Source organism: Psammomys obesus, unplaced genomic scaffold, assembly GCF_907164565.1.
Source record: "Psammomys obesus unplaced genomic scaffold, mPsaObe1.curated_primary_1811, whole genome shotgun sequence".
In the NCBI taxonomy this organism is placed as follows: Eukaryota; Metazoa; Chordata; class Mammalia; order Rodentia; family Muridae; genus Psammomys; species Psammomys obesus.
The window spans coordinates 1,248,065-1,320,153 of NW_026594418.1; the positions used below are offsets into that span (position 1 = coordinate 1,248,065).

A 72,089-nucleotide genomic window follows, 5' to 3' on the forward strand; every position below is an offset into this window, starting at 1 on the left:
AATTAATTTTCCTTAATAATCCCAAAGTGCAAATGTAGCAATCAAGCAGTTCAGATATGTCAAACAAAAGCCATAAAGAAAAGTTTGCTTGGAAGGAAAGAGGAAACTTTATTTTATATGCACACACATACATATATAATACTCCATGGTTTTAGATATCTACTTGGGGACTTGGAACATGCCCACCCCTACAAAAGGAACACTATTATGATTCCCAACCCATCCTAACACTAAATTCAAAGCCAGAATTCCAGAAACTCACTTCCACTCGTCCACCATTCACTCTTCACTCTAGCAAACACCACTTTTCCCATACCGAGAATCTAAGCTCTGAGGTTTGAACAAGTCAGGAACTGAAAAATCAAGATAAAGTGAATCTGGGCTAGTGAAGTGCTTTATAATCCCAGCTGGCAGGAAACTGAGACAGAGGATTGAGAGTTCAAAGTCTACTCTAGCTACAAAGAGGGACCACTCTCCCTCCCAGGGGGGGAAATCCCTGCTGAGAAGTAAGGGTGGGAGTTGTCTACTTCATCCCCTGGGAGGCGTCTTAGAAGGCTCTGTCCCACCTTCCCAGGATCCTGGCAGTCGTGGCCCCAGGCCTAGATGGGAAGATGAAGAGGCCAAAGGGAGGAGGGGGCCTGGAGGATTGCCCTGGACTAATAAGGTATAAATGCTGCACCACAGGCATCAGAGCCTTCCAAGTCTCTGGTGTCTTTTATGCTGGGTCCAGACTAAGGCTGAAAATTGTAGTGGCCGTGCTATATTTTCAGGAGCTTAGTGGGATCAGTAGGAAGAATGCCGTGGAATCTTCCTAATGCAGCTTTTGAGCCATGGAGCTTAGGAGCCAAAAGTCTTATCAAATGTCATCTGGTCTACTTAACAAAGGAAAATCACAAGTTCAAGGTGTCAGTAACTGAGATGGAAACAAGCTTCAGTGAGCATGAAATTAAATCAAACAAAGGCATGGAAAACTTTGAAAAATGCTTTCCCATACTAAATGGAAACCACGGAGATATATGTGGACAATTCCTTGATGTCTAACTTTTTCCCTCTTTTAAATTCCTTCAAAGAGCAGGAAAAGTTAGAGACAGCTATCTTTTTAAACACAGCTTCACAAACAATTAACACAAAATCTGTGCTTTTAAAATTATTTTTACAATTACATTTATACCTAAATAGTGACTTACAAAGAGATCTCCCGTAGTTTTTTAATAAATATGATAGAAACTAAACCATGACATGGAGACAAACACATATGAATATATTGGAGAAAACTCTCTGCACTCTAGAATCTCAAGCTCGTGATGATGTGAGGTTTTTATTGATGCCAAATATTATTGGTACATTTCACTACTCTGAGGGATTCTGAGCTAGATGATGAAATTTTTCATCCTGTAAAGCGTCTTGTATCTGAGGTAGGTTAAAAAGCTGCGTCAAAATTTATCAGATAAATGGAGACATGTTCAATTTAATTCAACAAATATTGTAATATTTCTCTCTCAGGTACTGTCCTATTGTTGCAAAGAGACACCATGACCAAGGCAGCTAATAAAAGGAAGGCATTTAGTTATGGGCTGGTTTACAGTTTCAGAGGGCTAGTCTGTTATCATCAGGGCAGGGAGCATGGTGGCACACTGGCAGGCATGGTGCTGGGGAAGTAGCTGAGTGCTTTACATCCTGACCCCCAGGCAGCAGACAGAAAAGAGACACTGGCCCTTGCACAGGCTTTTGAAACCTCACAGCCCACCCCCAAGTGGCACACTTTCTCAACAAGGCCACACCTCCTAATCCTTCTCAGATAGTTCATCAACTGAAGCCTAAGCATGCAAATATATGAGCATATGGGGGCCAGTCTCATTCAAACCACTGTATCACATGACCTGTTGCGTATTAAAAAATTGTACAAAGTATTAGAAAGAGTCACAGTTGTAGAAAGTAGATTCCTGCCCTCAATAGACTAAGCAGGTGAAAGAATGAAATTAAAGGCATCAATGCAAGCTACTTTGTTTCTCAGATCTCTGAAATTCTGCCCATCTTACAATTGACACTGTGCCAAAATGTGGTGGCAGAGCTTATTCTGTTCCATTTTAGCGGCATGCAAAGTGAGAGTGACTTACTGTTACAATAAAGTGTATATCTGATGGAATACAGTAGCTGTTAATGAAATGTAATTGTGCTAACATAAGCAGGCTTGAAACAGCCTTTTAAAACCAAAAGTAAGGGGCATAGGAGGAGATAAGAGGGAGGGTGGAATTGGAAGGGGAGGAAGGAGGGCACTACAGTTGAGATACAAAGTGAATAAACTGTAATATAAAAAATAAAAATTTAATAAAAACAAAACAAAACAACAACAACAAAAAAAAAACCCAAGAGTACTGCCCAACCTTCCCTGAAGAACACTTCTGAATTTAAGTCTTAATTGGTAAATAAGACAGTAAAGAATGGTTACATAAGGAACTTACACACTTTTTGTTCATGATAATAAAAAGGTACTGCTAGTTTATGTTTATCGCAAATAATAGATGCCATTTGACTCATTTTCTTTACCTAAAAAATTCAGGCAAAATGATAGATGCAAGTTCATTTCACTCACATGAAGATAACATGCACATTGTGAGTGATTTCATTTTCTAAAATTTGATTTTTTTGGTTTAATTATTCAATTTTGACCTGGCTACACAACTCAAATTTCTTGTACTATTCTTGAACCATTAGTTCCCAAAGATGAAGAATAAATGCACAACAAACAAAACTTTGGATAATTATTTTCCAATATCCTCAATCCAGTTTCCCTGCTAGGTAGCTCTCAGTCGAGAAACCCTCTGACAAATTTCTCATGAGCCCTCTCTATCCTGCAAGTTCCCGCTGATTACTGCCAGCCCCTAAACACATCTTATACTCCTCATACCTCCTTCTTGCTCATTTTTTTGCTCTTTGCCTAGAATGCCCTGCCACTATCTCCTTGGAAATTCCATGTGCACCCCAAAACCCAGGTCTAACCATAGTGTTAGCTTGGGCTTCTGCAGGAAAATAGAGCCAAAGCAGAACTTAAAGACAGCCACATATTTAAAAAGTGATGTCAAACATTAGGACAGCAGGCTGAAAAGAATGAAATAATGGGAAAAGTGAGTAGTAGAGCAAGGTATCACATCATTTCCTACTGTGGGCACCTGGGGCTCTATCCTCCAGACACCATTTGGGCTTCAGAATGTTATCTGTTGGGTGACAATTCATCCTTCTTCTGTCTCCTCATTGGTCCCTGGTTGCTTCTTGGGATATTAATGTCCTTTCTTTCTGACTGCACATACATTAGAGAAAATCTGATGAAGAAAGTGAAAGATGCTCAGAGCTGCCAGGTTATGCTGGTATAAACTGGTTGCAATGGCAATCGAGTTAAAGGTTGATACATAGGCGAAAGGGAACAGAGACAAAAAGAGATTTCCTAGCATGCCCAGAGTTAACTTGCCTCATCAACCCTCCATTGGACCATGCACAGGTTTTTGCTCCAGAGCACCTGTCCTGTTACCTTGAATTCAGTTGTTTATTGTTATAATTGAGTATGGCCTTAGCAGTACCAACAATTTTTTGTTCACTTTAGTAGGTACTGTACCCAGGACACTCACCATCACCAGAATGTTGTCTTATGACCTCTCAATGGAGTAAAAATGTACATTTTTAAATTACTGGGTCACATCATGGAAGGCACTCTGTCATTAGCAGTTGACTGTTGAAAGAAGCTTTTTCAATGAAAAGAAAAGCAGGGCAAAGGGGGTGGGGACCGAAAACAAAGTTGACGTAGATAAAAATCCACAGGAAAAGGAATTATTTTAACTTTAATTAATTTTAAAAGGAATTATTTTAATATGGCTACATGTGGTAGAATTGTTTCTTCCAACTGACAAAGAAGAAATATTATAGCAGGCACTCTTAAGAAGCTGATTGTTCGAGGAAGCTTTCTGATAAAATGAAAAACAGGCAAAAAGTGGGAACTGCAAAGAAAGTTGATGTAGACAAAAATCCACACTTATAAGGAAAAGGAATAATTTTGACAATACTATTAGATACATATGATTTTTTTTTTCAAAGAAACTTGAAAAAGAAGACAAATACTAGTAATATTACGGGCTACTCAGTATGAAATCAGCAGTAACATGTAGCTATAGTCTCTCCTTCATCTCATTAGATCGCTAGCATAAATTGATTTACCCAGAATAAAAGTTAGTGTCTACACACTGGCTTCAAGCTCTATGAGCCATGGCCTCAGTACCTCCTCAGCTCCCCCTCCTGCTGCCACCCCCTTGCTCATGTCCATACATCTTGCTGGCTTTCCCCAGGCATGTGGCAGCCTGAAGCTTTTGCAGTAACTAGTCCTTCCACCTGGAATTCACTTTTTGGCCAGTTAGGACTATCTAGAACTCTTATTTAGATCCTATAGTTTCTAGTTCCTCTAAACTCCTGGTCTCCTTCTCCTACACAATATTCTCCCTATAAATACATAATTAACTTAGTATGTTTATTCTTTATTTCTCATCCACTTCTAGGAAGTGAGTTTTACCCGTATAGTAGATGTTGTCTTTCTTAATGACATATCCCAAACATTCTGAATGGTTTTGCTACATACTGGCTAATCAATAAAATGGAATTGATTACCTGAAGGCCTGACATTAACAATGCATTTCATAATATAGAGACAGTATGCATTGGTTTCTCACATACTGATGACCACTTACAGAGGACCAGGGATAGAGAATCCAGATAACACATTCGTCCTGAAACAGCTCCCAGGCTCATGGGCACAGGTGATCACAAGTGTATAGGGCTATAATAGAGCGGGGAAAGGAGGGAACCAAAGAGACATTAGCTGTTTTTTCATCAAGCACCAAAAAAGGGAAGGACTTAAACTAGGATTTGTGCTGTAGTCTATCAGTACAGAAACAGGAGCCAGCACAAGCTTACATTGATACTAAAAGAATCCTTTAACATAATACAGAATGAGTTCTTTAACTAAACATAGTTGCTTTGCTTTTTGACTCCCTTTATTTTTTCTCTTTTATTGAAAATAAATTTCTTTCCTCATGTGATATATCCTGATTATGGTTTTCCCTCTCTCTAATCCTACAAGCTTCTCTCTGCCTCCCCTCATATCCAGATCCACCTCCTTTCTGTCTCTCATTAGAAAATAAACAGGCTTCTAAGGGAAAATAATAAACAACATAAGATATAATAAAACAAAAACTAACACATTGGAATTGGACAAAACAGAAGAAAAAAGAGTTCATGCAAAAGGACAAGAAACTTAGGCTGACTAGTTCACTCAGGAATTCCATAAAAGCATTAAACTGGAAGCCATAATATATAGGCAAAGGACCTGTAAAATGAGAGAAAAAAAAAAGATAGCTAGATAGAAAGAACGATAGATAGATATAAAAAATAACATAACATGTTTTGTTTTTGTGTTTGTATGTTTAAAAAGGAAGAGCCCCGATAGGACATTATGAGAGACAAGGACCCTCCAAGGATGCTGTTGAGCTTGTATTCTGTTGGCCATCTACTACAGCAGCCTACCCTTAAGAGTGGTTTGTTTCCCTGCGAGACTCTCTTGGAGGAAACTGAATTTTCACTTGCAAATGGTTACCAATCAGAAATAGCTTCTGGGGTTGGAGGAGCGTGTCCACTTCTCTTTTTGGCTCTGGAATGCCATTTTTATTTTCATTGTTTAAACTTCTGTCAAAATATATATAACAAAGTTTATTGTCTAAACCTGTTATAAGCACATGCTGAGTGCATTCAGTACATTCCTGACACGAAGCCATTACAGTCATCCATCTAAAAATTATTTTCATCTTATAAAATTGAAGGTTTGTATCCACAAAACACCAGCTCCACATTCCCCACAACACCCAAAATCACTATGCTACTTTCTTTCTCTAGGATTCTGAGAGTACTAGAAACTCACACAGGTATCACAGTAACTGGCTTATCTCGCTTTGGATAATGAGCTTATCCCGCTTAACATAATGAGATAAGCCAGTTATAGAGTGAGGATATTATGAGATTCTTTCCCTTTAACACTGAGTAATATCCTATTGTATCTGTACCTTACAGTTTTCTTTTCTAGTTACTCATTAATAGACATTTGGATTGGTTTTACCTCTTGAATTTTATGAATAATACTGCTTTGAAAATTGGTATAAAATATCTGAAATTTTTGCTTTCAAGTTCTTGAATGTATACACTCAGAAATGAAATTGCTGAATCATATAGACATTTTGCTGCTAATTTTCTCGAAGGTTAGCCATACTATTTTCCATAAGGGTGCTACCATTTCACAGTCCCAGCAGCAATCCACAAGTGTTCCAATGTCTCCACGTCATGTCTAACATGTGTGACTGTCTGTTTTTTCTAGTAATCATACTAATTGACATCCTAAGGAGTCAATTCCCTATTTTTTGCTGTTTATAAATACATTTTTTAGGGGGCCGGAGAGATGGCTTAGTGGGTGAAGGCGATTGCGTCCCATGCTGGTGGGCATAATTCAATCCATAGGACCCACATGGTGTCCTCTGACCACCACACACAAGCATATGCATGTCACACACGCACACATGCACAAATAACTTAATAAAAACTAAGAAATTTTTAGTTTTAATGTTTAAAAATCCTGGCCTTATTATTCCCTGTTTGATTAATCCAACAAAACCTACGAAGGGCCCACTAAATACCAGACAATGGGCTAGGTGTACAGATTCAAATGAGGGAGGTTGACCCCCAGCTTACAATAATGAGACAGACAGGTATGTCAACCAGTCAAACAGTGACACCTTACACACAGTGTGAGAAGAGACAGACCAACACTGTACATGAGTGTTTATTTGATTCAGTCATTTATAAAATTTTGAATTGGTTTTCACAAATTAATTTTGATTTCTGATTTCATTTTAAAGAAAAAAAAATGAAAACATAATAGCAACTCTGAGCCAGAAATTTTAGAATGGCTGCAGTAGTTCAGAGCTGAATCGTAGCTGCCCTTTTAAAGGTAGGAAGGAAACCTAAACCCCCAGAGACTATTCAGAAACTGAGAATGTGAGTCTGGGTAGAGAATCCAGGCAGAAGCACAGTCTGATTGTGGTCCCTTCATAACTAACAAGCAGATACACACAAACCTACACAAACCCCAACAGTCCTTGCTAGTTCACTGATAACGTTGTTCATTAAGTATCTTGGACATGACACTTTTTTATGTTATCAAATAATGTTACCTCTTGGAGACACTATCTTTTTTTAACCATTTAATCATTTTCATTTTAGAAATGAAGAAACAGAAACATACAGAGGTTGAGCAGCTTTCCTGATGTGATCCAAACATGGGCCTCTCGTTTTGGCAGAGGAACAGAGAATTACAGTTCACAACAGTACAGCAGGTGTTTGTTGTTTCACTTTTCCAGCATCCTTTCCCGTCTTCTCTAAAAAATATAGCTTCATTTTGCCTTGAGAGTCACCATTTCTCCTGATTGCTTGTGATCCTAATGGAACTGAATCCTCTTGGTTTCAAGACTGGCATGTGGCCCAAGCCTGGCTATGCCTATTCACCAGACCTATTCCTGCCACTGGAGGCTGCTGGGAAGGAAAAATTTAAGTCAGAATGATGTTTTTGATACTCAAAACTCCATGATGTAATGAAAACTAGCTACCTTTCTTTGGATAAATTGCTCAACTGTTCTGAGCCTCAGTTAACAAATCTACAAAAAGAAACAACTCCTACCTCAGAGAACTGTTGTCTGGCTATAAAGAAATAATGTGTGTAAAATGCCTGGCACACAGTAGGTGTTGGAGCCCAAGAAGTGGCACACAAACCACTTAGACACTGGTCTCTGCTAGATATTGATGGTTTATTTGAATGCCCTTTCCAAGGACTTGGATGCCTAACTGTGACATCTACCTGCTCTTAGGGCAGTCTTTTATTGACCAAACTAAATAAAAGGCATGGGAAGGGCAGTAACTAACACCTTTTGGCTAGCTATACAAAGCAATACCATGTTTTTGACTAGCCACATCAACTTTAAGCTGATTGGTTTTAGGTGAGGTAAGTGAGGCTCTTCCAAAGTGAAACCAAGTGCAACCTGGTGTACAGAAAACAAGAGTGAGTGCAACTAGACTGTAGCCAAGTGTGTAGATAACAAAGTGTGAGTTATGACACTAGTGAATCATAGTCAAATATAAGGTCAGCTTGACCCTCTGGCAGGGTCTATTGGTATAGGTTAACTTGGCTCTTTGGCAGGGTTTGCTGTTGTCAGCTATGAATAACTGCTTCTAGGAAGCAAGGTTAGAAGTTTAAAATTTTTGAACTTAATTTCACCTTATAAACAAAATGGAAGCTGAATCTGCTGAATACAAAAACGGCTGCAGCTATGTCTCAAAGTAGGCTTCAACAGTAGGAGCTCATTAATGCTGGCTCCTTTTATTCTCTTCCAACTAATGTCAGTGGGTGCATCACTGCTATAACTAAAATGTAAAAAGGACATTGGCAAACATTCCTCACAACATATTGAAAACAGCATTTTTAGTGGCTACCTTATGTAAATTCAGGGAATTGGAAGGGGAAAAAAATAAAATGCAGTTTCATTTCCTGGAAAAACTCATCCCATATCTAATGCTTGCCAAGGGTAGTCCGTAAGTCTATATCTGCATTCATCCATCTTGTCATATCTGTATAGATAAAGTGAGCTTCCTCTCTGCTCATGAGCTATTGTGTTTTTAAGATGGAAATTCTCTTAAATCCCTGGCAATCATTTAGCTGACAGTTCCACTCATAAGGAAATAATAATATTAGAGCAGTTGTATGGCACTTTCTGCTTTTTAAGCACTTTAGAATCCTAAGTAATTAGCATAAACACTAACATGCCAGAATTTATGGGTTAAAATTGCAATTATACTTTGTTTTTCAACACAAACACAGTGATCTTTTTTCATTCACTGGGAGTAGAGAGAAACAATACATGAATAAGCCGTCTGCCTAGTGGTATCCAAAGTACTGTAGATGAAAAAATGAGATGGGGACTTTATTAGCTAGACACTCCTCTAGCAACATCCACGAAGGCTGGCGCCTCTGATAACGTTATTTTGAATCAACAAAGGATTCAGGGCATCAGTGCTTACACAGAAAGGTGTGCAAACTCATGCCAAGATCCCATCCTTCGAAATATACTTTATTCATTTTTAGATTTAAATGTCTGAAATTGGAAAATCATTCATTCGTTATTTAATTTTAAACCGAATGACAAAACATCAATTTACCTAGTGCTGCAAAATTCTCCTCTTTCCACTGTAATATGAACATATAACACAGCAAGCAGATTTGGGAAGGCTTTGGCTGGAACTTGTTAGCCTTAGAACAGTATTTTCAGAATATTTCTTTCCCCATCCCCAAATGGAGGCAGAGTGTTAGTCAGGTTTCTCTAAATGAATAAAACTGATAGAATGCCTTTGTGTGTGTGTGTGTGTGTGTGTGTGTGTGTGTGTGTGTGTGTGTGTTAGAGAACCTTCAGGCTGTGGTCTGGGTAGTCCAACCATGGCTGTCTCCTGATGGAAAGCCCCCAAATCTGGTAATTTCTCATCCCATAAGACTGGATGTCTCAGCAGTCCCAACCTGGTGCTGGAGTCACCGAGGATTCCTAGGGAGCTGTTGGTTTTCAGTCTATGCTAGAATCCTGAAGAACTAGGTGTTAGTACTAGTGAAAGAATGCCTTGGCGTTAGCATAGATGAACTTGCCAGTGAGAGTGAGGCCGACAAGTGAAAGCTTTCTTCCTCCATGTCCTTTTACCTGGGCTGCCACCAGCAGATGTGGCCAGATTTACGGAAGGTCTTCCTACTTCAGGTGTTCTAGTCAAGAAAATCCCTCACAGGCATGGCCAACTACTGAGGTTTTAGTTGACCCCAGATGTGGTCAAGTTGATAACTTTCTTCTTAGACTTTATACATTGTTGTACTTTATGAATCTTATGCTTCATTAGTTGTCATAATCATCACCATTATACCACAACCACCAAAATACTACTACCACCATCACCATCATCATCATTACCATCACTATCTCTTCTATTATTAGCTCAGGCTGGCCTTGATACTCCTGCCTCCACATCTAAAACATGGATTTGACAGGCACATACCACCACCCTGGCCTAGTTTTTTTAATAGTCAATACCCTTAGGTTTAAATATTAAGGAAAAGTTTTGCATATGGGAATAGAAAGATGACTCAGGCAGCAAAGTGCCTGCTGCTCAATATGAGGACCTGAGTTCAGATCCCCAGCGCTAGATAAAAAGCAGAGTCTGTTGGAATGTGCCTAGCTTTGGGGAGGCAGAGACAGAATGCTGGCCAGCTAGTCTTGCTGAATTGGTAAGCTCCAGGTTCAGAGGGAGACTCTACAGGCAGAGAATGATAGAGGAAGACATTCAACATTCACCTCTGGCCACTGAAAAGCACATACACTTGTACTGACCCATGTACACACAAAGATATAACGTGCACACACACACAAGGTCTTACATATGTATCTTGTGTTTCATGCTCTTTGATAGAGTCACAGCTTCATCCCCTATAATTTCCTTCTTGAAGAGTGTTGTTTAATGTTTTAAAATATTTTATATTTATATCGTGTATCTTTCAAAACTTTTTGTTGGGAACAGCGGTGCATGCCTGTAATCCCGGGATTCTTCTGGTGATTGAGGCAAGAGAATCTTGAGTCCATGGAAAGTCTGAACTATATAGCCAGCCCTCCCTGTCTCAAAACAAAACAAAGTGTTTGGGTTCTTCTTATTTTGGGAAGTTTTGTTTACCAGAAATCCTAAAATTGACTAGTTGTTTTCTTCCTTTAAACATATGGCTTTACAATCTTCTTGATTCCATTTTTCTCAACAAGAATTTTACTGTTAAAGGAAAGCCTTTGTCTACTGGTTTTGAGCAATTCTATTATAATTGACCTTCATAGAGTATCATCTGTTTGTCTGTGGAGTTCCTTAAATCTATTAATAATTTTTCTCAAAATAGGAAATGTCTTCAGTCATTATTTTCTTAAATGTTTTCCAGAGATTCTAATTACTTTCCATTTCCAAAGGTTCAGTGGCATCCTTTTCATATTTTCCATGTCTCTGCCTAACTTTGTAAACACACAGAGTACAATTAGAATTACTGTTTTAATGTTCTAGCATGGGGACCCTCATACGTCAGTACTGAGTGGATAATGTCCTAAACCGTAGCAACTCTAACATCTGTGCCAGAACCAAGTGGATTTCAGTGTATCATCATTTCCTTTCTATGGCTCATATTATTCTTCTCTGAATGTCTAACTATTGGATGCCAGACATTGTAACTTTTCCTTGCTGTAGGCCGAATACTTTTTACTCCTTTATTTCTGCATAGCACTTGAAGGTTATACGCAGTTAAGCTACCTGAAAACCATTGAGGCCTTTCCGGTTTTGTGTTTAAGTTTCGCTAGGCAGTGCTAATGCAATGGCCCACAGCTATTTTACTCTGCTACATAGGCCATATCGTTCCTACTGTCTCCCCAGTAAATAATAAGGATTTCCTGTTTGTGCTTCTGTCTTGCATGGGCGTGATCCTTGAAACTTGGCTGGGGTGATGACAGAATGAAGGTAGGACAGAAGTTAAAGAAACAACAGACATATATGACGAGAAGCCAAAAGAGGGTCGAGTGGGCTGAGCACACCGTGCTGAATGCTGGCAAGGACTACCAGACAGGCTTTGACTTAAGGAAGTTATAGTCCAATAGGGGAGAACACAGTGAGCCAAGGATTCTACAGATTCTATGAGCTACAGATTCTAAGGCAGAAATGCATAGAGGCTGTAACTAATTTCTTGGAAAACCATGACATTCTTAGCTCCACAGATTTCCAGCCATGATTTATACACTGTGACCAGGTTAAAAGGCCGGTCTCTCTAGCTTTATGCTTGGACAATTCACATCAACTTTCTCAACCTTTTTTTTTTTTTTTTTTTTTTTAATCCGTGGCATAAAATCCATGAAACCTGCACCTATTCCACTGGGTCATTCTAAGAATTCTAAGTTAACTTAGAATTAACTGGTGTCTGTGTGTGTGCGCGGGGGGGTGGGGTGGGGGGAGGTTGTACGAGGAGGAGTGACTAGATTGTTTCTATATGTATGTGAAACGGACAAAACCGTAGACAATGGCTGCCACATGCACAGTTCACAAAGCAGGGTCTCCCGTCCGAACGGAAAGATACCTACTGTGAGTAAACCTCTGTAACACGCGGGAGAATCGGGAGAACCGAGATACACCACCTGGGGAAGAAGCTTTCGCGACAAGGACCCTGGGACGCAAGCACCCTTCCGGGAAGCCTCGCCAGGCCGGCAGCGCGCTACGCTACAAGCCCCGCCTTCGGGCCCGCCGCCGCCCCGCCCCATCTCGCGGGATCTCGCGAGTAAGGGTGGGTCAGGAGCAGTCATGGAGGCGGAGGAGGCGGATGTGGATGTGGAAGGAGATGCGGTGGCGGCGGCGGCGGCACAGTCCGGGTGAGGAGCGGAGCGGGGTCCTGCGGGCCGGGCGGTGCTAGGCGAGGGCCGTGGGATGTGGTCGGCCGAGGGTCCGCGTGGACGGCGTCGAGACCCGGGCTGCACCTGGCCGGAAGTCGGCCGGGTCCGCGGTCGGGACGCGGACGGAGTGCTCGGGGTAGGACTGTCTGTCTCCGCTTCCCGGGATGCGGGGGACGTGTCCCCACGCGGATTCCTTCCTGCATTCTGTCTCAGAGTCCTCACAGGAACTTGCACACTGGCGTCTAGTCCACAGGACCTCACTCCGAAGACGCTTGGTCCTGCGCGTGCCAGCGACCTTGGTTGTCGGCGTCCCTCTTCGCAGGGCAAGTTGTGAAAACTTGCGGAAAGCCGGCTTAACTTAACGGGTCCAGATTTTAGAATCGGGCAGTTGAGGTTTTCCTTCTGCATTTGCTCTTCCTGTGTACTGTCATTGTGACCGTGGTCGTTTGAACCTCTGTTGGCTTGTTTGGAAACCAAGAATCACGTGTCTACCTTACTCTTCTGAGCATCGAATGAAGTAATTTTAAAAGATGCTTTAGTTTATGTAAAATAAAATGCTCGGCACGTGTGTTTTTTACTGTGTTAGGGATAACATAGGGAAGACTCATTAAGGGATGTGGTTAAACACTAATCCCTGCAAGACGGGCCGTGTGGTTTTAAACGGAACCTGCTTTGACACCTTGCCTTTATAAAGAGTAAGAAATTGCTTTCTATTTTTTAGGTAATGGAGCCCAGAATGGGACCTCAGGTAAAAGCCAGAAGACCTGCTTTGAAAATTCAGTTACATTACTTGTAACTTATCAGCAACTTCGTTAGAACACTGTTGAACTATATGCCGTTACTAATATTGGACCATTTATGGCCTGTTTTTGTCATATAATTCATTTGACAGGAGAGCTGCTCGATTGTAGAGTACCATTCCTTCTCAAGGAGGCACCAAAATAAGGAGCATTTTCAAATGTCCAGTGAACTCTTCGTATGTGATAAAAGTGTGAGGAGTAGTTTATATACTTCTTTTCTCTAAAGTTCTTAGGCAGAGAAGTTCAAAAGCTATGTGGATAGCCTGACATAACAATAATTCTTTGCATTGGTATAATTTTTCAGTCTTTAACAAGTGCTTGTGAGTTTGTGATTTAACTTTGCAAGTCAGTGAGCTAAGTGGGTAAGGGCGGTTTGGAGTTCATAAAGGAATGAATTCACCTTGAGTTCAGCCAGCATTACCTGAGCACACCGGCTCTATGCCCCTTTCATAGGTTTTATAGGGTTTATCTTGACTTTTCTGGTTGTGTTTAGTGTCCTCCCCCTCCCCCCTTTGTGTGTGTGCGCGCCATTTTCTTGACACTTGGGCCTACTGGTGGCATTTGTAATGTTAACCTCATGTGTTATGTCCCAAAGCAGGCACAAATGACTAACGGAGATGCCAATAATAATCAAAGCTGACCTGGCCTCCAGGTTCTCACAGCATCCCTCAGTCCCTACTAGTTCCAGGGTATGACTGACATATCCTGTATGTTTCCTCCCTGAAACTTCTCCAAGGCTGTGCTGCCCTTCCCTGTATAATCCAGCCATTTTGGTTACCTGGCCCTTTTGGTCTACCCTTTACTCTCTTGGGCACTCTCTTGACCCAGACTGCCCATCTTGGTCCGCAGCTTCTCTTCCCTTTCCTCTTCCCACTCTTCTCACATGGCCCAGCTCAGGATCGTGTTCACTCTGGATTCTCCCAGATGTCCCTGCCTCTGGCTGTGTGCTCCCTCTTATCTACAATAAACCTCCTCCTGCACCATTCCTAGGAGCAGTCATGTCCTTTTTTATTTCTTTTTGTTGTTGTTGTTTTTCATGCATCACGCAGGCAAGATTATGAAGGTTCCTGATGTCAGCCACTGCTTAAGGAGCGTCGTTGACATTACCTGTGGAATAGTGCCCTGGAGTTCTGGAGTCAGAATCAATTTGAATTTAGTGTGGTTGGTACCCTTTGAGGTATGGTGGCAGAGGACAATAGCATTTAAGGAACTCTTGGTGACTAATTTGGAACATACCTAGCTTTCTGAAAGCTAGGTAGCAAAACAAAACACTGTGTTTTGGTTTTCCTTCAACTGTTATTTCTTCTCATCTTCCTTTTCTGAATGTTTTAAACCCCTTTAATGTTGATATTTTGCCATAAGACTGTGCTCACTGGCCATCATTAGTGATAGCGCCAAGCCTGGCATCTCTCATGACTTAATTTTTGCTAAGTTGCTGTATTGCTGTCCTGCCATTCTGATGTATAAAGGTTTCTCAAATTCAACCTAATACTTGTTCTTACTTCCCTAATCTTTCACTGACCCCTGTCTCTCTGAGCTTCAGATCAGGACTCTAAAGACCTGTCTCTCAGCTGTCCCTAGTTCCGTACATGGCAGCAGCAATCATCTAGTCTCAAGGCATAGACCTGAACTCCCTCCCTTTTCCTTTTCCATCTTTCTACTCCCTCATCTGCTAAGTTATTACAGGCAAAAGCCTATTGATAAAAAGTATCCTCTCATGGGTCACTCTTCTTGCTCATACTGCTTTTTCCGTAGATACAGGTTATTGCTATGTTTCTCAGGTATTTTTGTAAGTATTTCCTATACTATTCTTCTCCTTGGTCCCCTTTTCCCACTAAAGTTAAGTCTTGGTTACATCCAAATCTGATTGTGTTATTACCTTAAGTTTTCATTGGTTTTGAGGTAAAATGTTTGTTTTTTGTTTTTTATTGTTTATTTTTGTTTTGGTGGGTTGATTTGGTTTGTGGTTTAGTTTTTTGAGATAGGGTTTCTCTGTGTCACAGAGCCCAAGCTATTCTGGACTTTGTAGATGAGGCTGTCCTCTAACTCAAAGAGGTCCACCTGCCTTTGCCTCCCGAGTGCTAGAATTAAATGGCATGCACCACCTCTCCTGGCACTATTTTGTTTTGTTTTGAAACAGGATCTCGTAGCTCAGGCTGGCCTGGAAGTTGTTATGATTCAACTCCTGGTCCTCCTGTCTCTGCCTCCTAAGTTCTGTCATTGCAATTAAGTACCACCATACCTGGGTAGTTTTGTGATAAAGTCTTCATACCTTAACTACTACAGGTCTCTGGTCCATTGTTTACTCATTCATTCTGCTGTTTATTACATTCTTCATGTCATCCACTCCATGTACATAGCGCTTGTGAAAATGAAGTCCTTGCTGTCATAAAACTATTCTTTTGGGTGGAGCAGACAGTAAACCTTATGTATGTGTTTGACAGAGGGAAATGGACTAGGGTGAAGGAAGATGATCAGCTGGTTGGCCAGCTTTTTGTCCTGCACTGACCCAGTGAAGCTCTTACGGTGTGAAACTATGGGCTCTTAGAGCAGAGAGTAGAAACAGTGAAAGAAAGGGGCCAGACTGAATTGGTTTGTGAAGAAAAAGGGGCAAACTCAGATTTGTGGCTTGGACTACTGGGGAGATTGAGGTTATAGGGATAAGAGAGGAAGCAGTGGAAGCATGGCAGATGGCAGGTTTGAGAGGAAAGGTTATTTTCAGCTTAACCATATAGATTATGATACTTACAGAGATTCAGGTATGTGTTCCGATGAATATGTCAGAGAGTGAAAGTTGCTAATCCTCACTGTGGTGTACTACATGAAAATATTTCTGCAGTGAACTTGAAATGATAGCATTCCCACCTCTTGCACTCTTGGCCGGCCTAGCTGTTTGCACAAAGGTTTGCCTCTGCTGATACAGGTTTTAGAAGTCTTTATTTAACCTCTTCAGAATCACAGTTGGCATGGTTAGTTTAAGGCTGATTTGTGTCAGCAATTGCGAGAATTTGCTTTCATTTCATGCAGATTAAGTTTATCACTAAATATGGTCAGAAAAAAGGTCAGTAATTTCACTAGGAAACATTTTAACTTGAAACATACAGAAGACAAACATTAAATCCCATTATATCATCGCTTGAGACCCCCCCAAAACCTCATTGTTAAGTCTTCCTGCAATTGAGACACATGTTGCACTTATTTCAATGAAAGAAATGACAGAATTAATAAACTTTGATCTCATAGATACAAAAATTCCCCAAATCACCCTAATAAGGGGAACAAGGACTGTTTCTGACATGAACTCAATGGCGGGCTCTTTGACCTCCTCCCCTGCCCCCCAGGGAAGAGCAGTCCTGCTAGGTCACAGAGGAGGACTTTGCAGCCAGTCCTGAAGACACCTGAAAAACCAGTATCAGATGAAAGGGGAGGAGGTTCTCCCTATCAGTGGACTTGGAAAGGGGCGGGGAGGAGATGGGGGTGGGAGAGTGGGATTGGGAGGGAAAGAGGGAGCGGGATACAGCAGGGATACAAAGTTAACAAACTGTAACTAATATTAAAAAATAAAAATTAAAAAGTTAATAAATTTTAATAAATAATAATAAATATTTTAAAAAACAAACAAAAAAATTTCCCCAAATCAAATTATTTTAAAATTAAGTTGTTACTAAATCCCTTTAGAACTTCTTATTTTAGTTCTTACCTCTAGTTTTGTTTGTTTTATTTTGTCTTCATTTTGGGGATGGTAGGTTTGTGGCTTAGAGATTTAACTAAAGTGTTTGTGTGTGCATATGTATACTCACTCGCCAGAAATTCAAGTGGTAGCTCTTGGTCTCAGGATATTGTGGCTGTTGTGTTACATCATGGTTTACCTCACAGGCTACCAAGGCAGAGCAGGTACTGTTGTAGTATTCAGTTGTTAAGGAGAGGAGGTCCCTAGTATCAACAGCCAGCCCCTGTCCTGTGCAAGTTATAGCCAAAAATGAATGTAATATCACTCTTCTTAATTTTTGTATTTATTACAGAAATAATGAAAATACAACATTAGTTTTTCAAGATCACTATCTTGATTCAACGTGGAGAAGAGAGAATGGCTGTCTTGTAAGTATGCTAAATCAGGTGACTTTACACTGCCTCTGTTGCCCAGAGAGCCTCTTTTTCTTTTGTTAAGACTGAGGCCTAATTCTCCAAAACCACAGAGGTAGTGTATGGAAACACTTCCTTTAAAAATAGAGGCACTGTTTTTTCGTCTATGAAAAAATGATCTCTTGTGAAACAAATTTAGATCCAGCTTGATTTAGGTAAAGATCTTTACCACTTCTCACATTTGTCAACTTTGATTTCTTCAAATGAAAGATGGGCATAAATCACAGAGTTTACATGTTCACTTAGCAGTAACTGCATATTCACCATGCCAGACAGTAGGAAAGGTTAAAGTGCTGCAGGTGTCATCAAGACAGTTGTAACTCTGCTCTCATGGAATTGATAGACAAAACGAGTCAAGCAATAAACAGGCACACAAACCAATTGTAGCTTGTGAAAGAAATAAGCAGTGTTGACTGAGGTTACTAAGTCAGGGGAATATTTGAGGAAAAGTTGATAACACTGAGGAGATGACATTTAAGTTGAAATGTAACAGGGAAAGTGAATTGATAAATGAATTACAAAAACTAACATGCTAGGCAGAAGGAAGAGTGGGTGCAGAAGCCCTGGCTTATGTTGACAGTTTTAATTTTGTAAGTGAACCAAGACATTGAAACTTCTCTGTAGCCTTCGGTACAGACTAGGAGGTTCATTTTTGTCAAATATGCTTTGGATGCTGTGGTAAAGAAAGGACTGGAGGGAAGCCAGAGTAGAAACAGAGGGACTAGTTAAGAACCATTTGCAATAATCCTTGCTTGGTTTTAGATAATGGCTTGGTCCTCTTTGTTCCAGAAGAGGTATAAGTGGACAAATTTGAATTATAATTTTGAAGGTAGACCAGTTTTTGCATATGGGGAGGAAAAAGGAAAGCATCCACATTATTCCTGGCTGTACAGTACTCTTTGTAAAGTTGAAAAGGCTGGTGGAGCCAGGTGATACTGCATTCTGTTTTGCATATGTTCTATTTGAGAAGCCAATTAGATATTCAAAGGGAGGTCTTTTGTGGCTAGTGACTGTAGTAGTGTGGAGCTTAAAGAAGAGGTAGGAGTTGAAATATTTGTGACTTTGAGAATTGAAATGAATATGATTATTTACTCAGAGTGTGGCTTAAGAAAAACTGAATTGAGTTTTGGAAACTGGTTTCAACCTAGGAATTTTTTTGTGCATGGTAGCCATTAGTACTGCTTACAGGTAAGGGGCATGATCATAGGACTCCAGCAGGCTTTGGTGTGAGGTTTCTTCTCTTCCACTTAAAATGCTACTAGTGCTACAGATACCTCTGTGAACTATTTATGCCTGTCGCAGTGTGATTATGAAAATCAAATGTGGCTGTATGCTCATGTAGTGAGTTGTTCTGTCATTGTTTATATCATGCATTGCACTCAACTAATAAGATAGCTTTTTCAGTAATGAAATATATAGAGTTATATGCCATTCTTGTTGTGTTTTTTAACAGCCTTGGACTCTGGATAGTACCATCAGTGACGAGAACAGAGCTGTCATTGAGAAAATGCTGTTGGAAGAAGAGTATCCTTCACCGATTGTGAGGACAGTAAAAGTATCAGGGCTAACAAATGGATCTGTGCAGACATTACAGAAGAGGCCACTGTAATTGTTAGATGACTATAGTTTGACTCATGTTCTGCCCAGTTCAGGAACCCCAAAAGACCAGGAACAAATAGACTCCATTGTAAATACATGAGGTTCTTTTTATTGTAAATTACAAGCTGCAGCTTGGGCCCACACCCCCAACCGTGGAAGCGGTGAAAGCCGAGCGCGCCATGCTCAGGTTAGTTGGGTGATTTAAAGATTCTGGTCCCTCCCAGCATGCCCAAGGCAGGGGCGATTCCTGCCTGGCAAGCATCTATTGGTCAAAAATGCTACATTTTTAATTGATTGGCTATAGGGAGGTCCCCAGACCATTAATGATCTGGTGTCCCTCCCTAGGGGGAAATGGGCCAGTTTCCTAGCAACTGTATCTCTAGTGGGTGGGAAAAGAATGCAGTAATGTGGTTCTTCCCCTCAGGGCATTCCTGGACTTCTCCATCCAGCTAGTTCAGGGCTTAAATATTAATAATAGCTGATTTTTAATCTTTTGGTCTCTCAACCACAGATTTGGATTGTGTAATTGCATGTCACTTTCTGTGCAAAAAGTAGCATGTTTTACTGCTGAGTCTGAGACTGCTGCAATGTTTCTGAGTTTTTGTTGTCAGCCAAGTCTGCATGCTTAGTGTACATATTGCATAGAAATGGTAGAATATTTAGGTTAGAACCTTCATTCCAAACTTCCATTTTCAAAGCAATATAAACTAAAACACAGAGGTACTTATATGTATAAAGCTGAAACGTGGAAAATTTCATATATTATACTGACAGATGTTATATGAGAGGAGTTTTAAATGAAAAACAAGACTGATCGCCCTTCTCCTAGTTATAGATCATTTTCATGGCCCATCAGCTGACTCAAGCTGATCCTGCTTATGCCTATCCTGATCTGCTTCAGTTTAACTACATTGAGACTCAGACTTTTTTTTATGTCAAATGAGATTGTATATGTCAAATGAAATTTCTGATTTTTTTGGCCTTTAAAGATTACTAATGAATAGTGGCTTATTTTTAACTCTTCCATGTGCATTTTATGGATTTCTGCCACTATTATTGCTGCTGCTGTTGTTGTTATTCATACTAAGTCTCTGGAATCCATGGTGCATTTTATTTCAGTTAATTCTATGTGACTAGTGGCCACCATATTGAACAGTGCAGTTCTGGGTTATTGACCGCTCAAGTAGTCTCTATTCACTTCCAGATGGAGAAACAAGTAGAGTAAGAGTTACCCATAAGCGTTTAGAAGATGGGAGAACCTTTATATATATAGCCTAATGTGTAACATATAGTTGGTATTTGTTAAATGAAGAATGGTTTAGATTTAAGGAACAGTTTTGTAGCAGGCTAGTTCCAGCGACACCCACGGGGGAGTTTCTTGTCAAATTTGATGTTATTTTTTAGTGTGTAAAAGAATCCTGAATTCTGTGATCTTTAAAAGTATGGAAACAGTGGTTCCCAAATTACCCTACACAACAAATTCATCTATTTTAATGTTCATATTTTAGGAAAGAAAGAGATTGTGGCTGCAGTTTCTTAGCCTTTTATGGTAGGGAAGAGATGGAAAACCAGCATTGCTGTGGTGCCCACTGTGCAGCCATTGTGTTGTATGTTTTGATCAACCCTACAGGTACTGTGTAAGGAATGGACTTGCTATCCTGGGCAAGCTTTGAATGGATTAGGTTTTGATCATGTTTGAATGTCTTTCGCCAGTCTCCCAACTTGATGTCATATAGGAATCATATGAACACTCTAATTCTGTTTAAGTTTCCTTAATAATTACATAGGTATTATTTGTCTAATAAATCACTTCCAGGAAAATTCTGGGTTAATCAAAAGGAAGATGATAAAAAATACACCAACAGGTAAAATCAGTTTATAGTATTCAGCTAAGTTGAATTGCAGTTTTAGAAACTTCTTGAAAAGCATCTTTTTTCATGTGCAGCCTGCAGAAAACAGCAAAAATCATCTAGGTACATATTTCATATTTTTAAAACCTTTTTAAAAAATAAAAATTGTTTTTTATTTTAGCTATGTGTGTTCGCTGTGTGTCTGTGTGGTGTGGGCATAAGAGTGCAGGTGCCTATGGAGACCGGAGGTGTCGGATCCACTGGAGCTGGAGTTACAGGCAGTTGTTGTAGCCTGATATGAGTGCTGGAAACTTTGAATACTCTTAACTACTGAGCCCTCTCTCCAGCCCCTTTAAAACTCTTTTTAGATCAGTTGAAAATTGCAGGAAACTTCCTAAAAATTAGGTATGGTCAGTTAAAAAGTCCTCTTGATTCAGAAGACAGGCTATTTTCTAAAGATGGTTTTGGCACAGATGTTTGAGTACATAATTTTATGCATCGTTTATTTGCCAGATTTTTTAAAAATATCTTTTCTATTGGCAGTTCATAACATTGTAAAGAAAGGTAGTTTCCTAAAGATTTATGGAGAAATCTTTAGAAGCTATTGTGTAATATATTATGAATTGATTTGATTTGTGTTCTGTCTGATAATTTTTAATTTATTATGTACAATTTTATTTGGATATGTGACTTCTAGATATTACCTAGGAAAATTGGGCCAGTAATCCCAGTAGACGGAAAACAGAATCAGGATGTCCACAAGTTTCATGGCTCTACATAGTGAATTCCAGGCCACTTTGAGCTACATAGCAACATCCTGTCTTTAAAAATTCTAGAAAAATTAAAGGTTTTACGAAAAGCCTTTCTTTTAGTTGGGGAAAAAATGACTAGCATTTATAAATGCAGGCTTGAGTGCTGAGCATATACTCTGGCTTTTGTGTTTTGTAAATAAACAACAGTGAAGGTGGAAGATGGGATGGCTTGATGAAGTTGGAGAACTTCCTTAATATGCTTTAATTTCTTGTGATACATAATCTAAAAGCAGTACATGAGATGCTATAGTTTTGTGATTTAAATTCTTAGGTTTGGGGAATTTGTTAATGCCTATTGTTTTCAGCCTGAGGAGACCTTCTTTTGACTTCCTTGATTGACTTCTTTTGATGTCCTTGAGTGTAGTCTTTACTCCGACTCCAGGATTGTATTGTTTGGGCTCCTCTCATTCTGGTAGAGATAAGGAACTAGGTAAACCGTACTGCCTAGGCACTACCTGCAGCCCCTGCCTCCTTTCTCTCCTCCTCCTGTAACAGTCTACTAGTTTTGGTTTTAGCCCATGACTGGCTGTAACAGCCATTCTCAACCCATTGGTTGTGACCCCTTTGGAGAGTCAAACAACCCTTTCACAGGGGTAGCCAAAGACCATCAGGCAAAAAATAGATATTTACATTATGATTCATAATAGTAGCAAAATTATAGTATGAAGCAGCAATGAAATAATTTTATGATTGAGGCTCAACTGCAACATGAGGAAGGGTCACAGCATTAGGAAGGTTAAGAACTAATGGTCTATAGCATTTAGCTGCATAAATGTAGAATGTTCCATTTTACAATTTTTTTTTTTAATTCCTCTTTTCCTTCAGGGTACATTCTCCTACAAAACCATCCAGTTACTCAGTAAAGTGGACGATAGAAGAGAAAGAACTGTTTGAGCAAGGACTGGTAAATAGAGAAATTTTTAACTTACGGTAAAATTATTCTAGAAGCAAGTAAGAAAAACTTTGTATATTGGCAATAGGAGATCAGCTGAATTCTTTTATCATTCAATTATTTGACATTGTGTATAAATCCACGCTTTTCATCACATATCTTTGAAGACTAGAAACATTTTTTGTATGAATGTTTTACTGAAATCTCTTTGAAAGTACAGAAGTTTTAAAGTATAAAAAAGTATTTGTGTGGTTTAAGTCCTGAAAATACTTCATAACATGGAGAAATGTTTAATAAAATAACCATTAACTTTTAAACTATTAAGAACAGGTTGTATTTTTTCTTTTAGGGTACATGTAACTTGGAATTATGCTAAATAGGTTTTTAGGTTGAATATTTATAAGAAGTGTAAATTTTTATGTAAGTTTTTTAATACAATTCAATTATATACAAATTATGAGAAATAAAATGTTTGTATTGTTTTAGTCTGTAGCATGACAGCTATGTATTCTGGTGTAACCTCTGTGGAGGTTTTTTTAAAACTTCAGAGTTTCTTTTTCTATGCTGATGTTAGTTACGCTGTTTTTCATTCTGTTGTATGACAGTCTAATCAACAGTAATTTATTTAGTTTGGATAGCTTTGAGGTTTGCCGTCGTCAAAAACTAAATATACATGTGTTCATATTTTCAAGTGGTTTCTGAACGTTAGTGTTGGCTATGGGGACCACATTTGTATGATAGAACTCACACTTACTGAAGTTACTTGGTAGTAAGTCTCACTCATTTCTGAGGTAATCAGCTATCTCTTCTTTGTATATGCTACTAAGGATCTTTTGTCCATATAAGAAAATGAGAATTTATTTATGTAGATACATAAAGTAAGATTTTTTAAACAGAATGTTTTCCTACAGAAGAAAACCCTTTGATTTACTGGGCAATTTATTGGTGGTTGTGTTGCCCACTTCCACCCACTGATACAGTGTCTTACGGCCATTTGGGATTCTTTCGGGCTTGGAAGGAGGTTGAGGAAGACTGACAGTGAAGGAATATTTCTTTCCTTCTGTTCCTTTAGCATGAGGCTAGATCTTTACTGCACTGTGAAACTAGTGGATATTTTCTGCATTCCTCTTGTTAGTGTCACTTTTCACAATCTTAGTTTTCAAGCCCCTGTAATCTCAAGGATCTCATTTTAGCTAGGCCCCTGCTGTCTCTAAATGTGTTTCATGCTTCCAAGTCATTGGCCTACACTCCCCAGTAGTTTGTTAACACAAGCTAAGTGTTACTCTTAAATAATTTATAATAGTTTTTTCAGAAGTACTTTCAGTTTTAACAAAGCATTCGTCTGAATAACAGAAATAAGTATATAAATGAAGCCTTGTCATTTGGGTCAGATCTTTAAAGATATTTCACAGCCACAAGCATGGCTACTTGGTCTGTAGATCTGAGACTGGGGAAATTTTTTCTTGACTGTATTTGGTTGTTTTTGTTTTGCCTTTTTCTTGATTTTAAGAATTGTATAATGAGGAGGGTGTTGTTGTCTGCTATGGGAAATATCTTGTGTTGGTGAAGGTTTCTGTACTAAATAAGGTTAGAGTTGGTGTCTAAATGTCCATTGTATATCTAGAGCTGTGTCTTTTCTTTTTTCTACTTGAAATCTCCATGGGACTGCCTAGGGTATGGCACGCCGTTGGCCCCAGAAGGGAGGCATTGGTTCTAAGTCTACTTCATCATTGATTGAATCTAAAAGTTATTGCACTGTATACCTGGTGTAGAATGTTTTTTATAGGACACCTAATGCTTAGGTGTCTGAATTTAACTCTGAATTTAAAAGTTGCAATTAGTGCGGAATGCGTCCATTTGATTCTGTAAGAAAAAGTTGAAAATGTAACCTACTTCTGCTTGGGGCTCTTATAAGTCATTTTGTTTAGGTTTCAGAACTGTAGAGTCAAATGTGGGCTTCGATTTTTTTTTTTTTTTTTTTTTTTAGGAGCATAGTCTAATCAGGTTTCATTTTCGTACTTTAGAAAGTAAAGATAAATTTTCTTTTAGTTTTTTCCTTTAATGTGTTAGCTGCTTGAACTATTACTAAGTAAGGTATGCAAAGCAGATTTGTTTTCTTTTTGATAACAGGCTAAATTTGGCAGGAGGTGGACCAAAATCGCAACACTAGTTGAAAGTCGCACAGTTTTACAAGTGAAGAGTTATGCCAGACAGTACTTTAAAAATAAGGTAAGCAGAGTACAAATACCCTAAATAATAATGAAATTAGGGTAAAGTCAGTAAGCATAAGTACTCAATGCAGACTAAGTATAGTCTGGATTATTTTATTTTCTCTGTTGTTGTTGCTGCTGCTGCTGAGATGAGACAGGATCTTACTCTATAACCCTGTTTCCGCTAGAGCAATATGACAATCCTGAATGCTGAGACTACAGGCATATGCCATCGCCTCTACTAAGTAATCATATTGCTAAGAGTTTCTATAGCTAAAGTAGTTTATACCCATAACATGCAACTGTTTTGAATCCTTAAAAAATTAACTGTTTGTTTTATGTGTGTGTGACCATGCATTTGTGCCGAGGCAGGAGGGTGGAGGTCAGCGACAGCTGTGGGAGCAAATTCTCTTCTTTCACCATGTGTGGACTAGAGATAGAACTTGTTGTCAGGCTTGCCTTATCCACTGAACCTCTGTCTGGCCCACTGTTTGTTTGTTTGGTTTTTAAGTTTTAAAAACACTTGGTGCAGCCATGTCCAATCTGCAGCCCATGGGTGGCTAAGAAGGAAGCTCATCGCACTCGGAGCTGGTGGTGCGGGTGGCAGTGCTCCAGCACCTCCTCACCATTGTGAGTGTTGCTGTTACACAGGTGTGGAGGCTGGACCTGGCAGTAGTCGTTTGTTACAGTCCGTAAAGCAAGTGGTACCTGAAAGGAAATGTTATGCAGCCTTACATTTCCTCTGGAGAATGCCTATTCTTTTATAAGTATTTGCACTGTAGAAACTTGTGGGAATTTTAGAGGTTAGGGGATGTAAATGCTAGCTAACATGGTTATGAAATCTGCTTAAGAACAAAAGAGTTTCTGTTGTTACAAAGAACTCTCTGAAAATTTTAATAACCTTTAATTTTTAAAATAATTTGTTCTGTATTAGCTGTGTACATTTTAAAAATTAGGATAATCTATTTTTATTTTATATGAATGGTGTTTTGCCTACATATATGTGTGTCCACCATAGTGTATGCAGTGTCCTCAGAGGCCAGAAGAAGGAGGACGTTGGATATTCTACGTGGAGTTATAGGTGTCTGTCAGCTTCCATGTGGGTTCAGGAAACTGATCCTATGTCCTCTGGAAAAGCATCCAGCACTTTGTAATTGCTGAGCCAGTTCTCCAGACCCAACTGGGTACTTTTAACACTTAGAATTTTTAACTGTTCATTTAAACTCTAGAAGCATAATTATATGAAATTCAGAAGTGTCTTAAATGAGAGATTTTTCTGATGTAAATAATGTGTTATAATAGGTATACTTTATTCAGTATAGCAAAAAATTGGGAAAGCTAGTTGTCTCTTACCAGATGACTGGATAATGAAATAAGTAAGTGTTTGTGTGTATTAGGATATATATAATATTAAGCAAGACCACATTATCTCAGAAAGATAAAAACTGTGTGTTCTCATTCTTATTTGGGATCTAGTCAATTATGTATGTTTATAAGTAGATGTATGTGTAGGTACAATAAAACATGTAGAAAAGAGCACAAGAAAAGCTAAATATTGGGGGATGACAAGACAAGACTGAGTACAGGTGATGGACATGAAGGATGAAAGAGGATGCAAAGCTAATTGCTTTTAGTTGAGCAAAACTGAAGCACCAGAATTCTGTCAAGGAGTTTTCATTTTTGGTGGTAGATAAGTACATAAAAATATATTGAATAGTGAAAGTGTGAAATCCAGTGTGAAGCCCCCACAGCTTCAGAATGGCTGTTCTAAGTTTACTGAGATGTATGGACTTTGGGTCTGGTTAATATTGGTGTGTACTGTTTATTTTACTTGCAAGGTTTTTAAAAATAATTTTATAAGATTTTTAAAAAGCAAGTGAAGATGTGATTGCTGGTTAACATGTACTTAGTTTAAAAATATTTTATCTAATTTTTTATGTGAGGTATTTAAACTTCAAATCTTAGTATTATATGTATACTATTTTGATTTTTAATAAGGTAAAGTGGGGTGTGAAGAAAGAAACCCTAACTCAGAAGAGCGGCAGTGGTCTTCAAGTGAAAAATAAAGATGAAAGGACAAAGGAATGGTCAGCATCATGTTTAAGGGGGCGTGCTGATCCTAACTGGAATGCTGTAAAAATTGAAAAGTTATCTGATGATGAAGATGTAGACATCACAGATGAACAAGATGAGTTGACTTCTCAAACACCACAAAAGAATTCTGGCAGCCATCTTACTTACGACATTCCTAATAGTAAAAGGTATAAAACCAACCAAGGAGAATTCATATGCCTAGAAGGTTCACTAGATAAATCTTCAGGGGAATATCTTCAGAATGAGAAGCAAAGGGAAATAGAAGCATGTTCCAGCTCAGAAATTATATCATGTGCTGAAAAACAAAACAATAATGGCAAAAACTCAATTGAATTAAATGAGAAATGCAATAAACTGGTTGAAGCATCTGATACTCAAGGTGGAAAAGGAATAACAGATGAGGCCAAGCACACACCTTCTCCAGAGTCCTGGGAGAGTCAGAAGGATTCAAGTGGAAATGAAATGCTTTTGTCTCCTTGCCCAATGGAGGAAAACCATGAGGGAGAAGAGCTTAAGCCACCAGAACAAGAAGTGGAAATAGATAGAAATGTCATTCAAGAAGAAGAAAAGCAAGCAATTCCTGAGTTTTTTGAGGGGCGTCAAACTAAAACTCCAGAACGCTATTTGAAAATTAGGAACTACATTTTGGATCAGTGGTAAGAATTACATTGTACATGTTCTAAAAACTTGATACTCTGAAGTATGTTGATTAGGCCTATGCAGAATTGAGGACTTGCTAGAGGTCTAAAGAGCTTTCACATGTCCTCCAGTAGTCAAGATTTAAAGTTTCTCAGAGTGAACCTTTTAAAAACTTTGGTAAGCATGGCCATTCATTGCTATCATAATGTCTATTTCTCTGTGGTACGTGAGCCTGGGAAGAAGGGAGTGATCTTTTGGAGGGTGGGGAACAGTTTCTTGAGGTAATATCAGGAAGCTATAACTATAAAACACTATTGTTCTGGAAAGGGGAGAATTTCCAATTTTCACATGTATTTGAGTATAAATAAGAACAATCTTAGAGACAGGAGTATCACTAAACATGGCTATATATTGCTGAAACTGTTCTCTGAAATAGCTCCTCAATGTTTGCAACTTTGAATGTAGAGTGAGCACAATTGTTAAACCATAGGCCACTCTCCTTATTAACCAAAATACATTGAAAGTAACTAGACTTGTTTATGGTAGCTAATTAAGCCTCCATTAAACATCTATAGTTTCTATTAATGTTTTAGAGAGCTTTCCAGTTCTTTGGGTGTGGGGATTCTGTGTAATCCTGTTTTCTCTTCTGTCAAAGGTTTTCCTGTCCTGTTTCATTCGCTTTCTGCTAGAACCTGGAAATGCCACCAAAGATTAACATGTACCTTATTAAATAATTCTCATTTCACTCAGAAAACATTAATTTACTTGGCTTTTAAGGGCAGCCATATTCTAAAAACAAAGATTGTATGCTCTTGTTTTGCTTCCTGGTGATCTTTCACTGACGAAAGCACTAAAAAAATCTTGTACTAAGGGTATCATTAGAGTAAGGAGCACTTAAAGAGAAAGAAACTGACATTTGCGTAGTGCTTTGTGGCTTACAGAAAGCTGTCCTGTGCCATCTCATCTGAGTCTTCACAACAGTCCTGTGAAATAGGCAAATGGGACCTTTGCTGTTTGAAACAGAATAGCTCAATTCTCAGAGGTTTGGGGTACCTGCCTTTTTTTGATCTTTCAGCCAGCCACTGACCCATGCAAGGTCCAGCTCACTCATTCTGTTACTCCACATTACCTAGTTGACAATTTTTAAATGCTGATTAAATTGGATCTCAGTTCACACCTGGGTATGTTTTGGAAATAAAAGGATGGATAGCCAAAATTGAAGGCCTTCAAAACAATTCCTACCTCTGCAATGTCACAGCTTGTGCATACTTAATATTATTTTAAACAAATTTTATCTGTTATATTGAACTCTGGATTTTAAAATAGGATAAATTGCATGGGTAGTGTAAATTTTGAAAATTGCAGGATTAATTACATGGGTAGTATAAATTATATGGCACTAGTTTCCTAGAGCCTTTACTTTAGTATACAAAGCCTATTTGGTATTCTATTTAAATATGAAGATTTAATAGAAAAGTGTGAAAGCAAAAGAAATATTTTTAAAGGGAAAAGTATAAAGTACAAAAACAACACAAGTGATACTTTAAAAAGGGAAGCTAACATTTTAAAAATAAAGAGCCCTACCAGACCTTTCTTTCCCATGAGAGCAGTTACAATTGTTTTTGTTTAGGGGTATGTTTTTATTAAAGCATTAACCAACTATTAATACCATATTCTGCCACATGTCGTGCATTATATTTAAACCACCCTCAATTCTTTTGACAGTCTTTACAAATGAAAAATGAGGCTCACAGAGGACGAGGACCTGCTTACAGGTCACACTAGGTGTGAAGTGGCTTCGCCTCTGTGTTGATTCAGTGTTTAAAAAGCTACAACTCGAGCCTTAGCTTCTTTTCCTTCAGAGCTATGACGCTGGCTCTTTGACTTCTTAGGCAGGAAAGGTGAGGTTTGTGGCCATGCGTGTTTCCTAGCTTAGTCCCTTCAGAATGCGGGCAATGTGAAGACAATTCTGTCTGTTTTGTTCATAAAGTGCCCACTGCTTAAGACAGTGCTTAAAAAGCAGAAGGCATTTTAGTTGTTGGAGGAATATTTGAGTGTCTTTGGTGAACAGAAATATTTACTATGCCATTAACAAGGCTGTTGAGTTTCTGGCAAAGCCTGTTGATTGGAGAAAACAGCTGTAGACTAAGCCAGTTTTCAGGGTCCTGTCATTTTTTTTAGTAGCTGTGCACTTTCCTACGTTCTTGTTGTATTTGTATAGTTTGCGTTTCTTTCATGAAATCTCAGCTTTTCTGTGGAAGTTACAGTATTCTCCTCTGTAACGATTATTTTCACCTTCTATGGACCCCATAGGTTAATAGATTTAATTTTGTCTGTTTCAGGCAGCCCTCCCTAAGCACCCTATCTAAACTAGTCTGTGCCTGTTTGCTGTCCTATATCCACTTAGGCTTCTTGTTCCTTTTAGAGCTGTTACCTGATAATGTAGTACATATTATTCCTTTATGTATTGATAGTCTCCATTGGAATTTAAGGTCTTTCAGTGTATGAAGTTTGTGGTGTCTACCACTCAGACCATTGTTCTTATAACAGGGTCTGGGACATGGGACACAGATAGAATAGATATACTTATAGGATAAATATAGATATACTTATAGAATAAAATGTGATTAAGTAGCATCTGTGCTGTCACTTAATGCCTGGGTCAGTGTCAGCATCTTGAGCTTATCACTTCATTGTGCTAAGCAGGTGCTGTAATGATTCAAGTCAGCTTATTTGCTGCCTTCCAGGTAGGATTGGTAAAACCTTTCTCCTAGACTTAATGAAGGTTGAGCATGTGTACCAACTGCAGCATTTGGCATAATCAGTAATTGATTTCTACTGTTATAAATTTCTCTATTCCGGGTAGATTTTATATTGTGCCTTCTAGCATTAGACTTTACGCAAATATGATTATTATGTGAATCTTTAATTTCATTGGGAGTTTCTTGATTGTTTTGGAAATCCCCTAGAATTCTTATATTTGTTTTTCTTTGAGAGTAAGTGCTTACAGTTAAAAATGAATATACGATATTTCAATATTTTGAGAAAGCTAATAGTTAACAGCATTGGGAAAGCCTTGAGGCTGAGGGTATAACTCAGTAATAGAACAGCTGCCTGGCAGCATGAAGCCAGTAGTATAAAAAAGGGGAAAGTAGGGGAATGTCTCAGTACTGTCTTCTCAGTTCCCAAAGTGCTCTTTTTATTCACAGAGTAGATGTGAATTTGATTCTCTACAAAATAAGCTACTAATCTCAAGGTTTGGGGATACCTGGGATCTGGGGGGTTTAGTATTGGGGAAAGAATACTTGTAACACAATCACACTTACAGATACTTGTAAGTTGTTGAATCCTTTAAAGATATTGTACTTGTGAAAAAAAGGACACTTGGGTATTTATTTGTTACACAGTTAGGCACTGAGTGAGGGTAAAATTTTAAGGTATTTCATATATTAAAAGTTTTCCCCAGAAATCCTTTTTAAAATGTTTCTATTCATCCAAAATAATTGTACTTCCATCTCTTAATTAGGGAAATATGCAAACCGAAATACTTAAATAAGACCTCAGTACGTCCTGGCCTGAAGAACTGTGGGGATGTTAATTGTATTGGACGGATTCATACATACCTCGAGTTGATAGGAGCAATCAATTTTGGATGTGGTAAAAATAAAAACCCAACAACATCTTTTACTTGGCATTTTTTTATCCTTATAGTACCCATTAATTTTTATGACGGTTCAAATTCAAGTGGATTTAAGTATATGGAATTCAGAAAGTATAACATTATAAAATAAATGTATCATTAAGATTTTGATGTTAAACAGTTATCTGCTAATAAACTGTTTCCCTTTGAAGATATAATTGTAAAGGAAAGTATTTTATCTACATAATAGAAATAATTTAACTGAAGAATTCTTTGTCAAGTAAAAGTATATAATTTCATGAGAAATCTGAGAAGAGCCTATTTATGTTACAAATAGATTGAGACCAGCATGGCTGTTAAAAAAGTTTAGATGTTGGGGGCATTTTCTGGTTTGTTTGTTTTTTTTCCATATATTCCAAGATCCAAAAAAATCTGAAATTTGAAATATATCTGTTCCCACACATTTTGTAAAAGTGTTACTCACCCTGTGCTGTATTCTTGCTAGAGAGTTTCTTGCTAGCAGGGATTAAATAAAGGGAATAATGTATGAGCCTATATACGTAATTATAATAAAAACACAAAATTTTTCTAATGAGGCTGGTCATTTGCCCCTAAGCCTGAAAAGTTTGATCATTGGGATCTACCTGATACGAGGGAACCAACTCCCAGAATTGTCGTGTGACTTCATCATGCACGCACCTGCACATGTGTATACACACACAGACACACAATACTTTTAATTAGTGAAAGTCTTTCGTTATTAATTTTTTTATGTCAGCGTGAGTTCTACCCTATCATTGAATTCACTTGACAAAGCTGCTGATGGGTAGTAATAAGGAACCAGAGCCTTATCATCCCTGGTTTTTGGAGGTGAGCTAGACACCTAACCAGAAAACCTCTGACAGATGATTTCATTTTTTTGTGTGTTAAGAATGTACAGTCTCCCTTAGGGTTACTCTTCTACGAAAGCTTTGTGTCCCAAGCTCTGTGTAAAGACTAGCTTTTTAGGAAAGTAAGATATTTTAACTGCAGCCACAAAGAGATGACATAGTGTTTTCTATATTAACCTGCCAAAGTCAGCAAAATGGGCTCAGCGCTTATTTAACCAGAAGTTATACACATTACTTATTTCTTTGATAGTTGCTTTTATTGAGCTGCCATTTAATAACAGCACAGTTTATTTGAGAACTAAATGGGACATCAAGTGTATGATTGTGGGGTAAGAATCATGGGAGCTCAGCTGTAGACAGTATAGTATCTTCCTAATTAACAGACTTCACAGAATAATAGCTTGTTTTATCTCTCCTAAATTCCAACAGAGCAGGCAGTATATAACAGGCCACAACCAGTGGATAAAGTACGAGTGAGTGACAGAAAAGATGTAGAAGCAGCAGAAGCAGCATACCAGCTTGCCCGGCGCCTGCAGTCTATGGTAAGCAGTTGCTTTACTAAGCAGAATGTCACTGAGTAGAAGAACATGTTTTCTCTTGTTTTTCATCTTAGCCATTTAATTGCATATGAGACAAAACCCAAACAAACTAGAAAACCCTTCAAATCCACTAACAAAGTATACAGAAACATACTAAATAAAGTGCTCATAAGCTACTTGGTTTTGATTTATAAACCTAATATGTTAAGTGCCGGAGAGATGGCATAGCAGTTAAAAGTACTTGTTGCTCTTGCAGAGGACCCATGTTTGTTTCCCAGCAACCATATCATACAGACTGCAAGCTTTTGTAACTCCAGTTTCAGAGGATCTGGCACCCTCTTCTGGCCTCTGGGCATCAGGCATGCATGTAGTGCACAGACATACATGCAGGCAAAACACCCATACACATTGAGAAAACAAATAAAGCAACACACAGCAGCCGCGTGTGGTGGCACATGCATTTAACCTCGGCATTCACAAGGTAGAGGCAGGCAGACCTCTGTGAGTTAAAGCCTACCCTGGCCTCCACAGTGAGACCCTGACTCAAAAGTAAAAGTTACCCAGCAAGTTTCCTGTAAGCCAGAGTCACAGTAAGATCCCGCTAGTTTCACATTAAACTGGTAACAGGGAAAATAAATCTCAGACTATTTTGCCTTTGAACAGTTTCTACTTCAATTTGCTGTCTTAAGAAAGGCTGTTTTCAAATGGCTCTTTGGAGATCATACAAGTTAGTTACACAACTATCTTTGGCAGCTGGTCTATTTTAAACACCTCAGGTATTATGTTTGCAAAGCTAGATGAGTCATAAAATCTACACATTTTGCAATTTTTCACTGCTTATTTTAACTTGGCTCTGGCCATTCTAAAGCTGGGATAATTGTTTGTTTCTGTTTTCATTATACCTTTTGCTATGTGTTCTTCTCTACAAGAGATAATTGGAAGCAAGTCCATTTTCTTTGTGCTTCTTTGTGGTCTAACAGTACTTTTATCCTGGTATGTTAGCTTCTAAGTGGTAATAGAAAGGAGAATAAAGAAGAAACCAAGGAAAATGTAGAAAGTCTCGGTGCTGTGTTTTTTAAAGTGATACACTGATGCCACCACCCAGGTCCTACCTTGCAGGTGCTGCTAAGTGCCCTTGAGACGTGGGTTGACTAACCAAACTGACTGCTACACCTGGGCAACAGAATACAGTTTATTGAGTTGATGATCGGATATTACACAGTAGTTAAGTAGTAAAGATTTAGAAAGCTACTGTTTAGTTTTTGTGTTTTCATGTGGTTAGGATTTTGCCAGGTTCATGTTACATTTTGCCTGTATTTTTCTCTTAACGTAGCGTACAAGGAGACGGAGGGTCAGAGACCCATGGGGAAACTGGTGTGATGCAAAAGACTTAGAAGGGCAAACATTTGAGGTAATCTTGACCTTATTTGTGGCTTATCCATGAAACCTTTTTTCATTATTTTAATTCCTATATATTGCACTGATTCCATTGTTAATGTGTATGTGCTCATCTCCATGTTAATTAGTTTATTGAAAAGTTACCATTAAACAAGCCAGAGGTATCAGTGGTACAGTTAAGCTATAAGTTTGACTTGTGCTCAGAATTTTGATTCTCTTATCTCTTCATCGTTGTTTCTAAATCAAGAATAAGTACCAGACTTAGTTGGTGTACTCTATTTATGTCATTAAATGATGTTATGGTGTTTGATAAACCAATTAAAATACTTTTCTAAGGGTGGGGTTGGGAGGGAATGAGGGAGGGGGCTACAGCTGGGATACAAAGTGAACAAACTAATTAATATATAAAAATTTAATAAAAAATACTGTCCTAAACATTAAGAATATTGAATGATAAATTTTGAAGTATTATTTCTACTAATAGAAATTTGGACCCTGAAAGAAACATAGACAACAGATACTGTACATATGTACACACATGTTCATATATAGAATTTATTGTAGATAATTAGTGTAGTAGAGTGGAAGTAAGGTATAAGTATGTATTTATTAGCTTTGTTTCTCAGGAAGCTACTTAACTATACCAAATCTCAAATTGTAATTTGTGAAGTATGGATAATACCTCTCTGAAAGGATTTTAAGAGAACTAAGGTGAAGTATATTAAGGTCCTAGTATTAGTCATTCAGTATGCTTGCTTGGACAAGGTACTCAATAAATGTCACCTTTCTCGTGCCCCTCCTCTTCCTGTCCCTAACTTTACGTTAGTACTCTTGTTGATGTATTAATAAGTAATACATGGTTCCTTCCCATAAGGTTGGTCTAAGGATATGAGGTACTCCCAAAGAGTGTGATGAGGAAAGAGTTCACAAAAGATGAGATGTTTGAACCAAAGGATCAGGAGAAGATCATCTCAAAATGTAGATGGAAGCATTCTAGGCTGAGGGAGTTGCACAAGCAAAGGTACAGATACAGGGAAATACTGATACTCTGGGAAAGGTGCCTAGTGTCTTTAATTTTAGAGTAGAGGGGTGGTAGTAGAAAGTACTGGATTGTGGACATTGATGTCTAACTTCACAGTACACCGTGACATTTTATTATTGCTGTTAGCATTTATTTGGTAAAGATGTGGATACTGAAGCAGGAAAGCTTCAGAGCTTAGCGATGTTCTCTCGGCTGCTGTGGAGTAGAACCAGCCCTGCATTTCTGCTCCAGAATTTTAGAATGTTGAGGACCCCCACTTCCATGGTGCCAGAGATCAAACCAGGACCTCATCCATGCTAGGCAATGTACTACTTTATAGCCGATTTACCCCCTCAGCCCTAGGAATCTGCATTCTTAATTATCACACTGTGATGTCTGAGTGGTGAAAGAAAATTCAGCCACCTTAGCCCTGGAAGCTAGAAATGAGAAATGAAAGACTTGAAGGTTTTTGAAATGTAATGACTACTATCATTGATTGAAATGGGCAAATCAGAAGAAACAAAACTTTCATTTTGATAGGGCTATATATATATAATTTTAGAGGTTATTGCCTAAAATTTACTAGTAGCAAGGAGACAATGTATATCAACTTGGTTGATCTTGTCCTCACATGTCCTTAAGCTGCATTAGATATTTATTCTGCCTAAGTAGCTGATGAACCCTCTGATTGACTGTTTTGTTCTAGCATCTGTCTGCAGAGGAGCTGGCAAAAAGAAGAGAAGAGGAGGAAAAGTCCAAACCAATTAAATCTTCAAAAGCTTCAAAACTACCCAAAAGGTACAGGGTTATGTTATATAATGTATTTTCTTAACACACATGGTTAGAAAGTACATGAAGAAATACCCAGTTGCTGCATTAGATACTTCATATAAGATATATCAGATTTTTTTTTCTTTTTTCCTCATGTGTGAGTGTGTGTGTGTGTCCATGTCCCTGTGTGCATACGTGAGCCTGAGGTTGATGCCAAGAACATCCTTTATCATTCCCATACCTTATTTATTGAAGCATGCTTTCTTCATCAAACTGGGGCTTGCTGATGTGGTCAGTTTTGCTAGTCAGCCTGCTCTGGAGACCGGAGTGACAGCTGAGCTGCTGTACTCACCGGCATTTGCAAGGGTTTCTGGAATTCCAAACTCGGGGCTGTCGCTCACAGACAAGCACTTAACCACTGAGCCATCTTCGTTGCCCCTTCAACTGTTTTAATTGAAAAATTACTGATTACATATTGGAATTTTTTTTTTTTAATTATTTTATGTCACTGGTTATCAATTTCCAAAAGTTTGGGCCAGAGTTTCAATGTTCTGGCTCATTGAGTGTTGTGGATTGCCGAGGAGACCTCTGTATATGGGAGTCATTCAACTCTAGGTATGACTGGACAGTCTTTCTGGCTGAACTTTCACAAGTTGTTGTGGAATTTGTTGCTTTTAATGTGATACAATGAACTGAAGTTTTTTAATTTGCAAAATTGTCGGAGTAAGTTGAATTAATTGATTTTTCTAGGCATCCTACCTCCTGCAGATGCCCCATTAAGTGGACTTTAGTTTTGGCCTTTTACTTTGCACAACAAGATATTAAATGCAGTTGTGGTTGTATTTCCTGGGCAGGGCTTTGAAATTGTAAATTAACTAAAGCAGCTAACGTGGTTTGCTGTGTTTTAAGTACTTTATTTATGTAAGCACACTTCATTCTTTGACAACCCTTTGCAGTGTTAGCATCATGCCCATTTTACCCATAAGAAAATGGGGTGGCAAAGATATATTTAGTTGTGCCACTTAGGGTGGAAACTGTTTAAGCCTAGGCAGAATGGCCAAAGAATCTTAGACCTGGTACCTTAACTCAGCTCATTGTTTGTTACCTCTCCAAAGTGGAAATTTAATCTTACCCTGTGGACAAAATGGACTAAGTATTAAAAAATACATATTAATACACACACACACACACACATACACACATATATATATGTATATATATTGATCCCAGACTCCTTCCAGTACCCAGACATTTAATTTTCTGGCTCTGTATGTGAGTTCATTGTGATTTTTAAGTTATTCTTTCTTGCCAGGAACCTTTTAAATCCACGCATGCTTTCCTCATCTTTGTGCTTTTGGCATTGATTGATTAATTGACTTAGCAATTTAGCATTGCAGTAGTTACTTTTTCTACTGTTGATCACCAGATAAAAAAGCCTACTGGAATAAGCCTCAGAAATCCTTGTTCCATTATCTAATATACCTTAACACAGGAATTTATCTTATTCGCACACAAATCATAGATACCTTGCTTTAAAACTTAGATTTATAAATTGTAATGTCTAGTTTGCAACAGATCATTCCTAGCAAAATGTCTGTATACTTTATTATGGGGATATTTATTTTTCATGAGCTCATTAATATTAATATGAGCTCCACTTTGTTTTTCTAGATATTCACCAGTATTCAGTATTCAGTAGTGCCTCTGTTTCCAATAACTAGTTTTTGTGTTTTGTCCATTAAGTGTTTCTGTAGCTCTCTGATCTTTCATCTTCAGCAGCCCTTTAAGAAGCATCAACCTGGTAATGGAAAGGTCACTCAGTGGTTGAGAGCACGGGCTGCTTTTCCAAAGGACCAGGGTTCTATTCCAGCACCCTCATGGCAGCTCAGAACTGTCTGTAACTGCAGTCCCCGTGGATCTGACATCTTCATACCAGTGCACGTGAAGTAAAACTAAAAATTATTTCTTTCTTAGAAAGGGAGACATCAGCCTGCTCTTGTCTGTGCAAGTTAAATTCAGAGACATTCTTGGGTTCTCTTTTCAACATTTCCACATTTCCAGTCTGTCTCAGTCTGCATTATAAGTGTATGCCTGATAGCTTTGGAGGCTAGAAGAGAGTGTTGGATTCCCTGGAGCTGGAGTTACGGATCATAGTGAGCCGCCGTGTGGGCACTGGGAATCCAGTCTTGGTCTTCTGGAAGAGCAGCCAGTGTTCTGACCCTTCAAGCCATTTCTCCACCCTAACCCTTTAGCTACCCTCACATACTCTTTTGTCAGATGGGAATTCAACCTGCTACTCTTTCCAAGTTGTCTTACTAGAAATATTTCTGATTGATTTTCTTTCTATAAACATTATTCCAATACCTGGAGATAGAGCTCAGTGGTTAGGAGCACTTCCTGCTCTTGCAAAGGACCTAGGTTCAGTTCCCAGTACCCACGTAGAGGCTTACAGCCATCCATAACTCCAGCTGCAAGGGAGCTGACATACTCTTTGGAGTATGGTGGGCATCACATACACTCCGTATACATATCTACATTCAGGCAAGCACTGATACACATAAAGTAAAATTTTATAAATCTAAAAAATAATAAATTTTGAACTGCTATTTTCTTTCAAAAATCAATGTTAGTGGTCAAAGCCTTTCTTAGAGGGACTTTTTGGTTTTTGTTTGTTTGTTTGTTTTTGTTTTTACATGCTTTTGTATCCAGCTTTGCTTAGCTTCCCTTCATCTCTTTACATTTTGAAGTATTATCATAGGGCTTTCTGTTTGCATTAATTTGTTTAATAAACTTGTTAGTTACTCCTTAGTTTAAAAGGCGTTTATTGTCTTAATGAATCTGTTAAGATACTGACAAGTATTGGTGTATGTGCATGCGTTTCCTTTGAGACAGGGTCTCAATCTGTATCCCTGGTTGTCCTAGAGCTCACTGTGTAGACCAGGCTGGCCTCTGCCTCCTGAATAGTGGGATTAAAGGTCTTACACTCAATTTGACAAGCTTTTATGAGAAACATCTTACTTGAACTTTCTGTCAGGACTCTTCATTTGCTAAAAGGAAATAAAACACAGCTATTTTGTCCCAGAGTTCCTGCTTTTAGTCAGATATGTAAGAATATGTAACTCCCTGTAAGAGATTCTCCTGGCCTAATATTTTTTTCATACAGGCAAAAGTTTGGGTTTATATTTTTGCTAATTTTTCAAATTCGTGATTATTACTTTATCTCAATCTCCTTGAGACTATATTAATTCTTTTTTCTTTTTTCAGCTCACTCGATCCCTTCCAGCTGATACCTTGTAATTTTTTCAGTGAAGAAAAACAGGTACTTGTTATCAATGAGCAATCATTAATAATGCTCCCATCCAACAGGAAATACTTACTCTTTATCTGTGTATGTAAGGCATGTATATAAATGAATTGGACATTTAGGGTGTAGTAAGGAGCAGGTGAATGGGTCAGGCAGAAAATGAAAGAAAAAAGTGGTGTTTTAAAGTCTCGTTTGTACTGGACTTTGTTGAATGGTGAGAACTTGGTGGGTGGGTAAGGAGAAAGAATGTATATGTCTATGGGAAGAACAAAAATCTTTTCTTAATGTTCCCCTCCTTTTTTTTTTTTTTTTTTTTTTTAAATTCAGGAGCCATTTCAGGTGAAAGTAGCCTCAGAAGTACTTTTAATAATGGATTTGGTAAGGATAACTTAACATGCTTTACTTAGTCATTATGATTTCTGTTCTTGTATTCTATTTCTTCTTCTTCTTCTTCTTCCTCCTCCTCCTCTTTTTTTCCTCCTCCTCCTTCTTCCTTGCATGCCTAAGAGAAAGTAGAAGATACATATTTCAGATTTCAACTATTCTCTTTACAAGGAATCAAATTTCTTTTCTTTTGAGGAAAAGCCAGACAATGGTATGTTTCCATATTTTAGAAAAAATAAATTCATATGAGTTGCAGATTGTCTACCATCATTAACCTTTTACCATTTTCTGCTGTCCCATGTCTGCTGCCCGGTAGATGACTAAAACCCCAGTATGTCTAAAACGCAGGGGTTCCTTGTTTGTACTGTCTATAGACACCTAACCTTGTCTATGTGTTGGTTTTCTACAGAAGGTTCTAGGATGACTTACTTTGTGTCCCTAGGATGCAAATGCTATCTTCTTTCTTAAGTGAACAAGTCCCATCTTCTGGTGTGTGGTTCAAAGCTTCTTGGGCATCAGGAAAGAGACTGAAGTTCGAACCCCGCCACCAGCTCCCTGCCATGCCTGTCTATTCAGAGCAGTGCAACAGCATTGTTATATACTAGTGAGGCGGGTTGTGTTGGCTGTGTTTGTGGATTTGGCCTTAAGTCTGTCCTCATGTTTCTTTTAGCATGCTCACGTGTCAATGGCAGAAGTGATTGGGCTGTTAGGAGGAAGATACTCAGAGGCTGATAAGATCCTTGAAGTAAGTCTTTTTAAAATATTTCAGTTACCAAGTCTGGCTGCTATACCAAATACTTGATAGAGTTCAGAAAATAAAATTAAAATATTGAGGTATGGCTCTGTGTGAGAGTATGCAAGTGTAGATGGTTATGCATCAGAAGGTACTTAGCATTCCACATACTCAGCATCTGTTTTCTATCAAGGGAGAGAGCATTCTGCCAGCCTTGGCTACACACTACACTCAGCAGAGAAAAGCTACAACTAAGGGTGGGAATGTATTCTAGTGCTTATGGGTAAAAATTGTTACATAGCATTCTGCTGAAACTATTTGCATATGTAATAAGAATTGTTGAAAATGTCGTTGGGTAGGCATTATGGTGCAGCCTGGAAAACTAACTATTGTCATGCCTTTTAGATTAGAAAACTGTTTGCCAAGTGCCTGCTACAGTCACACTATTGGAGTTTAATTTATCTGGCAGGTAATAGAATTAATTTCACTGTAATCATGTAAAAAAAAAATCCTTTACAGGTCTGTGCAGCGGAACCATGTAACAGTCTCAGCACAGGACTACAGTGTGAGATGGATCCTGTGTCACAAACACAGGCCTCAGAAACCTTGGCTCTTAGAGGCTACAGTGTTATTGGCTGGTACCATTCTCACCCCGCGTTTGATCCTAATCCGTCTTTACGAGATATTGACACACAAGCCAAATACCAGGTGTGTTTGTAGTGTTGCATACCTACATTTTGTAAATTATTTATTACACATTCTTTTGTTGATTTCTATGAAATAAAAACATCTGTTATTTTTAGCTTTACACTTCGAACATTCTTTACATCTGTAGTTTGAAATAACTTGCCTTTTTTATTGATACATTAGTAAGCATTTGGAAGATCAGTAATTGAGTATAGACAGGTTGTTTTGTTTTGCTTGTTTGTTTTTAGACAAACTTTTAGAGCCTTTCACAAACTGACAGGAAGAAGTAGGACAGGACTCGTTGCAACTATAGTAGTTGGAAGCATTGATGCATCTCTTAGGGAAAAAAGTTTTGTTTTTATTCAATTTTATGTTCAATGTGCATTTTCTATGTAAGTAGCTATTTATAGTTATTGCCATGCTAGTAAGAATTATAGTCAGATTATTTGGTATTATAGCATGTAAACACATTTATTATGTTTTGTTTGACAAAGACTGTTACTCTCTGGGTCCAGGTTAGAACTTGTAATTCACCATTCCCCTGTCTCAGCCTCTTGAGTACTGGGAGGTAGACACATACCACCACCCCTAACTAATGTACGCGAACTTTTGCTATCATTTTGTAATTTTGTATGTATGTGTGTGTGATGAGGTGCATACTCCTTGTGCTTGCACATGAGCCAGAAGAGAACATTCCAAGTCCTGTCACTTTTTTCCCCCTTGAGATGAGATATCTCACTGAGCCTGTAGCTAGGCTGGTACCCAGGCATCACCCTGTCTCCCCATCTCCTGCGTAGCACTAAGGCTACAAGTTACAGGTGCATATAATTGTTTACACCAGGCTTATTACGGGGATTCTGAATAGGAGAACCTTTGTCCTCCTGCTTACATACTAAGCCATTCTCTGAGTCATGGTGCATGTATTTTTAAGAAGCATTTCTGATGAAAAAGTGAACAGTTTGTATCTGAAATGAGTACTTAAGACATTTCACTCAGTTGCTACTATTTGAATAGAGCCCGTTTTTGTTTTCTTTTCTCCAGTTAGCTATGTAGAGCATTGATAATTGAAATTAATTATACTTTTCTTATCATTACAGAGTTACTTCTCCAGAGGAGGAGCAAAGTTCATTGGAATGATTGTTAGTCCATATAATCGAAGTAATCCTTTACCATATTCCCAGATTACCTGCTTGGTTATAAGTGAAGAAGTTAGTCCTGATGGGACCTATCGTAAGTTGTCAGCAATCATAAGTTCTTACTATCCCTATCCTCAAATCACAGAATATTTGATGAGAAAATGTGTATATCACCCAAGGACTCGATGGACGCTACCTAGTTAAATCAGCCTCGTTTCTTTCATTCTAGTTTGCCATGGCCTTATTTAAAAGGGTGAAACTGTGGAGAGTGTTAGAGGCGGCGGTACGTGTGCTGAGCACTGGCATCGCCGTGTTGCGCAGGGTGTGCGTGCGGGCACTGTGCAACTGCCTGCATAGGCAGGGTATATAGACTGGTCATGGGGACACTGCAGTGCCCAAACACAGCTCTCCTCTCATGAAAAGCTTTCCATGCACACAGTCTCGCTTTCTCTGCTGGGGCATGTAAACAAAGGACAAAGCCATAACCCTACATTTCCATTGCCTCCCGAGGGATTAGGCTTCCCAGAGACAGACTGACTTCAGATCTCCTAAGTCCCATCTGTCTCAAGAAAGAACTAGTTTGACACAGCCAGTTACCTAAGTTGTTTCTCTGGGATGTGTCTCCTCTGGTTGTTCTAGTTAGTTTTCTCTTCACAGGAATTAATATAACAGACTAAGAAAGGCAGGAAGGGAACTTTGATGGAAAGGAAGTAGTTGGAGGCTCAGATTTTCTCTGACTGTAATTCATTGTGAAATGCTTGTGCAGTGTTCCCTTCCCTATTGAATAATGACATCTTTGCCACTACATACTGTAATGCACTCACATTTCTATCCAGCTTCCAGCCTGGAGCCTGGCACAAAGTGAGTTCTAAATGAATGTTTGCTTAAAATTAGTTTCACTTTATTCCTAATATTCTTTGGTGCTCTGTACTTCATAAAATATTTTCAGCACTGTTGACTGTTAATGTATCTTTTTCTTCTTTATAAATCTGCAATACTTTTCTGCCTTAATGACCACTTTTTTCACTTTTTTATTTATTACAATTTATTCACTTTGTATCCCAGCTGTAGCCCCCAGCTGGGATTGGGATCCCTTCCCAATCCCATCCTCCCTCCCTCTTCTCCCATGTCCCTCCCCTAACCACTTTGTCTCTTAATACAATTTATTTATTATTTTTTATTCCTCATACCAACTAATCAGCACTGAACTTTTATTAAATGAATAATATCAGTAGTGGTTTCAAATGCCCTGCTGAGTACAGCACATAATTCTTCAACTTGACTATAATATGTAAACATTATGAAAGAAAGCATCACAGAAAACTTGTCTTTTCTAAGTCACATCTCAGTCTTCTGGGTTTTGGTCATAAGCCTCTATTCTAATCATTTCTAATACAGTAGTGGATACTGGATACATGTAACTATTCACATATAAATTAATTAGAATTTAATGATTTAAAGTTTATGTAATCCTGCTTCGTGTCAGAATGAAGTAATGAAGATTTTTTTGAAGCAATCAAAGTAATAGGTAAAATATATAAAACAATAGAATTTTATTTAGGATATAACTCAGGCTGTGAAGGAAAATAGTCGCTAAAAATGGAAAATAACTCCATTAAGCTCAAATTGCCATACTTAGTGATCAGGAGGAGAGAAACTCAGCCAGGTTCTGGCAAACGAGTGAAGGTGATGGAGGTGAGGCAGCTCTGTTACCAGAGAACAGTGTGCTGCATTATTTCACACTGAATTCCAGAGTCCAGAAGGTTGTAGATAGTACCCTCTCATGTAGTTAGCAAAGTATAGATAGCATGTGCTCGTGAAGAAAGGAGCAGAGGCAGGGGACTGGCACTCCGAAGAATAAGCTCCATTGACTAGCACACAGATACTCAGTCTGTTGACCTTGCAGAGTCTGTTGGTCAGAGTGGCCTTGGGAACTTGCCTGTTGGTAACAGTGTGTATTAGAATGTGGTCATGTGAGCTTTGAGTCATTTGCTTTGACTTTTTGGAAACCATGTAGCACAGGAGTCGAGGTTGTCTACAAGTTTTAAGATAATGCTACTTCTTACTTGTAAACCCAGTTGTGTCTTTAGAAGGTCTCTAATAATAAGCATTTTCTGTACTTAGTGATTGTTTTTTTTAATATCATATTAGATATGAATATTCTGAATGAAAGGCAACTTTTACTTAGGTGCTTTTTTAAATAGAATTTTTCTTAGTCACACCAAGTAGTTATGTATAGTTTATGCAAGCATATGTATGTTTTTCTATCAGCTGCCAACCTGTAGTATTTACTTTATTCCCACTTTTAACTTTAATTAAGAATAAAAATTACTTAACTATATTAAGATCCTGGCTCTGACATGCACTCTTTATTTTACCTTGGGCTTATACTCTGGTTGGCCTCTGCTGCTTCTGTTAATGAGGAATACAATTACCTTGTTTATAGAGCCAGTACTTGTAAGGATTGTAAGCATGCACCAGGTTGTCAGTAGATAGTTACTGTAGCTGGCAGCTGTGCTTTGTAGGTAGCCCAGGTGTTGTCTTCACCAAAACAAACCTGCTCAGTGGCTCCTGTAGGATGTGTCACTGTTAAGTTGCTAGAAGGCAAGGGAGGAGAACTGAGAAAAGAAAAGAACCATAGTCATCATCAGGCTTGCTGTCTCTTTCCTCCTATAAACTCGTGAAGAAAGAATTAAAGCAAATAAGCAAAAAAACTGCTTCTTTTATGCATTTTGACAGTTAGGCTGACTTTTGTTTCGTTGTTAAAGTGCCATTGTCCTAGTCTGAATGCCTGATAGTTTCCGCAGCTTTAAAGTAGGAATGCTGCCTGCCGATGCAGCATTGATGACTTGTTCTAAGGTACTGTGTCTTGCTTTGCTGAGAACAGTCCCAGTTTATTACTAACAGTGCCCTCTTCTGCTCAAAAGCTCTCTTGGCTTGGATGATAAATGAGAAGACATTCTGCCTTAACAGAGCTTTTCACAGAACTGTCAGGAAAGGGACACTTACTTTTCTTCATTACTAGTAATAGCTTAGTATTAACATGCTTGGAGGGACACATATAGTCAGGCAGTAAATATTTGATGAATGCCCAGTGTTTAAAGAGCTATTCAATTGGTCTGCCAAGCTGTTAATTAAAAACACTGAAGAGAATTTTAATTAAAAGGAGATTGGAGAAATAGTTGATGAAAATGTGCATCTTTACACTTCTCTAGGTTTACCTTACAAATTTGAAGTACAACAGATGTTAGAAGAACCTCAATGGGAATTAGTGTTTGAAAAGACAAGATGGATAATTGAAAAATACAGGCTTTCTCATAGGTATGTGCTATCCTATAGGGGTTTGTGATATCCCCACACATTTGTAGGCTTTCTTGTTAAATTGAGTCAGAGAAAGCAAAGCCTAGATTAAATATAAAATCCTGATGCCCGGCATCAGTGACAGTTTTATTACACAAACCAATTGTATATTTGTCTTAACAGTTTCTTTTCAAATTTCTTCCTACAGCAGTGTCCCCATGGATAGAATCTTTCACCGGGATTCTGACCTAACTTGTTTGCAAAAAGTAAGCTGCCTTCATTTTTAATGGTTTCATTATTCAGATTCCAAAGCTCTAGTCATCTTGGTGTGTTTGGATACATTTTCAATCTTTTCTTTATTGATTTACTTTGTAAAAACAGTGTGTTTTATTGGCTAAGAGTGTACATAGAAATAATACTCTTTTATAATACATTTCTCCGTGTTGACTTAAGTATTTCTTACCAGTTTATTGTATATAATGAAAAAAAAAACTTTTATCTTTAAAATTCACAAGTACCATGTTCTCTTTTAACTGTAATGGTTGACCATTTTTTAAGAAATACAGTATAAGTCTAATTTAAATGCTCATTTTGCTCTAACTTTGCATTTAGAAAATAAAGGTTTAGATTTTGTTTTTACACTTCTGGTTAAGATGAATAATAGACTGTCAACATTTTTTTATTTTATTTTAGTTGTTTTGGCAATATTACTAAAAAGTAAGCATAGTAAGTTCATTTTGCTACATCTTTCTATATACTATTGAAAGACCAATGTGTTTATCTCCCAGGAAACTGGCCAAGAACTATATACATAGTTCTCTTTTTGTTCTTTCTGTCTCTCTGTTTTGTTTGTTTGGGTTTGGGGCTGGGTGCTCAAATTTGAGCCTTGTACATGGTTATCAGGCACTGTGCTGTACCCCTAGACCCAAGGTTCTATGTGCTTTGTTGTTTGTTTTTAAAACTGTACACATGGTTTGTCTCTGTAAATGTAATTGCAAAATCACAGATTTGTCCACAGTAGAAAGCATTCCTTGCATATGGTTCTTTTCCTGTGGAGTTGTAAGGGAGCTCATTTACCTTTAACAGTGATTTCTATGTTCCAGACAGAGATTGGTGAGGACAGTATTTCTCATTTGAGTATTAAGAAATCTGAGGTTTGAAAAGAAATAGTGGCAGTTACGCCAGCCCTCTTAATACTTAAGTATTTAAATATAATGTTTTTTCTTTTACTAGCTTTTGGAGTGTCTAAGGAAAACACTAAGCAAAGTAGCCAATTGCTTCATCGCTGAAGAATTCTTGACTCAGATAGAAAATCTGTTCCTTTCCAATTACAAAAGCAAGGAAGAAAATGGACTGGCTGAAGAGAGCAGCACAAAGGAGCTGTTCATGTGATTATTTAAAGTAAGACGTCTGACCTTGACATGCTGCAGTTATATGCATGACCTTGACATGTTATAGCAGTATAAATTAAGTGGGTTTTTCTTTCAATCCATAAAATTCTAAACTTTTCCACATAAATAATGTAAAAAATGAAGAGAATTGGGCTTGTTTCGCTTAGTGACACTCAAGAGTGTTGGGTTCCTGTCTAGAATAAGCAGTGCAGGTAGACTAATGAAAGATGGAGTGCTGGTGTGCTTTGCTATACACAGCTTGATACGTAGACTATGTCTAAGCTTTACTTCTCTGAAGTAGTCTTTATTTCTCATTCCAACATCTTATCTCATTAGACATAACTTCTCTCCTGTATGTTCTGGTGGTCAGGTGTGTGTGTATGTGTTCTTTGGATGTTGTAGCCTAGGTGTGGAAAGAGTTACTGTGGTTGAGAACTACTGACTAGTAAATCTAAGAACATGGTGTAGAATGCCAAACAAGGCAGAAGGAAAAAACATTCCTTAGAAACATTCAGCAAGAGACCAAAAGGGGGAAAAACCAGTTTGCAGTCCTCTGTATTTGCTTTACTTTTATTGTGTAGCACTGTACCAGTTTTTCTCTTTCTCTGTGTACATTTAATATGAACAATAAAACAGACTTTGTAAAATCCCTTTGAAGTCTGGAAGTATAAGAACTCCAGAGCAAAAATTCAGGAATCCTGAGCTCTCAACCTAATCTCTGCCAGCTTTGGTACATGACCTTGTTCCGGGCACATTTCTCTGAACTCCAAGTTCCTTAGTTGAAATTTAAAGAGGTGTGTGTGTGTGTGTGTGTGTGTGTGTGTTTTCACTTTTATTTTCATGAACTATATATGAAAAGATTGTAAAGTATCATCTCCCCCAAAGGGATGGCTTTGTCCATCTTGTTCTGACTTAGTTGTTTAATAACTAAATTTGTTTATAATCATGGTTAAATAGTATCAGTAGTGACCTAAACAGTTTAATATCATCATTGTTTACACTTTATTTAATTTGTATCCCGGTTGTAGTTCCTTCCATCCCTCTTCCTCCCCTATTCCTCTTCCCTGGTCCACTGATAGGGGAGGTCCTTCTCTACTGTCTGCTAGCCTATCAGGTCCCATCAGGACTGCCTTGCTCCTCTTTCTCTTTGGACTGGCTAGGTCGCCCCACCAGGGAGAAGTGATCAAGCGGCAGGCAACTGAGTTCATGTCAGAGCCTGTCTCTTCTCCCCTTACTAGGGAACCCCATGGAGACTGAGCTGTCTATGGGCTACATCTGAGCAGGGGTTCTAGTCCTTTCTATGGATGGTCTTTGGTTGATGTATCAGTCTCTACAGTACCCCACTGAACCCAGCTGTTTGAGACTTTGTTGGTCTCCTTGTGGACCTCCTGTTCCCCTCTGTGTCTTTCTATATCCCCATTCTTCCATAAGACTCCCTGCACTGTGTTCAAAGTTTGGCTACGAGTCTTTGCATCTGCTTCGATCTCCTGCTTGGTGGAATCTTTTACAGGACATCTGTGGTAGGCTTCCACCTTGTTCCTTCTCTCCTACTACTTCACTAGGGTCCTTGTTATTGAGCTTCTTTAGGTCTGTAGATTTTAGTATGTTTATCCTATTATATGGCTAATATCCAATTATAAGTGAGTATATACCATGCTTTTGGGTTACCTCACTCAGGATGATCTTTTGCAGGCAAAGGATGGAACTACTAAAGAGCTAGAATTGTATAACTTGGTGTCTCTTCAAGCACAGAAGGCTATATCAATTGGCTATAGTCAAAAGCAATTAGTCAAAAGGCTATAGCCAATAGCAATTCATTCCTTTGTGCTTTTCTTCCTTTTCACCTGTCTCTTCATAGGCTTTTGGAACAGACCTGGAAATGGATGTTGATTAACTTTCTTCCTGTTTCCCTAGAATGTTGTTGAATTGCTAAAAGTTCTTTCTCAAATCTGTATTTCTCACATGCCAGGGTATTCACTACCCTGGTATTCACTAGTCCTTCATTGTAAGGACTTCAAGAATGGCAGTAGTCAGAGTGTAAGGCTGTGAGAAGACAAGTTTTTAAGCAACTATTGAGGGTCTGTTTTTCTGACTATAGACTATATTTGTAATTTACCTTATGAAATATTTTAAAATACAGAGATGTAAAAGGAACTTTTATTCTCTTGGAGGCTTATGGCTGTTTGCTAAACAAAGAACAGATATCTCAAACCTATTATTCAGAAGATATTTCACACAGGAATTAAATTCTTAACCAGTTTTTAATAGCACAAATTTAGAACATTCAGATTCATCATTTGTCTCTTTCTTTCCTATTCTTTCTCAATGCTGTTTTCTTTTCTCTTGACATAGGGTCTACTTGCTTTGGCAGCTGCAGATGGCTTTTCTGCTGACCTTGACAACCTTGGCCTCCTGAGGATAGTTAGAGCCAAGGCCTTAAAGAAGCACAGATGAGTCTGGAACCCAAGGGGCATGTAACACAGAAGTTCATGAAAAACTAAAGAAAAGCCCATCCCAACAATGTTTGCAGAAGTGGAGGACCAGAGACACCCGAGTCTCTTCAGCCTACGTTCTGTTTTTATTGGTGCACACAACTGTAAAATAATGAGCTTAAATTTGTTCTTAATCTGACTTTGCTAAGGAAAATTAATGATCATTCTTCTCCTATATTAGACTTAGTTGTTCTTCAGAAATAATTCTCAAGAAACAAAATCAGTGAAACAAGACCCTGGCCCTCATTTAGCCTTGAACCATTCTTTTCCAGTCCTTTTAATTGGCCTGGAGCTCTCCTTCCTGTAGTTGGTTTGACCATGTACTCAAAGCTCATGAGGTTTTTAGGCCCTAAGCACTTTTGCCCATTCAGACCCCTTCCATACAGAATTCAGAATTACATTTTATAATTGTGTTTGTATGAAATAACAGTATTCACATTTTGGAGAAGTAAAATATTCCTTTAATTTAAAACTCAGGTTGTTTTTCCTAATAAAATTAAGTAAAACATTTGTTACATGCGCTTCAGAATACTGAGAGTCTAAGACATTGTGCCTAATGGATGGTTTGCCCTGCCTGTGTTCTAAGGCTGTTGTCAGAAAATGCAGTCAGTATTCTCTATCCCCTTGCTCCTTGGTCATTTAGTGCCACTCCACCAATAGCACTGCAGTCGGCAGCATCAATAGGCCTGTACATTTGAACTTCATTCCTTCCCACCCTAGCCAAAAGTTGGTATTGGTTAACCCCCATTATTGAGGGGGGTTGGGGTTGGAGACAGTAGTTAGAAGTCAGCTGGTAAGCATTTTTGTTCTGCTTCCTACTTTTACATCTTGTGCTATGTCTCACACAGTGAAGTAGCTTTCTTCCTTTTTCTCTCAAACCCCATTATTCGTTCATCCTTACAGCTCAGGAGATTTAAGATCTTAATATCGTCCACTGAAAGTGTTTGACAGACCCATTCTGATTTCCCTGAATTGTTTAGTACTGGCCTAGGCTTCTCCACAGAATGTTTCTTTTCTCTGGTTTGGCTAAGTGAGGTCTGTGACGTGCAGACTACAAGCACATTTAGCCTCTTCAGTTCTCAGTTCAAGAACATGGCATCCTTAGCCTTCCAGCCCAAGCCGTCCTACTGCTCTTTAGTTTACCTTTTCCCGATGTATATTTCTGGGTCCTGACAGAATGAGCTGGAGAAGCTGATAGAATCAGTATGCCTGAGAGTGATGCTCTGCTCCACGCCAGACAAAGACACCTTTGACACCTCCTTGTACACACACTTGTACATCATCAGTGGATATCCCGTGTGGGTGTCTCATCAATAACAGAGTTGCCATCCAAATTTTCCTTTTTCTACTTTCATCTCTACCACCAAGAAGCTTAATCTGTTATCAAATAGAATAGCATGAAGGAAAGTACCATCATAGAAGCACAAAGAAAAGCACACACATGTTGATGAACATGTACTCTGTCAGCATTAACAAAGAAATTTGATCTGGATCTCTAGTTTCCATTTCCTAATAGTACTTTTATGACAATATATTTTGTGATATTCCCAGAAAAATCAGTTAGGAGAATAATGTAATATATGTAATCATTTCCTGACCTTTTCTGAAAAGGTTTTATGTGTGCTTTTGTTGCCTGTAATTTTGCTTTCTGGTATCTCCTCTGCCTTACTCATCATTGCCTTATTGCCCCCACTAAATCAGGAGAAAATGAAAGCATCCAAGAGGAACTGAAATGGTTCTAAATGAAACTAAGTGTTAAAGCTGAAATTAGTTCGCAGCACCTGGGTAGCTTTTATTTTCATCTTTTGGTGTCTCTGTCACACACACGTGTGAATTCCAGGGGAAATGCTTGGTTTGTTGTCTCTGATGTTTCTTAGTAGTTTTTCAGAAATTTGTTAGATATGTTATCACAGTTCATATTCCTTTTTCATATCATAACGTGGAGACTTGTGTGATGGTGCACACCTTTAATCCCAGAATTCAGAAGCAAAGATAGATGGATTTCTAGAGTTCAAGGCCAGCCTGGTCTACATATTCCTAGGAATAGGAAGACCCTATCTTTAAAACAAAACAATTTTCTGCTTTAGCATATGAGTTCTAAAGTTGTAATTAAGTATTGGCATGATTTATGTAGATGAGTAATTTACATCGCCTTTAAATGAGTAGATTGGAGTTGACTTGCACAGTTATGTTTTATATAAGATACTGCATGACAGTTTATGAACTTGTTTTCCTACAATATTAGTTTTGTGAATTTCTTCACTACTTTGCATTTTACAGTGTTCTTTAACAATATGATTTAAAACTATTTTGTACATTTAAATGTTAAATGATATGTTGTATATATTTACATTAAAGAATATTGTAAATATCAGTGTTTGTAAGATTATACAAGATTTCCCCCAAAATATAAACTCACCTTTCTGTACTTACTTGTGACATACCTGATTTAAGCTTTGACTTATTACCTTACAATGAAAGCTAAGGAGAAACATGCTGCCAAGTCAATGTAGACAAAAATTTGGCAATAAAACAGGTGGTTTTGATGTTGTTGTAAACTATTAGTAATATATGTGTTGAATTACAAAAAGAAGGCACTATCTTAGTTACCTTTCTTGTGCTATGACAAAACACATGACCAAGGCAACTTAAAAAGAGAGCATTTAATTTGGGGTTTACACTTGAATCCAGAGGGTCCATGACCATCATGTCAAGGAGTATGGCAAAAGGCCGTTAGGCATGGCATTGGAGCGTTAGCTGAGAACTTTATACCTTATCCCCAAGCAGATGGCAGAGAAAGTGCAAACTGGAAATGGTATGGGCTTTGGAAACCTCAAAGCCAGCGCCTCAGTGTCTCTTCCTCCATCAAGGTCATACCTTCTAATCATTCACACACAGTTCTACCTGTGGAGACCAGGTATCCAAATATATGAGCCTGTGGGGCCATTCAAGAACATCCAAACACTACAGCCACATTCATTCACACCAGGCTTAGGTGAGCATATCTTACACAGCTCACAGGGACACAACGATCAGTAAATCTTGACTTCCTACAAGAACCCGATTAGTGGGAAAATGCAAAACAAGCTGCAGTTGGTTATAAAATGCCTATAGACGGGTAACAGAGAGTGGTGGTGAGAATTCTCTGGACTGGGAGTGTGCCTTTAAAAGAAGTACCTGGCAGGTTTGATTATGGGATATTTAGAAGATGCTGAAAATGATTCCAGCATAACTGGAGGTTAGAAAAACAAAATATTTTGATCAGAGAGTAGCATATATGAAGATGGTAATTATGAGAGCAACATTCAGCCAGTGCATTAAATTTTAAGTCACAGAAGGTATAAAGTAGAGGCCAGTGAGGTAGTGGATAAAGAGATCTAATGGCCCAGGTTCTGTTCCCAAGATCCACGTAGTGGAAAGAGCTAACTCCTGCAGTAGTCCTCTGATATCCACACATACACTGTGTCAAATGCTGATACACACATCTCAGGAAACATTTTTAAAAAAATTTTAGTAAGTAGAAAGTGAATCTCATCTTAAAAATCAGTGCAAATATTGGTTTAACTAATTTTGAACTTTCCATTTTCTATTCCTAGCATGAAAGAAAGTACACATTTTATATAAAACAAGGCATCTTTATATTCTCATTAAGAACACCTGTTCAGGGTTGTGGCTCAGTGCTAACTTGCCAAGAGTGTGTGAGACCTTGTACTACCTGTCCCTTTTTTATTCCCTTCTTTATGTATGTGTGTGGCATTCCATGCTCTAGTCTGTCCTAGTGGATCTGGTAGTATGCGGTGGATAATCAGATTGTACCTATGTTCTTATTTCACGTGGTTTGGGTTGTTTGGTTTTGGTTTTCAGTGTACAGTCAGTACTTGCAGGAGAGATTCCTAGTAGTTGTTAAGCCAACAACAGTTTTACTTCTTTTAAATTTTTTAGTATCTTGGAGAAATTTTTATTTTTTATAGTTAAGTCAAGTACCCAAGTAAAAAAATAATGATTTATTTGCCAGATATGATGAAATCCTGAAAATTAATTCCACAAAGCTTTTATTTCATTGGAAGTTCATTCCTCTGTATAGTTGTTAGGGATTCTTAATAATTAAGCTTTTTTTTTTTAACTTTCTGATTGCAACCATGGCTCAAGAATTGTCTCACAGTTCTATTTGTGCTTGAATGGTTTCTGCATCACTGAACCTCAAGACAGAATGCTTGTTTGAAACAGGCTACACCACATGCTTACACATTTGTTCAGAATCTTGCATTTTCAGAAAGATACACTAAAATGGAATGCTTGTTTTTGTTTTCCATATTTTTCCCATTATCCTATGAGGCACATTAGGACGTGAAGAATTTAGTGAGTGTGTGTGTGTAGGGGGGGGAACGACAGGGGAGGACAGTGTGTGGTAACCAAAGCTACGATGGATGTTAAAAACCTTATGGGAACCCACTCGTTTGTAAGCCAATTTCAAAATACAAGTTCAGAAAAAGAAAGTTGAACAGGATTACCTTGCATTATGACAGTGCCACTCCCAGAACGCATGGGTTATTGTAGGACAAGGCATGGGATGGCTCCCTATGAGTTAATTGATCAGGGAGGCCCCAGAAGTCTCCAGAACAGCCAGACTATTGCCATTGCCCTTGGCTGTTTATTCATCACATCGGCATGGTAAGACCCTGTTGCTGAATACACACTTAGGACAGGACTTCAAAAAAACGCATTTCAAAGGAGTGGAAAGCTTTAACCCTGCTGACCAGTTTTCATGGTGCCGGAAGGTGCTGTGTAGCCCTGGGGGTCGAGAAAAGACATCAGTATCCTCGTCCAGGGCCCAACCCTGCACGAGTCAGTATTGACTTGTCAGCTGTGGTGGTCTGAATGAGAATGGCCTCTATGGGCTTATATTTTTGAATACTTGGTTCCCAGTTGGTGAAACTCTTTGGGAAGAATTAGGAGGCTTGGCCTTGCCTTGGAGGAGCTGTGTCATAGGGAGTTGGGGGAGGGGTTCTTTGAAGTTTCAGAAACCCATGCCACGCCCAACATCTCCTGCTTAGGGTTAAGGATATAAGTTCTCTGCTACTGCTCCAGTGCCATACCCACCAGCCTGCTGCCATGCTCCTGACTATGATGGTCATGGACTCACCCTCAGAAACTGTAAGCCACCAATAAACTCTTGATCTGTAAGTTGCCCTGGTGTCTCTTCAAAACAATAGAAAAAGTAACTTAGACACCCGGCAAGATCTGTTCACTCCTGTAATAGTGGCATGACACACTGGGTGACTGCTTGCCATTTGGCTATAAGGCCCTGCTGCACAGAAAGGAATCTAATGGCTGGTACTGTAAACCTGCTCAAAAGCCCGTGTTGGGAGGGTCATGGGCCCCAGGGTAGAACCCGCACTTGTTACTTTGGTAAATGGTAATGTCACATTGCCTGCTGGTCAGACTGCAGGCATTAATTCATCCTGCCTGTGGAAACAGCCTTCAACCCCGCTGGGCTTTGGTGATACTTCTGTAATTTATTGATTTATTTACTTACTTAACACTTGGTTTGTTGGTTTGTTTGTTTGTTTTTGAGGCAGGGCTTCTCTGTGTAACATTCGCTGTCCTGTGCTCACTCTGTCAACGAGGCTGGCCTCAAACTCACAGTGCCTCTGCATCCCGAGTGCTGTTATTAAAGGTGTGTGCCATTACACCTGGCTGATTCTGTAATTTCTTAATTTCCCGCCATCAGTGTATATTTTTATAATCAGAAAAAATAATGATAAAAAGATTACAGAAGTCAGCTGGCCGCAGTGGCATGTGCCTGTAATCCTAGCACTTGGGAAGGCAGAGGCAAGCCAATCTCTATGAGTTTTGAGGCCAGCCTGGTCTATAAAGCAAGTCCAGGACAGCCAAGGTGACACAGAGAAACCCTGTCTCAAAAAAACAAAACAAATCAAAAATAAAAAATCCCAGAAGTCAAATCAGAATGCTAATAGTCTGCGGGCCAGGCAGGAGTCTGGCTTAGCACAAAGGAGTCTGGATGACAAAGCACAATAGTACGGAAGTGGAGTCAGATTCCAGAGGCAGGTAAGATGATTTATAAGACTCCGGTCTAGGGAAAGAGATGTGTGTTCAGACGGGACCAAATAGGTGAGCAGTGCCACAAAGGCTCTCACCCAGTGCCTCAAGGGTGCTCAAAATTGAAAACTGAGGCCATTTTGCAACTACCTTGTCGTCTTCGCCAGATTACCCTTTTTTAAATTCTCAATTCAGTGAAGAAAGGCTGAGACATAGTACGTCCTGAGCTCTGGATGGGTTTAGCAGCAGCCAAGTCACAGGATTAATGAACCGCAAGCTTCACGTGGGCTGAGATCCCAGACAGGATGATTGACTTGACTGATAATGCCTGCGGGCTGCCAGGATATGGGAAGCTTCTGATAGGATTGTTAGGCCCAGCAAGAGCCTAAATATAAGAAGGTATGAAGAGAACTCAGGAAACTAATCATCCATCGATGCAAAAACACAAGAGACTCTTCTTGACCATTGCACAATGGGGTCACCCCTGCTAGTCAGCAAGGAGTGGCCCCGGGAGACAAAGACCTTGGGTTTTTAAAAGACACAAGGCGGGAATCTCCTGGCATTGCCTTTTTGGCAATTTAGGATTGGATGAAATGTTTAACTTTTAAAATAATTGGTCAGTTCTGGTCACCCTTAGGTCCAGTCAGCCCTGTCGTAAATATCTGATCGTCAAGTCAGTTTGGAATTTCCTGCCATCCACAGTTAAATGTGGGAAGGTGATTAACTCATCCCATGTCTGTTCTGAGGAGTGGGGGTTACAGGCTTTGGATCAAAGGTCAGGAGAAGGATTGGGGCCATTTGGCCCAGTTTCCAAACAAAGCCCATCTCACCGGCGCCAGATCTCCATTTAGTAGAGATCTCTGCTTGTTCTCTTCCTTATCTCTGCCCTCACAGATGGCTAATGTCGGGAACTTTTACATTCCTCGGTTCTCTGGAGAAGCACTAAGAGGCTTTAATTAACATGGGCCTAAAACTTGCAAATATAAGTTATAAGGCAATTAAAAGAAACATAGGTTACAAAGTTAGTCTGATTCTTTCAGGATCAGTATACCAAACTTGGAGAATACAGGGAACTGACCTGCAGACAGAACCTTCCGACCCCAAAGTCCTCCTTTCCCCTATGAGACCCCCAAGTCCCCTGGACCACACCTTTCAGTCTCCACTCCCACAGGAAACTGGTGTCCTATAGTTATTCTGATTTACAGAAGAAGAAAAAAAAAACAGTCCTACTTTTGGAGAAGCCAGTCTTATTTCCATGTTGCCCCCATCATTACCAATCTAACATCTTCCCTCGTTCCCAACCCCACATGTGCCTACTTAAACACCCCATAAGGTATACCTCATGTGCTCCTGGACCTTTCACCAGGGTCTAAAGTCCAAGTGACGACCCAGAACTTGACTCTTGCTGCTCCAAATCTCTGCTTTATTCATCAGGAGTTTCCACACTGGCCCACCCAGAGCTAGAGCCTTGCTCTAGCCAGGCACATTTCTGGCCACAAAGGATGTTACGGTAGCCAAGTTGTCCTCACCTGACAAATGTGATCATTTGCTAGTCAGGGAAGGAACACATTCCACGTGAGACCAATTGTTTCAAACCTATCCAAGCTTCTGCTCAGATTTTGCCTTTCTGGAAGTTTCTTGGAGTCCTTAAAAGCCGGATGATGATTTCTTCTTAATGTCAATAGACAAATTTCCCTGCTGCCCAATTGAAGTGTGTTTAGGGAAGTCCCTATCTAGGTTAGCTGAGCCAGCTGAAGGTACTATTACTAGGGAGGCTGTTAATATTTCATTTAAGTATATCAGTAAGGTTTCAGTGTGGGAAGCAAACAACTACGGAAATTCATGCAAGAAGTGATGACTCCCATAATTCTTTCTAACCTTAACTGGCAAAATTAGAACCCTGCGGCCACCAGTGGGGGCTGTTGGAATTAAAGCCCTACCACTGCAGTGATCATAGCTCCTGCTGCCTCTGACAGGAAGCTGTTTCCATGACCATTCACAAGCCAATCAAATGGCTTTCTCGCCTGAGGGCGAATGGACTTTTGAAGGCGTTTACACCGAGCACACTGCAGCAGGGCGTCCTCAGAGAGGCCGGAGGCTGCCGCTCTGCCGTGCAGATATCCTGAAGCAGTGGTTCTCAACTTGCGGGTCACAGACCCTTTAGGCATCAAATGACCTTTTCGCAGGGGTTGCCTAAGACTCCCGGAAAACACAGATATTTACATTACGATTCATAACAAAATTACAGGTATGAAGTAGCAATCAAATAATTTTATGGTTGGGGTTTACCACAACATGAGGAACCGTATAAAAGGGTCTCAGCATTAGGAAGTTTGAGAGCCACTGTCCTAAAGAACAATAAAGGACACCAAGCATTGGAGCCTCATTATCAAGCAGAACTCTGATAGTCTGTGTCTTTGTTAGGGTTTTATGGCTGTGAAGAGACAAAATAACCACAACAACTCTTATAAGAAAAACATACAATTGGACTTGGCTTACAGTTCGGCGCTTCAGTGCATTATCGTCGGTGGGAGCTTGGCGGCACACAGGCAGACATGGTGCTGGAGATGTAGCTAAGAGTTCTACATCTGGATCCACAGGCAGCAGGAAATGACAGTGACACACTGGCCGGGCTTGGGCTTCTGAGATCTAGTGACACATCTACTCCAAGGTCACACCTCCTAATAGTGCCACTTCCTGTGGGCCCGGGGGGTCCATTTTATCCAAACTACCACATTCGGGGAACCAAAGTTAGTTTCCTAGCTATTGCGGCCATAATCAGTCACACAGCTCATCATCATAGGTAGCCCTATGTGAAGTCCTGCTGAGCAGGAGGCATCCACTCTGTAGAGAATAGGCCACTTAGAGGAGAAGTCAGCTGACTGCACTACTGGGCAGGAAGGCACCAGTCTCTTAGATCAGTGGAGAATGGAAGGTGTGGACAAAGCTGGTCGAGACCAGCTCTAACAATGTTCAGAATCCAAGGAGAGGATGTGGGGTTGATGATGAATGTAAATCAAATGCGTGTGTGTGCGCACACACACACACCACACACACACTTAATGGACGAAGAAAGCTCCAACAGCTTCATATATACACATACATATATACATACACACTTTCTTGGTGGATGGAGTTTCAGCTCCAACTTTATTTTTCCTTCTGCAGCTTATATATCCCAGCAAAATCTTTCAAGCAGTACAAAAACCACAATGTAGTTACATTCTTTTTCTTTATGTGGATGATATTAATGAGTATATGTAGAAAAACATGTTCCTCTATACCCTCACATGTTCAAATGTTTCACATTTTATGGGTGAGAAACAAATTGTTTCTAAGGACCCACATCCATTTGTAACTAAGCAACTTGTTACAGATTAACCATGTAAGCAAGGTAATTTTCTCAACCAGTTTCTCTTACTGGGAAGCTACAATTTGCCATTACAAAGAAATGATCAATTATTTTATTATTTATCTTAAAAAGCAATTTTATAAAAATCTTAAAAGAATAACAAATATATATAGCTTTTATATAAAAACAGTGAGTCATTTCTACTTTAAATGTTTAAGGTGCATATCTACTCATTAACAGTTTTTTTTTTTTTAATCATATCAGGAAGCTGAGGGCAAAAGGAGTACAAGAAATTGATCATCACCGTGATCACCAGACCAGCTTTAGCAAAAAAGTTATGTCAGCCAGTATCAGTTGGGCTGCTGGTGTTCTTGTTCCCTGACCTCAAAAAGCCCTAGCTCAACTGTTAAGAGTATGCCTCTCTGAACTTCAAACTGTTTCCTAAAATGTAATACATCAAAGCCACTAACAAAAACCTCTTAATCTAACTTTGCTAGCAAGCTACTTCTCCAAATTTTCTCCAAGGGTGGTTGTTATTGCTAAGAGTCCACCTCTCTGAGTGCTTTCGGAGGGTGGTGGATGAATCATTAATCTGCTCCAGCAGCAATGCTTGAAAAAGATCAAGCGCTGTTATTGTAAGAGCCAATGATACTGCTCAGTGAGGGGCTGGAAGCCCCATAGAGTTTTCACAGAACTTGTATATTAGGAGTTATGTGATGACAGTGAAGGCCACAAGCAGAGCAAAGCTCTGGAACAGCATGAAGTCCTCAGGACACATAGTCCTCTCGAGGCACACCCATCATGGTTGAGCTAACTTGTGGGCCACATTCCATGAGTTCTAAAGCTGTTGTGCTGTTCCTCCTGCACAGCCCCCAAGAGTTTGGGTCTGATGTAAATGGTCACCAAAAATAATAAATAAGAATCTATTCTTACAAAGTTTCTTTTTAGGCAAAGCATAAAACTATGATTTCACAAGAAAAAATGGATGCATTTAACAATATAAAATTAAATTTTATGTGGCAAGATAAAAATTCAAGCAGTAAAAGCAGCAAAATATTTGAAGTTCAGCTAAAAGCTACAATATATGAAAAGCTCATTTAACAAGTCGGATGGAAAGGTTCAACCATTGCAGCTCACCTAAGTGGTTTTTCATAGACTGGTGTGTTACAGGGGCTGTGTCTATCAAAAGGGCCTTTTCCCCCTTGGCCAGTTCCAGGCTTCATTACCATGCTTCTCCCTCTCTGGTGGATAAAATGGTGCTTAGCCAGATTGTCCTTCAGAACGGAGCATCAGTCTCTCTAGTTGCCAGGACGGCTGCATCGTACACGGGAATTCAACATCATCAGAAAGAAGCCCCGTTGCCCCAGACTATGACTCTTCCAGGGGACAAGCCATCCAGGGACTGCGGAACATGAAGTACAAATGCTTAGAGCCCTGGCTGAAGGACAGCTTAGTAAAGGCAGCTCCAGAGATGTTCCTGAGATTGTCTGTGGCACATGCTCGGCTTTTTCTGTGTCCACCACGTGCTGCCTCCCAGCCCCTCACAAACGTCCGCAAGAGGACTTCCCAGGGAACTTGTCACATAGGAGTCTTTGAGTTTCAGAGTTTGCTTTTCTGAGCTGCAAAGCTCTACTGTCAATGACATAAATTTTTGATTTATCCATCCTAAAGTCACTTTGTATACAAACATACCACAATTTAATTATTGGCTCCTTTTAAACAGGGGTGGAAGTCATTTCTGTTACTTCCAGTGTCACAAGGATTGCTTCTGATAGCATCCATTTCATCTTTTTTTGATCCAGGAATGTCTCAAAAATGGGAACTTCAGATTCAAATGCCTATAGACCCTCCCAGTCTTAGAGTTTACAGAAATCCTCTTTGAAGCTGTATTGTCTACCTGTCCTCCCCAAAACATTACATCAGAGGGCCTCTTGGCATCATTGGGCTTCTAAGTACTGACAGGCTGTGGGGAAGCAAGTGGGATTCTTCAGTTTTCATTGAAACCTCTTTGGTGACCAGCACTGTTTTAGTTTTGTGGAAGGTGGAAGTGGGGCTTTCCCTTGGAATTACTTGAAGTAGAAATTTCTGGTTTCCTTGAGGACTCAGTGATGTTGTGCTGGAAGCTAGGCACAAGATGTTTTGCTGAAGGATGACTCGTGAGAGGGCATGTGATGTTTTGCTGTGAGCTCTCACATGCGGGAGGCGTGACTTTGGCCAGCTGAGAACATCTGTGTGTGGACTCTGAGGAGAGGAGATAGATAGAGGTCCACGCACAGTGAGGCATAGCTTTTAGCATCAACACCACTGCACTGATCTTTGTGCTTCGACACTTGACTTCAAAGAAAGAGATGTTCCAGAGGACTTCTCGGGCCAAGCCAACTGAGTCTTGCCGCTTTCGCTGACTTGTCCTGATCTTCTGAATCTTGTTGCTGCGTTTGGACTGGACTGCTAGTATCCTGATGACTGTGTTCAGTCATCCCCTAAAGATCCATCGACCCTAACCAGCAGGAAGTATATTTAAAAAAGGTCTACAGAAGCCCTTTTCCCTACTAATCTCATACCTAAGGTCGGGTGGGGGAGCTCCCTGTTGGAAGAGAGTTAGAGGTGTTTAAGAACTCTAAATAAAGTAGGTTTGGTAAAAAAAAATCTAAGCCTGCAATTACTTGCCTAATTTTAACTTAGGTTGTTTGGCTTTTCCTACTGATATGTGGAGTTGATATGTATTGTATCATTCTCGCCCTTTCTGTAAATTCCCTGTTGATTGACTACACACCGGAAACATGAAATTCTCCAAAAATCTGGAACATTTTGAACCTCAGCATCATGACAGAGATCTGAGTGATCGGCCACACTCAAAACACAGGCACACTAAAATACCACACAAGATTAGCCTCAGGCTATATATATAAAGTTTATATGAAACATTAATAAATTTTGTATGTAAGGTGGGACAAGAAGACAAAGGTGAATGCCTCCAAGCCTGATGACCTAAGTTTAACACATGAAACCTGCATGGTAGAAGGAGAGAACTGACTTCTGTAATGCACACGTGCACAGACAGCATACACACAAAATAAATAAAGCATAATAAAATATTTTTCCAAGATCTAGAGATAGGTTAACTTCCTGAATGGGACTTAAGTCACTTAGGAAATAAGGCCAGTTGTCAACAATTATACATAATGGGGTTTGAAAGTCTGTACATCAAAGGAAATAGCTGAGTAAAGAGACATAGACATAGAAATTGGTCAAGTGTCAGGAAACACTGCTGGTAAGGTCACAGGCTGCCATTACGGGAAAGCCCTGAGTTCAGTGCAAAATGGAGGACTCTTTGTCAGCAGGGCCCTCTCCCAGAGAGGAATAAAGAGAGGAGACACTCGGGTGAGAAAGAGGACAAAGAGACAAGTGATAAATAAGTGAGAGAGAGTCACAGCAGAAAGGAAAGAGGAGGGGTGAGGGTAGAGAGATATTATAGAATACAGTGAGATGGAGGGAGGAATGAGAGGCAGGAGAGGGGAACAGGAGGAAGAAGGAGAAAATGGAGGATTGAGGAGAGGGGCAAGAGAGAGACTTCGTGTGTGTGAGAGGGGGGGGACCAAAAGTGTGGGAGTAAAATTTGGAGAAAATATGAGAGGGAGAGAGTGAGGAGGAGAGGAAAGCGAAGGGAAGGAAATATGAAAGAAGAGAATGGTGACATAAGGGGAGAGTGTAGAGGGAGAGAGGAGAGAAACATGAAGAGAGAGAGGACAAAGAGATCAGGAGAGCGGAGGGAGAGAAGAGGGAAGAAAGAAAAGATTGGGGAAGAGAAGATGGAGGTGGAAAGGAAAGAGAGAAGACAGACTAAGAAAATTGAGTAGAGAGAGGAAAGAGGGGAAAGAGCAAAGGGAGAAAAGGAGTAGAGAAAGAGGGAGAGAAAAGATAATGTGAGGCAAGAGAGAGAAGGAGAGATAAGGAGGGCAGACAGGGGAGGATATAGAGAAGGGGAAAATGAGAAAGGAGAGGGTATGGATAAGAGATAAAAAGGGGAGAGTGAAATGTATTGAGTGAGAGAAGGGGATAAGGGTAAGGGCAAAGAGAGGAGATTGAGATGGGAGAGAGTAATAAGGGAATAAAAGAGATCAGAAAGGTGGGAGAGAGGATTGGTAAAGGTGAGTAATAGGAAAGAGAAGGTAGAGAAGAGGAAAAGGTAGGAGAAAGCATAGAGAAGGGTGAAGAAGTACAGAGGGACAAAGACAGGAAAGGAGGAGATCGAGGGCTGAGAGTGAAAGAGTGAGTAGAAAAAGACAAGAAGGATAGGGGAGAGTGAGAAGATAGAGGGAGAGAGGCAAAAGAGAAAAAGATAAAAGAGAGGAGAGACAGGAAAAGGGCAAAGATTGAGAAGGGGTGGAAAGGAGAGAGAGGAGATAGAGATGGAAAAGAGGGACATGGAAGATAATAGAGAGGGGATAGAGGAGAAAGAGGAGATAATGAGAGGTTGAGGAGTGAGGGAGTAAGATAGCAGAGAGAGGGAAGAGAGATAGCAGAGAGAAAGGATATAGTGCTTCTGAGAATCACATCCGGGTGCCTCCACATGCATGCACACGCACACACGTGCACATACATGTTTTTAAAATCTCACTGGAAAGGCAATCTGTTACAGTAAACCTTTTTCATCCTAACTCTTGCTGAGAAGTCTTAGCTCTTAGTCAACATGGTAGGCTACATGCAGATGCCATTATTGCACTTGCGTATTGTCAAGAGAAAAAAAAAAAGCTGCTTAACATTTGAAATAGAACCCCCTGGCAAAAAGTAAAGATATACATTGTTGGTGGTGGTGTTATTATATCAGTCAGGGGCAGAGCAGATGGCGGTCCTATGTTCATCCTAGCTTGATGCCTGCCTTGGCGGCCAAAGATGTTTATGCCTAGGACTCATAAAAACCAAGCCAAATCAGGCAGTGCAGCTCAGTACAAGGAAGACAGACAGAGACCTGTGTTCTGCCACACCACACAGTACAAGCAGAAAATGGAGCTCACAAACCTGCCCTCCAGCTCCCGGTGCTGCCGTACCGTAGAGCCACAGAGCCCCGCCTATCACCAGGCAGCACAGCCTAAGAAGGGGAAGACAGGCAGGACCTGCAGACCACCATGCCACCCACTGACCTGTCCTCCGGCTGTGCGTGGCACAGATGGGCTGTAGACACCAGCTTGCTGCCACGCCATGCAGTGTAGAAGGAGAATGTTACCCAGGGGCCCACCAGCCACCTGGCCAGCCTGCAGCTGGAGCCAGCACAGTGTGCTAGGATGTGGTACTGCTCAGAAGGGAGAAAAAGACATTGAGCAGCTTGAGCATCATGGAGAGAAATAGAACTGGAGACTCAAGGGTGGAGAGGAGTAGCCTGTTGTGAGTGGCCAGCTCCTCCACCTGGGGCCATGATGAAGTCCCAGCCTGAGCTGCCACTGAGGGCCATGTCTGGGTCCATGGCTGCACAGTAGCAGCAGGGGTCAGTAAAACTGTACAGACTTTCTATGCTCTCCCCATCTCTGACAAACAGACGTATTTATTTATAATAGCTTTAGGTCTTAGTTTACTGTTGTTCCCAACTAGCTCTTATAACTTATGTTAATCTATATTGATCTATGTTTTGTCATGTGGTTCTGTACCTCTCCTCGGTTTTATATGTCCAACTTCCTCCTTGTCTCCTAAGTGAATCTTTTCACACTTCTTTCTTTCCCAGACTTTCTATTTCTCCAAAGTCTTGCCTATTCTCTCCTGCCTTTGCTATAGGTCGTCCAGCTCTTTATTCAACCAATCAAAAGGTGACGGAGAACAATGTTTACAAAACATTGAGATAAGTGAATCTTAACAATACCAAAGTCCAGTCTGCACTTAGCTCTCTGCTGGCACAGAAATCAGCATTTGAGTATACAAAGACAACTTTGACACAGTACACAAAAACATCGCTCCAACATCTTCACATTTTAGTCCAATAAATAGCTATTTCTCTTACAAGTAAGAGAAAACTATATGTAATAATAACAATTAAGAAAACTGTCAGGTAAGAATTACATTCACAATGTCCAGTCCATTGGTATTTGGCAACCTTGGAGAAAGTATTCCTTTTTTATCCTATCTTGATGAGTTTAAAGTTCTTTACCCAAATACTTTATATTGTAACTTGTTTTTATCAACTTAAAAACATCATTTTAGGCCTTAAACATTTTCTTAAATCTTAAACCACTTAAGCATAATTGTGAGACTATCACTATCTAGTCTTCAACCTCATCAGATACCTAAGAAGGATAAATATTACCTGAGTAGCCAGGAAGTGCAGAGCAAGCAGCTTCCAAAACTACAAAGACTAGCAGAGACTGCTGGCCCAAGGTTCCTCTGTAACATTGGAGCATCCGTCTCTTTGGCCTACTGGCCTAGAATATCTGACAGACATTTCTATGAAACAGGAATTATGAAGGTTTGCCTACCCTGTCTTGACAAAGGTCTGCAGTCGACTTTCTTCATGTCCTGCCTGTCCACCATTTGGACAGCATCCTGTAGCGGTTGAGGCAAGGGCAGTTTCTTACCCAGTGGCTAGCTTGCCACCATTGAAGCAAACTCAATAAGGAGGTCTTAGATGCCCATCATCTTCTCTGAAGTAAAATGAGGTTGCTGTTAGGAGCAGCCATGTCTTACTATCAAAAAGGCCTTTTATTATTAAAATATCTTTAAAATCCATATTTTATAGATCTCTGGGGTTTTTGAAGACCATCTGTCTACCTCTAGTATTTCTGAATAGACAAATGTTGCTTGTTTCTAGTTATTTACTATATTATTATTATCTTTAAAAACATCTATAGGATGCTAAATAAAGCTTATTGCTGAAGAGTTTAAGTTAGCCTGGGTAGAACTCCATTTTGAAATTAAGAGCCAACTTGACTGGGAGCTGAACTCAGGTACCAGAAAATATCACAGAATGTACACTTGGCAGAAAACAAAGTTAACTCTCTTAGCAACAGCCTCCAGGAACTATCACAGAATAAATACTTCATAGAAAATAGAGACAATCTCCCTAACAATAATCAATGAGAATCGGTTGGGAATCGGCTGGGAAATTCCTCCCCAATGTTTCAGATATAGTTTAGAAGAATAGCCATTGTGATCGTATGCCTTAAGCAGTTGTGATTATGTGCCTCAGAGAAGGTCATCTCGCCCCTCTAACTTTTACCTAATCCTGTAATGTCAAGGCATGTGCCCTCCCCCCCGCTTGCTGTCATGGAAACATGTGCCCCATGTTTGCTTGTCATGGGAACCCCCAGCTCACAGACTTTCCCTTTAAAAATCCTGCTCACTCAGAGCTCAATGTCCCACTTCTCTACTGCTGCATCAGTGAGACTTGAACATATTATGAGTTCGGTTGCTCTCATAATAAAGCTCTCTTGCTCTTATATCGAGTCATCTCCTGGTGGTTTCTGAGGGTCCCATGATCCTGGCATTACATTGCTATAATTAAACTAGTACCTAACATGACCAAGAGTTTGATTGACTGACTACTAACTTGCATTCTTAATTATTCTAAACAATTAGTAATAGTAGCTTTCAAGAGAACTAGAACTTCACATTGCATCTTTAAATTAGTTGCATAGGTAAAATACACCAAACATGAGTTGAAATATAGACAAAGTGAGTCCAAGATAACCAGGGCTACACAGAGAAACCCTGTCTCAAAAAACAAAAAACAAACAAAACAAACAAAAACAAAACAACAACAAACCCCCACAACTCTCCAAGATGGTGGTGTGCAGCATGCATGGTGTTTGTGTCTGGGTTGTGGAAGGTTAAGCTCAGTTACTGCAGATTGGTCTTGAGGCCCTGCTTTGGAACACCTGTGTTCATGTTTCCCCACTGGAGGGATCAGGGGCCAAGGCATACATGGTTTCAGCCTCCAGTCTGCTGCTCTACCTTCCAGAGGAAATTTGCCAGACCTCAGCATCATCCAGATTAGAACCCACCCCAACCCAATCTCCTGCCTGTGGGTCCAGCTGGGACACAGCTAGCAGAGGAGAGCTGCAGGCTATTTTCTGGGATCCATCCTCTGGCCCACAGCCCTACCCACAATCCTTAGGAGGGCTGACAGATCCCAGGAATCCAGCCTCTGGCCCAGGGCTCCTTGCCCTCAAAAGAAATCCAGTGGGCACCATGAAAAACCAGCCAACACCAGGAACAACCAAATGGCTAAAGGCCAGAGTAAGAACAAAACCAGGTTGGTAAATATGACACCACCAGAACCAGCTATCCTACTGCAACAAACTCTGCATATCCTAACAGCTAAAACACAAGAAAATTACCTTAAATCTATTCTTCTGAAGATGATAGAGGCCTTTAATAGAGGAAACAAATAAATCCCTTAAAGAAATGGAGAAAAATACAACCAAACAGGTGAAGGAAATGAATAAAACAGTCCAAGACCTGAAAAATGGAAATAGAAACAATAAAGAAAGCACAAACTGAAGGAAAACTTAGGGAAAAGAACAGGAACTATATAGGCAAGCTATGTAAAAGCATCACCAACAGAATACAAGATGGAGGAGAGAATCTCAGGTGCAGAAGATACAATTAAAGAAATCGATATAGCTGTCAAAGAAAATGTTAAATCTAATTAGAAATGAAAAGGGGGGCATAACAATAGACACTGAGGAAATCCATAGCATCATTAGGTCTTTCTTTGAAAGCCTGTATTCCACAAAATTGGAAAATCTAAAGGAAACAGATGATTTTCTTAATAGATTTTGCCTACCAAAGTTAAATCAAGGGCAAGTAAACAGTTTAAACAGCCCTATAACCCGTAAGGAAATAAAAGCAGCCATCAAAATCTTTCAACAAACAAACAAACAAAAAACCCAGGGCCAGATGGTTCTAGTGCAGAATTCTACCAGATTTCCAAAGAAGAGCTAACACCAATACTCCTCAAACTATTCTACAAGATAGAAACAGACACTTACTCAACTATGTTCATAGCAGCTTTACGTTTAATAGCCAGAAACTAGAAACAATTCAGATGTCCCTCAGCCAAAGAATGCATAAAGAAACTGTGGTACATTTACACAATGGAATACTACTCAGCTATTTAAAAACAAGGAAATCATGCAATTTGGAAGCAAATGGTTGGAAGTAGAAAAAATCATCCTGAGTAAAGTAACACAGACCCAGAAAGACACACATAGAATGTACTCACTTGTAAGTGGATATTAGCCATATGATACCAGATAACCAGACTATAACCCACAGACCCAAAGAAGCTAAGTAACAAGGGCCCAGGGGAGGATGCTTCCCACTCAGAAGGGGAAATAGAATAGACATCAGAAATGGATGAAGAGAGGAAAGAGTGGGTAGGAGAGGATGTGGGAAGGGGAATGAAGGTGGGCATTAGTTGTGGGGAGAGTGGGGTTGGGAGGTAAGAGGGCTACTTGAAAGAAGGGAAACCAATGGGTGGTTTGAGCATCTCTGAGACAAGCTAGAGACCTGTGACAGGATAAGCTCCTGGGAAGATATGGGATGACTCTAGCTGAGCCTCTAAGCTGCCAGGGACATGGAGACTGAGTTAGCCACCTCCTAACCAGTTAGGTCTTCCAGTAGAGGGAGGGGGACACCAACACACACAAAACCTTCAACCCATATTTTACCCTTCCTACAAGATGTGCAGGGATAAAGATGGAGCAGAGATTGAGGGAATGACCAAGCAATGACTAGGCCAACCTGAGACCCATCCTATAGAAGAGAGCCAGCCCACGACACTATTAATGATATTTGTCTATGCTTTCCAACAAGAGCCTAGCATAACTATCCTCTGAGAGGTTCCACCCAGGAGCAGATTCAAAACAGATGCTGAGACCCACAGCCAAACATTAGATGGAGCTCCCAGAGTCTTGTGGAAGAGTTGGGGGAAGGATGGTAGATCCTGTGGGGGACAAGAACCCCTCAAGAAGACCAACGGAGTCAACTAACCTAGGCTCATAAGAGCTTACAGAGACTGAAGCACCCATCAAAGAGCAGGCATGGACTGGACCAGGGCCCACAACTCATACGTAACTGATGGGCAGTTTGGTCTTCATGTGGGTTCTCTAGCAAGTAGAGCAGGGGTTGGATCTGACGTGGACTCTGTTGTCTTCTTTTGAATCACTTTCCCCCAACTGGGCTGCCTTGTCTCACCTGTGGAAGAGGATACACTTAGTCCTGATGTGACTTGATGTGCTGGGATGGGTTTGGGTGGGGGTGGGGCTCCTCTTTTCTGAAGATAAGCTATAGAAGTTTGCCAAACTATTTGTTTTCTAGTCTTTCCCATTTTTTTCATTGTGTAACTTTTTAACTAATTAATTATTATTAATTACAATTATTCACTTTGTATCCCAGATGTAACCCCTCCCCCATCCCCTCCTAATACCACCCTCCCTCTTCTTCTCCTATGCCCCTCCCCCAGTCCAATGATAGGAAGGTCTTCCTCCCCTTCCATCTGACCATTGTCTATCAGGTCTCATCAGGACTGGCTTCTTTGTCTTCCTGGCAGGGCTGCTCCCCTCTCAGGTGGAGGTGCTCCAATAACCAGGCCATGAGTTCATGTCAGAGATGGTCCCTGGTCCTATTATTGGGGAACCCTCTTGGATACTGAGCTGCCCAGGGCTACTTCTGTGCAAGGCTTCTAAGTTATCTCCATGCATGGTCCTTGTTTGGAGTATCTGTCTCAGAAAAGACACCTGTGCCCAGATTTTTTAGTTCTGCTTCTCCCTTTGTGGAGTTCCTGTTCCCTCCAGGTCTTTCTATCTCTTCCTTCTTTCATAAGATTCCCTGCACTCTGCCTAAAATTTGGCTATGCATCTCAGCATCTGTTTTGATACCCTGCTGGGTGAAGTCTTTCAAAGGCCATCTGTGATAGGCTCATGTCTTGTTCCCTGTTTTTTCCCTTTTCTGATGTCCTGCTCATTTGCCTTTCTGAATGAAGATTGAGCATCTTACCTAGGGTCCTCCTTCCTGCTTAGCTTCCTTAGGTGTACAGATTTTAGCATGATTACCCTGCATTATAAGTCTAATATCCACTTATAAGTGAGCATATACCATATGTATCTTTCTGCTTATGGGATACCGCTCTCAGGATGATCTTTTCTAGATCCCACCATTTGCCTGCAAATTTCATGATTTCTTGCTTTTAATTGCTGAGTAGTATTCCATTGTGTAAATGTACCACAATTTTTTTTTTTTATCTATTCCTCTACTTAGGGCATCTGGGTTGTTTCCAGGTTCTGACTATTACAAATAAAGCTGCTACAAACATGGTTGAGCAAATGTCCTTGTTGTATACGTGAGCATCTTTTGGATATCTGCCTAAGAGTGGTACAGCTGGGTCTTGAGGTAGTACTATTCCTATTTGTCTGAGAAAGCACCAGATTGATTTCCAAAGTGGTTGTACAAGTTTACATTCCCACCAGCAATGGAGTAGGGTTCCTTTTTCTCCACATCCTTTCCAGCATGTGTTGTCACTTAAGTTTTTTATCTTAGCCATTCTGATGGGTGTAAGGTGAAATTGCAGGATCATTTTGATTTGCATTTCCCTGATGACTAAGGATGTTGAGCATTTCTTTAAGTGTTTCTCTGCCATTCGATGTTCCTCTATTGAGAATTCTCTGTTTAGCTCTGTACGCCATTTTTTAATTGGGTTACTTGATTTGTTGCTTTTTAACTTCCTGAGGAGTAGATGGCTGGAAATAATCAAACTCAGGGCTGAAATTAATAAATTAGAAACAAATAAAACAATTCAAAGAATCAATGAAACCAAGAGCTGTTTCTTTGAGAAAATCAACAAGATAGACAAACGCTTAGCCAAACTAACTAAAAGTCAGAGAGACATCATCCAAATCAACAAAATCAGAAATGAAAAGGGGGACTGAGGAAATCCAATCATTAGATCTTACTTCAAAAGCCACAATGTCACAAAATTTGAAAATCTAAATGAAATGGATGATTTTCTTGATTGATTCCACTTGCCAAAATTAAATCAAGAACAGGTAAATCAATTAAATAGTCCTAAATCCACTAAAGTAATAAAAGCTGTCATCAAAAGTCTCCCATCGAAAAAAGCCCAGGGCCAGATGGTTTCAGCACAGAATTCTACCAGACCTTCAAAGAAGAGCTAACACCAATACCCTTTAAACTATTCCACAAAATAGAAACAGAAGGAACACTACCAAACTCATTCTATGAAGCCACAGTCACCTTGGTACCTAAACCTCACAAAGACCCAACAAAGAAAGAGAATTTCAGGCCAATCTCTCTTATGAACATTGATGCAAAAATACTCAATAAATTACTCGCAAACTGAATCCAGGAACACATCAAAGATATCATACACTATGACCAAGTAGGCTTCATCCCAGGCATGCAAGGGTGGTTCAATATACGGAAATCCATCAATGTATTCCACCATATAAACAAACTAAAAGAAAAAGACCACATGATAATCTTAGATGCTGAAAAAGCATTTGATAAAATCCAACATTCATTTATGTTTAAAGTCCTGGAGAGATCAGGGACTTTATCAGGCACTTACCTAAACATAGTAAAGGCAATATACAGCAAGCCTATAACCAACATCAAACTAAACGGAGAGAAACTTAAAGCAATCCCACTAAAATCAGGGACAAGGCAAGGCTGCCCACTCTCTTCGTATCTCTTCAACAAAGTACTTGAAGCCCTTGCTAGAGCAATAAGACAATTAAAGAAGATCAAGGGGATTCAGTTCGGGAAGGAAGAACTTAAAAGTATCACTATTTGCAGATGATATGATAGTATACATGAGTGACCCCAAAAATTCTACCAGGGAACTCCTACAGCTCATAAACACCTTCAGCAAAGTGGCTGAATACAAAATCAACTCAAAAAAATCAGTAGCCCTCCTGTATACAAAAATTAGGGAAACAACACCCTTCACAATAGCCACAAAGGACATAAAATACCTTGGTGTAACTCTAATCAAACAAGTCAAAGACTTGTATGAAAAAAACTTTCAGTCTCTGAAGAAAGAAATAGAAGAAGATATCAGAAGATGAAAAGATCTCCCATGCTCATGCTTGTCAGGATTAACATAGTAAAAATGGCCATCCTACCAAATGCAATCTACAGATTCAATGCAATTCCCATCAAATTACCAACACAATTCTTTATAGACCTTGAAAGAAAAATTCTCAACTTCATATGGAATAACAAGAAACCCAGAATTGCTAAAACAATCCTCTACAATAAAAGATCTTCTGAGGTATCTCCATCCCTGATCTCAAGCTGTACTATAGAGCAGCAGTTATTAAAACTGCATAGTACTGGCATAAAAACTGACTGGTGGATCAATGGAATCAAAGAGAA

The 72,089-nt window shown here is 39.5% G+C and overlaps 1 protein-coding gene and 1 long non-coding RNA gene across 4 annotated transcripts; one reads left to right on the forward strand and one right to left on the reverse strand.

Annotated features, from left to right (window-relative positions):
- Positions 1-7,274: 7,274 nt before the first annotated feature.
- On the reverse strand, positions 7,275-12,377 carry LOC129685429 (uncharacterized). Its single transcript, XR_008721483.1, has 2 exons — positions 12,267-12,377; positions 7,275-7,617 (listed from the first exon to the last, which is right to left on the reverse strand). It is a non-coding gene; the product is annotated as an uncharacterized LOC129685429 (long non-coding RNA).
- Positions 12,378-12,461: 84 nt separating this feature from the next.
- On the forward strand, positions 12,462-51,855 carry Mysm1 (Myb like, SWIRM and MPN domains 1). Of its 3 annotated transcripts, XM_055618948.1 has the most exons (21): positions 12,511-12,551; positions 13,294-13,320; positions 17,395-17,470; positions 18,969-19,039; positions 20,902-20,979; positions 22,602-22,680; positions 24,799-24,897; positions 26,877-27,628; positions 31,138-31,268; positions 32,571-32,683; positions 34,014-34,091; positions 35,806-35,897; positions 39,135-39,189; positions 39,502-39,552; positions 40,229-40,303; positions 40,811-40,999; positions 42,076-42,208; positions 45,330-45,435; positions 45,623-45,680; positions 46,648-46,815; positions 49,158-51,855. In XM_055618948.1, the coding sequence occupies exons 4-20, from the start codon at positions 19,023-19,025 to the stop codon at positions 46,804-46,806; spliced, it is 2,265 nt and encodes a 754-aa protein (XP_055474923.1). In that variant the 5' UTR covers positions 12,511-12,551; positions 13,294-13,320; positions 17,395-17,470; positions 18,969-19,022; the 3' UTR covers positions 46,807-46,815; positions 49,158-51,855. The 3 variants fall into 3 exon arrangements, with proteins under 3 accessions (XP_055474922.1, XP_055474923.1, XP_055474924.1); XM_055618947.1 differs by lacking the exon at positions 13,294-13,320 and having other exon boundaries at positions 12,462-12,551; XM_055618949.1 differs by lacking the exons at positions 12,511-12,551; positions 13,294-13,320 and adding an exon at positions 13,903-14,549.
- Positions 51,856-72,089: the final 20,234 nt, after the last annotated feature.

Excerpts from the sequence above, each read along its gene's own strand:
- Mysm1 (XM_055618947.1), top strand. The coding sequence starts at position 12,484 with ATGGAGGCGGAGGAGGCGGATGTGGATGTGGAAGGAGATGCGGTGGCG. Across the intron at positions 24,898-26,876 it reads GACAGTACTTTAAAAATAAG|GTAAAGTGGGGTGTGAAGAA; the intron begins GTAAGCAGAGTA and ends ATTTTTAATAAG. Across the intron at positions 35,898-39,134 it reads GCTTCAAAACTACCCAAAAG|CTCACTCGATCCCTTCCAGC; the intron begins GTACAGGGTTAT and ends TTCTTTTTTCAG.